The 72,089-nt window shown below is 33.4% G+C and overlaps 4 protein-coding genes and 1 pseudogene across 4 annotated transcripts; 4 read left to right on the forward strand and 1 right to left on the reverse strand.

Annotated features, from left to right (window-relative positions):
* Positions 1 to 13,360: 13,360 nt before the first annotated feature.
* Positions 13,361 to 16,835, forward strand: LOC107639587 (elongation factor P (EF-P) family protein). Its single transcript, XM_016343126.3, has 7 exons — positions 13,361 to 13,655; positions 13,739 to 13,816; positions 13,980 to 14,086; positions 15,027 to 15,104; positions 15,314 to 15,415; positions 15,875 to 15,956; positions 16,456 to 16,835. Exons 1-7 carry the CDS (start codon positions 13,508 to 13,510, stop codon positions 16,572 to 16,574), a joined length of 714 nt encoding a protein of 237 aa, XP_016198612.1. The 5' UTR covers positions 13,361 to 13,507; the 3' UTR covers positions 16,575 to 16,835.
* A 486-nt stretch (positions 16,836 to 17,321) lies between these two features.
* Positions 17,322 to 19,330, reverse strand: LOC107639586 (uncharacterized). Its single transcript, XM_016343125.3, has one exon. It carries the CDS (start codon positions 19,256 to 19,258, stop codon positions 17,735 to 17,737), a length of 1,524 nt encoding a protein of 507 aa, XP_016198611.1. The 5' UTR covers positions 19,259 to 19,330; the 3' UTR covers positions 17,322 to 17,734.
* Positions 19,331 to 24,943: 5,613 nt separating this feature from the next.
* On the forward strand, positions 24,944 to 28,793 carry LOC148569079 (putative F-box/LRR-repeat protein 22 pseudogene; annotated as a pseudogene).
* Positions 28,794 to 55,856: 27,063 nt separating this feature from the next.
* On the forward strand, positions 55,857 to 57,870 carry LOC110271199 (F-box protein SKIP19-like). The gene is made up of 2 exons (XM_021121573.2): positions 55,857 to 56,249; positions 56,952 to 57,870. The coding sequence occupies exons 1-2, from the start codon at positions 55,921 to 55,923 to the stop codon at positions 57,781 to 57,783; spliced, it is 1,161 nt and encodes a 386-aa protein (XP_020977232.1). The 5' UTR covers positions 55,857 to 55,920; the 3' UTR covers positions 57,784 to 57,870.
* Positions 57,871 to 65,634: 7,764 nt separating this feature from the next.
* On the forward strand, positions 65,635 to 68,219 carry LOC107639582 (uncharacterized). The gene is made up of 3 exons (XM_088483935.1): positions 65,635 to 67,112; positions 67,310 to 67,706; positions 67,818 to 68,219. The coding sequence occupies exons 1-3, from the start codon at positions 65,635 to 65,637 to the stop codon at positions 68,217 to 68,219; spliced, it is 2,277 nt and encodes a 758-aa protein (XP_088340061.1).
* Positions 68,220 to 72,089: the final 3,870 nt, after the last annotated feature.

Consider the following 72,089-nt stretch of genomic DNA (forward strand, 5'->3'; position numbering starts at 1 on the left):
TTTCACAAATAAGTTCTCGTTGCTAGTATAGTTTCTAAACCAACAGAGAATTCCTTCGTACAAAAGTTTTGGTTGTCACTTAAGCAAACCCAATAAAATTAATAACTGAAGTATTTAAACCTCGGGTCGTCTTCTTAAGGAATTGCAAGGAGGTGTATTTATTATTGGTTATGGAAAAAGTATCTTTTGGGTTTTTGAAAGGTTGAACAAGGAATTTAAATCGCAAGAAAATAAATTAATAACTAGAAGGACTCTTGGCAAGGTATGAGAACTGGAAATCCTATCCTAGTTATCCTTATTAATTGTGATGAGAATTGTTTATTGCTCCCACTTAGTTAACCCTTACTAAATAAAGGAAAGTCAAGTGGACTAATCAATTTGATTCCTCAAGTCCTAGTCAACTCCTAAGGAAAGACTAGCTTTAGAGGGATCCAAATCAACCAGCAAAATCCAATTATCAATCAACAAAGGAGTTTGATAACTCAAGTGTCACCAATTACTCAACCAAAGCCAAGAGAGGAAAAATCTAAATTATTTATATCATAAATAGAAGAAAGCAATCATAAATCTGAAATACCTCAAATTGCATTAAATAAAGAAATCAAATCTAACATGGAGAGTTCATAAACCAAATTGGAAAAATAAACAAACTAAAATAATAGAACAGATAAAAGTAGAAGAGAAATTAAATTAAAGGAACATTGAACCTGGAATGAAGAAATAGCCATAAACTAAGAGAAATCCTAATCCTAAAACCTAAGAGAAGGGAGAAGGCTTCTCTCTCTAAAAACTACATCTAAAACCTAAAATTATGAGAATGAATGTTGTGTTGAGTCTCTGCATGTTTCCTGGCTTTATTCTGTGTTTCTGGGCCGAAAACTGGGTCAAAACTCGGCCCGAAATCGCCCCCAGCGTTTTCTGTTAATTCTGCAGATCGTGCTTGTCATGCATATGCGTCAGTCACGTGTGCGCGTCGTTTAGCAATTTTTCTCGTCATGCGTACGCGTCAGGCATGCGTGCACGTCGTTTGACAATTTCTTTTCCGCGCGTGCACATCAGGCACGCGCTCGCGTCGTTGTGCGAACTTGATGAGAAAACTTTTGCATGGTCTAGAAATTTGCGGATAAATCCTCGTTGCAGGTATAGTTTCTAAACCTTCAAAAGTCCTTTCATACAAACGTTTTGGTTGTCACAAGTAACAAACCCCTTTGAAATTGATAACCGAGTATTCAAACCTCAGGTCGTCTTCTCAAGGAATTGCAGGGAGGTATGTTCTTATTATTGGTTATGAGTTTGTAAATTGGGGTTTTGGAAGTAAGGAGGGAATATGTTATATGACAAGTAAAATAAAATAATAATAATAAAATCTCTTGGCAAGGTATAAGAATTGGAATTCCTATCCTAGCTATCCTTATCAAGTGTGAAGAGAATTGGGTTTTAATCCCACTTGGTCAGCCTTTATTAAACAAAGGAAGGTTAAGTGGACTGATTAGCTTGATTCTCAAGTCATAGTCAACTCCTGTGGAGAGACTAGTGTTAGAGCAATCCTAGCTAAAGCAAAATCTGCCAATTTCAATCACTTGCTGAGTTTGATAACTCAAGTACTACCAATCACTTGACCAAAGCCAAAAGGGAGAAAAATATCTAAATTAAATTAAAAGCATCAATATAAGCAAAGCAATCTTAAATCTGAAAATACCTCGAATTGCACTAACAAAAGAAATTAAATCTGGCATAGATGTTCATAAATTAAATTGAGGAAATAAATAAATAAAAATAAAGAACCTGGGATTGAGAGTCACTCCTAAAACTAAGAGAAATCCTAAATCCTAATCCTAAGAGAGAGGAGAGAACATCTCTCCCTAAAAACTACATCTACTCCTAAAATTATAAATTATGAGAGCCTCCCCATGAATGGATGCAATCTCCCACTTTATAGCCTCTAATCTGTGTTTTCTGGGCCGCGAACTGGGTCGAAAACAGCCCGGAAATCGCTGGAGAAGAATTCAAACACGCTGATTTCCGTCACTGCGATGCAGCCGCATAGATCACGTGGTCGTGTCACCTAGCGTCAGGGGAACTATAGCATATTATATATCAAATAGAAGCCCCAGACGTTAGCTTTCCAATGCAACTAGAACCGCGTCGTTTGGACCTCTGTAGCTAAAGTTATAGCCGTTTGAGTGCGAAGAAGTCAGGCTGGACAGCTTAGCAGTTTCTCCAACTTCTTGTATTCCTTCCACTTTTGTATGTTTCTTTTCTATCCTCCAAGCCATTCCTGCTCTATAATCTCTGAAAGCACTTAACACACATATCAAGGCATCTAATGGTAATAAGGGAGGATTAGTAATAAGCAATTATAAGATCAAAGAAGCATGTTTTCAATCATAGCACAAAATCAGGAAGGAAATATAAAACCATGCAAATATTATGAATAAGTGGGTAAAGAGTTGATAAAATCCACTCAATTGAGCACAAGATAAACCATAAAATAGTGGTTTATCAACATCCCCACACTTAAACACTAGCATGTCCTCATGCTAAGCTCAAGAGAAACTATAAAGATGAAGAGGAATTGTAGAATGTATGAAATGCAACCTATCTATATGAATGCAACTACATGCAAAATGTTTCTACCTACTTGGTTAAAAGTAAACAAATCTTTTAAGAACAAATATGAATTGGATTTCACTAATTCAAATCATAAAAATGAAGTACAAATAGACTTGTAGAAGAAAATAGCTCATGAAAGCCAGGAACAAGGAATTGAGCATCGAACCCTCACTGGTAGTGTATACACTCTAATCACTCAAGTGTTTAAGGTTCGATTCTCTCAATTCTCTACTATCCTTTCTTTCTAAGGCTTGCTCTTCATCTAACAATCAACACAAATTTAATGCACAGATACACATATCAAGAGGTCTTTTAAGGGTTGTAATGGGGTTAGGGTCAAGGTAGGATTGTATTTGGCCAAGTGGACTAAAATCTGAATCCTTAATTAATTTAAACTTTCCACCTAACTTTAGACAGTCCATGTAATCATAATACCACATCTAACTGTCCATTAACCATATTTTCCACATATTCATGCATTCTAATTTCAAGTACAATACATATGCATTGCTTTCACCATTTGCTTTGGGGTATTTTGTCCCCTTTTACTTATTTGCTCTTTTTCTCTTCTTTTTCTCTTTTATATATATATATATATATTTTTTTTTCTTTTTCTTTTATTTTTCTCAATGCATATGATTAATTTATTGAATGCATGAACATATTCTGAACATTCTTTCACATTTTCAGAAAATTCTAACATACTCAATTCTCAAACCAAATGTTTCCAAACCCAATTTCCCACACTTAAATCATAAGCACTCTCACTAGTCTAAGCTAACTAAGGATTCAAATTAAGGACATTATTGTTTTCTGCTTAGAGTTAATGATGTGCTAAAGTAAAGAACAAAGGGGTAAAATAGGCTCAAATTGGTTTGCAAAGGATAATGAAAGGTAAGGCCATATGGGTATGTAAGCTCAGTGAAACAAAGGCCTCAATCATATAAGTGCATGCATACATCAAACCATGGAAATATAGAATTAAGCAAGACAAAGATCACAATTTTAGAGAGAAAAACACACACCAAAAATAAAATATTGGTTGGTAAAATACAACCAATTCACATAGGCTCAAAAAAATCTCACAGGTTTTGTGTGTTCGAGCTCTAAACCATGTTCCAGTATAATATCTCTTCAAACAAGTGTAACATTAAATTTTATTCAAATTAGTGAAATGCTCTTAAAAAGTTTCTTGAAAAAGAAAATATTACTTTAACCAAGTGGTAAAATATGCAAAAAAATCAAACAAATATGCAATCAAACATGCAAATACAACAACTAACAAGGAAAATAAAATATTGGTGTTTGAGAAGGAAATACTAACCCATGGAGATCGGTATCGACCTCCCCACACTTAAACATTACACCGTCCTCGGTGCATGCTGAGATGGACAGGTGGATGGGTTGTTCCAACTGATGCTTTTCTTTAAGGATTGTGCAGATGGACCTGTTTGTCTCCCTTTTAGAAGTTTTTCCTTTTTGTCGTCTTTGGTGGCCAGCCTGAAAGAAGAGGAAAAGAAGAACAGTAACCCAGAAATAAAGATAAGAAACAATTAAAACATGGGTTGGTTAATGCCAAATAATGAAGGTCTCAATTACATGGTAGCTACAACATGCAAGTGAGAAAACAATAGAAGCACATGGCATACCAGTGGTGCAAAAATGTTGCAACAATGAGGGAGAGTGTGGGTAAGGAGAGATAATATAAATTCATATCAATGTAAAAGTAATACAGGTATAAAAGATTGGCATTGATATAAATAATATTACCTATTCAAAATAAAACAAGTCACTAAGCACCAAGAAAATACCAGAAAAGATGTAACAGTTGAATAAGAACATTTGAACACCAATAATAATTTTAAAAATATGCAATGAATGAAAGTATGCAAATAAATTAAATAAAATAGAATGGAAATGGGAGAAAATAAGAAAGCAAGAAGAAAGAAATAAGAAAAGATAAGAAAAATAAGGATTAGAGAAGAAAAGATAAGAAATTTGGCTGATCTGGATATTCTGTGCGCCGCTTGTGACGCGGACGCGTGGTGCGCAAGAAGGTCAGGTGACGCGGACGCGTGGGTCACGTGATCGCGTGGCCTGTTTTGTGCGATTGGCGCGAGTGCAGCCTCGCGGTCGCACAACTCTCTGTTCGAAACTCTTTTTGCCAAAATTCTGGGTGACGCGACCGCGTGGTGGGTGGCCATCTTTTGAAAATGACGCGAACGCGTGGGGCACGCATTCGCGTGGGAGGGCTTGGGCTTCCAGCACGAGTCCAGCCCAACTCCAGCACAACTTTCGGCCAAGCACCCTTTTTTACGTCGATTTTCAGGGCACGCGGCCGCGTGGGTGACGCGGTCGCGTGGGAGGCCAAAGTTCCCATGTGACGCGGACGCGTCGGCGACGCGGTCGCGTGGGGTGATTTGTGCCATTGGCACGCCTCCAGCGCTGCTCCTGCGAAACTCTCTGTTCATATTAATATTGTCTCTCATCTCCTTGCGACGCGGACGCGTTGCTGATGCGGTCGCGTGGCCGCTTTTTTTTTTTTTTTTCAAAAGATGCAGAATGCAGTGTTAATATGAATGTGATGCAAAACTCCAGGTTCAATATAATAAAATAAAACTCAAAAACAAATAAAACTTAAATAAAAATGAAAAAAATGAACGATCATACCATGGTGGGTTATCTCCCACCTAGCACTTTTAGTTAAAGTCCTTAAGTTGGACGTTTGGTGAGCTCTTCTGTTATGGTGGCTTGTGCTTGAACTCATCCAGGAATCTCCACCAATGTTTGTATCTCCAGTCACCTCCGGGGTCTCAAACTAGGCATGTAAAGCTCTTAAGAAGCTTCAAACGGATTCTTAGGCTTCGGGGGTGACAAATGTCAGAGCAGATTCCAGGATCCCAAATCTTGCTTTTACACCCAACTTTATCGGGATCTGTATTTTTCCAATTGGGTGATAAGTAATTTGAATTCTCACTGCAGCTACCAAACAGCTTCCTAGACCCATTCAGTTGAGCTTTACACCAACCTTTGCGTTTGAACTTAAAGCTTCCAACCATAATGAACCTTGCAGGACAATTCTTACCATTGGCCATCTTCCTCCTACTCTTAATGTCACAAAGAGCTCTAAGTTGACCATCCGTCTCCAGTAGCCCATATTCAAGTGGAATTAGAAAGCTAAGGGATATGAATTTTACCCACTTGAATGTTGTGAAGGATGATGGCAACTTAGGGGGAGGTATTTTTAATGAAATTGCAAGTTCCACTCCCTTGTGCTCTTCTCTGATAATTACCACCTCTTTGCAAGTTTCTTCAATTTCAACTTCTTCCTCTTGGCAGCTCTCTTCCAATTTAATCTCCTCTTCATTGCTTTCCAAGGGCATGGGAGGTTGTGCTTCTTCTTCTTGAATCTCCATCTCTTGATCAACCTCTTTCAAGTCTTCAACTATGATATGCTTTGGAGGTGGTACACCCTCCTCAGCATCAAATTCAACCGTCTTGGAAGGAGGCTCTATGTCTTGACTTTCCCATGGAGGTTCTGCATCTCCTAGATCTTCAACCAACTCTTCTTCTTGAACAATGATAGCTTCTTCTACTTGTTCTAGTACGAATTCATTCTCTGTCTTGTCCACTGGGGTTTCTGGTATTTCCTTCATGCTACGCTCTTCACTAGACTGTCCACATGGGGCTGTGGTTGATCTTTGTGTATTTAAGTGCCCTGAAACCCATTGAATTACTACTTGCTCCAGTTGTTGAATGGTTGTTTAAAATTTATTTACTGTTTTCCTTAGGCGAACCTCTGCTTCTCGGGTTGCCGGACTTGGACATGATACAAAAGAAAGTGGTGGTGGTTGGGAGTGATTGGATTGGAATTGGGGTGGTTCTATATATGGTTCATATAGCTCATAAGGTGGTTGGTATGGTGGTTGAGGGTTAGGGTCATATGGAGGTGAATGGCGGAAAGGGGCTTGTGAGTTTGGTGGTCCAAAGTTATGTTGAGGAAAGGGTTCATAGGCATATGGTGGTGGTTGTTGATAGTCCATTGGAGGTGGTTGTTGCCATGAGGATTGATCAAGTCCTTGTGGCTCCTCCCATCTTTGATTGTTCCAACCTTGATGCCTGTTCTCATTGTAATTTCTTCTTCCTGCAACATAATTGTAACCAGACTCATAGCCAAATGGGTGAGAGTTCATAGTAAATAGAAATTAAAAATAAAAACAAATTGAAATTAAAAGGTTATTTAAATTTTTAATTTAAATTTTGAAATTTGATTTTTGAAATAAGATAAGATAAAATAAAAATTTTAAAATAAAAACTAATAACCTCTTAACTTAAGAAAAAGCAAAAATAAAAATAAAAACAAATAAACAAGCAAAAATAAAATATTTACAATAACCAATAATAAGGCACACATTTGCAATTCCCCAGCAACGACGCCATTTTGATGAGAAAACTTTTGCGTGGTCTAGAAATTTGCGGATAAATCCTCGTTGCAGGTATAGTTTCTAAACCTTCAAAAGTCCTTTCATACAAACGTTTTGGTTGTCACAAGTAACAAACCCCTTTGAAATTGATAACCGAGTATTCAAACCTCGGGTCGTCTTCTCAAGGAATTGCAGGGAGGTATGTTCTTATTATTGGTTATGAGTTTGTAAATTGGGGTTTTGGAAGTAAGGAGGGAATATGTTATATGACAAGTAAAATAAAATAATAATAATAAAATCTCTTGGCAAGGTATAAGAATTGGAATTCTTATCCTAGCTATCCTTATCAAGTGTGAAGAGAATTGGGTTTTAATCCCACTTGGTCAGCCTTTATTAAACAAAGGAAGGTTAAGTGGACTGATTAGCTTGATTCTCAAGTCATAGTCAACTCCTGTGGAGAGACTAGTGTTAGAGCAATCCTAGCTAAAGCAAAATCTGCCAATTTCAATCACTTGCTGAGTTTGATAACTCAAGTACTGCCAATCACTTGACCAAAGACAAAAGGGAGAAAAATATCTAAATTAAATTAAAAGCATCAATATAAGCAAAGCAATCTTAAATCTGAAAATACCTCGAATTGCATTAACAAAAGAAATTAAATCTGGCATAGATGTTCATAAATTAAATTGAGGAAATAAATAAATAAAAATAAAGAACCTGGGATTGAGAGTCACTCCTAAAATTAAGAGAAATCCTAAATCCTAATCCTAAGAGAGAGGAGAGAACATCTCTCCCTAAAAACTACATCTACTCCTAAAATTGTAAATTATGAGAGCCTCCCCATGAATGGATGCAATCTCCCACTTTATAGCCTCTAATCTGTATTTTCTGGGCCGCAAACTGGGTCAAAAATAGTCCGGAAATCGCTGGAGAAGAATTCAAACACGCTGATTTCCGTCACTGCGACGCGGCCGCATGGATCACGCGGTCGCGTTGCCTAGCGTCAAGGGAACTATAGCATATTATATATCAAATTGAAGCCCCAGACGTTAGCTTTCCAATGCAACTAGAACCACATCGTTTGGACCTCTGTAGCTAGAGTTATAGCCGTTTGAGTGTGAAGAGGTCAGGCTGGACAGCTTAGCAGTTTCTCCAACTTCTTGTATTCCTTCCACTTTTGTATGCTTCTTTTCTATCCTCCAAGCCATTCCTGCCCTATAATCTCTGAAAGCACTTAACACACATATCAAGGCATCTAATGGTAATAAAGGAGGATTAATAATAAGCAATTATAAGATCAAAGAAGCATGTTTTCAATCATAGCACAAAATCAGGAAGGAAATATAAAACCATGCAAATATTATGAATAAGTGGGTAAAGAGTTGATAAAATCCACTCAATTGAGCACAAGATAAACCATAAAATAGTGGTTTATCAGAACTCCAATCCACGCGTGCGCGTCAGGTGCGCGCACGCATCGCTGTAATTTTCTCCATATCGCGCGCACGCGTCAGCCATGCGTGCGCGTCGCTGCTCGCTGGTTATCTCCTTAGTTTCTTGTGTTCCTTCCATTTTTACAAGCTTTCTCTCCATTCTCTAAGCCATTCCTGCCCTATAAAGCTTGAAACACTTAACACACGGATCACGGCATCGAATGGTATAAAGGAGAATTAAAATACACAAATTAAAGACTTCTAGGAAGCAAGTTTTCAACCATAGATCAAAACTAGGAAGGAATTATAAAACCATGCAATTTGTATGAATAAGTGGGTAAAGAATTGATAAAAACCACTCAATTAAACACAAGATAAACCATAAAATAGTGGTTTATCAACCTCCCCACACTTAAACATTAGCATGTCCTCATGCTTAGCTCAAGGAGATAAAATAAATGAGTAGGAAAAAGCAAGACTCATGCAATGTAATGCAACCTATGAATATTAATTCAACTACATGCTAAGATGTTTCTACCTACTTGGTTAAAAGTAAATAAGCTCTTCAAAACAAACATAAATCAGATTTCACTAATTCAAATTATACAATAAAAGATAAGTAAACTTGTAAGAAGATAGCTCATGAGAGCAGGAAACATAGAATCAAGCATTGAACCCTCACTGGTAGTGTATATACACTATAATCTCTCAAGTGTATAGGGTAATCACTCTACTCTTCTCTAATCATGCTTTCTAGACTTTGTTCTTCATCTAACCAATCAATAAATATTTAGTATACCAATGCAAACATCATGAGGTCTTTTCAGGGTTGTAATGGGGCTAAGGTGAGGGTGAGGATATATGTATGGCTAAGTGAGCTATAAATTGAATCTTTGATTAACCTAAGCTCTCACCTATTCACACACACACTCTATGTAATTCGAAAATCGTGCTTAGCTACCCAAAATTTCCACTTTTGTATTACATACTCATGCATAAGCTTTTCTTTAATTTTATCACATATGCATTGATCTTTTATTAAACTTAATATTGGGAGTAATTTTATCCCCTATTTATTTATATTATATATATATATATATATATATATATTTTTTTTTTTTCTTTTTCTGTTTCTTTTCTTTTTTTTTTCTTTTTTCTCTCTATTTTTTATATTATTATTATTATTTTTTTTTTGAATCATAAAAGCAGATATAACATATCAATGCACATGGACTTTTAATTTTTCTGGTCTTACATGAGTAGGTACCCAAATTCCTAATATTTTATCAAAGTAGAAACATAACACATTCCCTAATAACTAATGTTCCCACAGTTTTCTCACACTTAGTTAACACACTATCTCTATCTTAAGCTAACCAAAGATTCAATGGGATAATTAATTATTTTTCTGCTTAAGGCTAGTGATGTGGTAAAATACAGAACAAATGGGGATTAAAAGGCTCAAGGTGGCTAACAAAGGTGATTGAAAGGGTAGGCTATTTGGGATAAGTGAGCAAAAATCAAATAATGGCCTCAATCATATGCAAACATGTAAATACACTAAATAGTGGACATATAGAATGGAACAAAGTTAATTCTGCAGATCGCGCTTGTCACGCGTACGCGTCAGTCACGCGTGCGCGTCGTTTAGCAATTTTCCTCGTCATGCATACGCGTCAGGCATGCGTGAGCGTCGTTTGACGATTTTTCTTTCCGCGCGTGCGCGTCAGGCACGCGCTCGCGTCATTGTGCGAACTCCAATCCACGCGTGCGCGTTAGGTGCGCGCACACGTCGCTGTAATTTTCTCCATATCGCGTGCATGCGTCAGCCATGCACGCGCGTCGCTACTCGCTGGTTATCTCCTTAGTTTCTTGTGTTCCTTCCATTTTTGCAAGCTTCCTCTCCATTCTCTAAGTCATTCCTGCCCTATAAAGCCTGAAACACTTAACACACGGATCACGGCATCGAATGGTATAAAGGAGAATTAAAATACACAAATTAAAGACTTCTAGGAAGCAAGTTTTCAACCATAGATCAAAACTAGGAAGGAATTGTAAAATCATGCAATTTGTATGAATAAGTGGGCAAAGGATTAATAAAAACCACTTAATTAAATACAAGATAAATCATAAAATAGTGGTTTATCAATTGTGTAGAGGATAAACTTGGAAAATAAAAAAAAAGTAATATGGATATTTGAGAAAAAAATATTATTAAAGTTTTAATTTTCATCCCTAAAAATTTTAGTTTCTTGTGTTCCTACTTTTTGAAAATACTTAAAAGACTAAAATTTTACATTCAAAAATTAAAATTTTAATTTCAATATTTGTACTAATAAATCACAATACTATATTTCAGTCTCTCAATTTCAATGTCAATACTCAATACCAAACACTACCTGGTAAGTTTTAGAAAGTGCCGGTCAAAAGCTTTTCAGATGGCTCTGTCACTTTGGCGCCAAATAAAAAAGGTTTGAAGGGTTTCTTTTGCTTTTCGGTATCACTTTCGTTGGTAAAATTTATTTTAAAAGTGACTACATACTTTGTATTTATTGTAAAAACAAGTTTTTTAAATTTTTAATTATTTACTATTGATTGGTGCCTTCATTCATATAGGCCGCCCAGTGAAAAGTCTAAATCTACTAATTTTTCTAATTATTTATAATTTAGAACAAAAAATAACTTTAAAAATTAGTTGATATTAGCTAAAAAATAATTTTCTAATTAAATTCTTAATTAATATCTAACTTTTAAAAAATATAATTTATATCTTAAAATTTTAAAGTACTTTGTTTTTCGAAAATATTTATCAAATTTTTTGAAGTAATTTTTCAAATTAAAATGTAAGTTTTACATTGCCAATATATTATTTCATAAATTTTTTTTTACATAAATATAAATACTTTTTAATTAAATATATATATTTTAATTAAATATAGTCTTTATTTAAATAAATATAAATATTTTTAAATTAAATTTAATATATGCGATAAATGTTAGCTAATATAATATTCCTAAAAACTATTTAAGGAAGTGGACAATTACTAGTTATATTTTCAATCATAATTAACACGCCCTTGACTTCACTAATGCATTTTAGACTATATGTAAGACAAGAAATCAATTAATTTGTCACTTGTCTATAATAATATTAGTATCTCTTGTATTAATATCAGTTGTATAATTGTATATTTTATATACCTTTTTTATATTTTAATATTTAATAAAAAATTCTTGTTATGGAAAAAAATCGTATATGACTTTTAAACATTATTTAATTTTAGTTATATTTATTTGGGTTAATTTTAAATAGTGATTCATGTTTACTTGTCTACATAATAAATATTTGTTTTTTTAATAACATTAAATTACATTTAGAAAATCATATACATCAACTCTTTAGAAAACCACCATAAAATTTGTGTATTGTTTTTTGCGCAAATCTAACATTGTTGACGAGCAGAAAACTTTTTTAGCATTCAATTTTTAAACAAAAACAAAAATTGTGGCAAAAATAACTCCAAAAATCTGATTGATGGTCCATTTTAACGAAACGAGCATTTAAAAATTTGTCTAACACACCATATATATTTATGTTTGTTCCCTAAAACTAATGGCAAATTTAAAATTACATATTCAACCTTCTTGGTGTTAACGGCTTCTCAAAATTTCTTTCCTTCTCTTCTTTGTTTTTGTGTTCTTGTTCTTTTTCTATTGCTTGTTCTTTTGTTACTGGTGCTTCTTCTTTTTCTCTTAATTTTCTTAGTTGTTTAGGTTGAAGGGAGGGGTGTCTTGGAATTGTCATTGTTGAGGCCTATGTGGTGGTGGAAAGGCCAAAAGGATTAACAATAAGAGTTTGGAATTAGTTCCATTAACATGTGTTAGTGATGTTGATGTTAAGGTTTAGTTTGGTAAAGTTTTTTAAAGAGGTGTTTGTACTTTTTAAAAACACAAGTTTTTTATTTTGTGTTTGGTAAATAAAAAACACCGTATACTTATACTTGCAGTTTTTAAAATATTGGATACTTTTAAAAGCATCCAAGATAAAATTTTTTAAAATTGACTTGTGCTTTTAAAAATTTAAAAATCTAATATAATCTCATATATTAACTAATTTTTAAATTTAATGCTTAAATTTATGTCTTTTATAGTATTTTTAAATTTTAAAAATTATTTTACCAAATATAATTATTATTGTTTATGTTTATTAAAAGTTATTTTTAATTTGATTTATCAAACATAATGTTATACTTTTTTAAAAGTAATCTTTTAAAAATTAATTTTTATAAACTATTTTTAAAAAATAAAAATTTTACCAAACTAAACTTTAAGTTTACCACAACTGTATCTTTTCTTGAAGATCCAAGAAGAGTGGTGGTATATCCACATTCCTTTTTTTTTTTGTTGTATGAGTTTGTTTTTTATAGTTTATTCAAATTCTCATTAAGCTTTTAAAAATTTTAATATTTATTCAATGAATTCATTTTGAAATTGATATAAAAAAATTTCAAAATTAATTTAACATTAATTTAAATCATCATATAAAAACATATCATTATATAAATTGTTATATAAATGTATACCTATATATGGTTCCACCAAAATAATAATAATAAAAAAAGACATCTGCCAATCCAGCTAGGTCTAGTCTCTTGACAAAAATATATTTATGTACTTGCCATATATAATGTTGAATTTGAATATCTTCTCAACTCTCAAGAGTAAAGACCATGGAGCAAATTTCTAATTCTGAGAAGATCTCATTAACCTGTTGGACAATCAAAAACTACACCTCAAACCTATACATTGATACTAAAAACAACACGTGTCCCATGAAAATTGTGCCAACACCCAAAAAAGTACAAGGCGTGTGGCACGCCTGATTGGGGCAGGCGCACCCTAAAACTCACCAACACTGGAACAGTGGAACTGTTCACCAAAAAAAAAAAAAGTCCAGTTGGAGCTTGGAAGGAACACGAGCGCTCTTGGGTTGGCATTCTCCTTATCTGTTTCTGAGTCTTTGGGTGCAACATAACCATGGAGGGAATCGCAAGCTTGAAGCTAAAGCTCTCACCTTTCTCTTCCATAATGTCCACTTTCACCTCTCCTTCCTCCTCCTTTTCTTCAAACCCTTCACTTCTTCCAATGCGAACTCCTTCTTCTTCTTCCACAACCAGATTCCTTAGTGAGTCTCTCATTACAATTCACCTCTGATTCTTCTGCTTTATTCATTATTCTTGTTCATATTGTTTGTTGTTTTTGTTTCAGGGATTTACGCATTGACTAGCAACGACATCAAAGTTGGTACCAACCTTGAAGTGGATGGTGCTCCTTGGCGTGTCTTAGGTGATTCCTTTCTCACATTTATTATCTATTTAATCGAATGAGATAAAGCTAGGAATTACTAGTAGAGAGTACTCGAAGAGCCATAATGTGAAGTTCTGGGCTTATTATTATTAGAGCATAATGTGACATTAGTTTATTTGAAATTGCATGATGCATGGTTCAGAGTTTCTTCATGTGAAACCTGGAAAAGGAGCAGCATTTGTGAGAACCAAGCTAAAGAACTATGTTACAGGGAATACAGTTGAGAAGACTTTTAGAGCTGGAAGCTCGGTAATCTATTCTAAACTGCAGTTTTAGACTTTTAGGGCTCATGCTTGGAGTTGTTATGTTCATAATTGTCACTTGAATATGAAAAGGAAATGTTTAATATGTCTTTACTTTCAAGTTACAAGATTTCTGCATCATAGTTATTTGATGATTGGTTGACTATATTCTTTTGGTGATGGGATTTGAGGAACATTAGCTTTTGGTTATTAGTTACATTTTTCTTTGAGAAGAAATATAAAAGCTAATGGGAAGGTTATGCATGTTATTAATAATATTACATAACACAACTCTCCTCTATTATCCGAGTTCTGGAGAGGCTATGCAAAGCACATCAGTGAAAAAATTGCTAATCAGAATTTTAGTAGCTAAATATTTTAATTTTATTTTCATTTGCATGCTCAACTTGTACATTATGGCAGCCTTTTATATGGTAAGCCTTTTTTCTTTAGGGTAGCAATTACATAACCACTGCAGGCTTAAGTACCGTAGTTTGCTATCAATCATTAAGATCAGGTTATGCTAGGCAATGACATAGTTTGTTCTATGTTCCCAATATTAGAGCTGCTTATAGCTCTGCGGATTGTGACACAAAATATCTGAATCCATATCCTACTTGTCTTGCCCCTGTGAAAATCTTAGTAGTTTATGCTGATAGTTCAGTCTGTCACAATCTTAAAAACCATCAAGCATATCATATAATTGAAATAAATACGAAGTCTGTGATCTCTATTTTAAAAATGGACAAATGATTGAAGACATCTTAAAAGCTAATAACAAAACAAGTGATGACATTGATTTGTTTTCTCCGCACCTGGTGTGGCCATTAGAAGTGAATTATGAACTTTGTTGTGTCTATCTGTTTGTTGCTTCCAATTTCTGTTTGATGCTTTAGATTTATCATTTTTTAATTTTCTGCTTTATCTGTTCTCTTTCATATTGACAGATTGATGAAGCAAATGTAGTCAAGGAAACAAAGCAATTCTCATACAAAGATGGGTCTCAATATGTCTTTATGGACTTGGTATTATCTGAAATCGATATAGTTTGGCAATCTCTATATATCTCTATTCTCTTTGCAAATTATAATCACTGCTCACGCTCATTGAATGATGAGTTATCATAATTAGCAATATGATTATATTCTCTTTCTCCTTAATTAGTAATTAATTTACTAGCTATATCAATTTTGTCATAGTCTCTGTTTGATTTGGTCATTTTTTAATATATCAGAACACATTTGAGGAGAGTCGTCTTGGTGAATCAGAAGTTGGAGACAAAACAAAGTGGCTGAAAGAGGGAATGGACTGCAATTTGCTGTTTTGGAATGGAAAAGTAGCCTTTTCATCACATAATTTACTACCTGCTTTTATTATTTCTTTGTTTTCTTTTTTCTTTTTTTAATCCTAGACCATAGATATGCAGAACTACGTTCAACAAGAAGTAGTTGAAATATTACTCTACTCTAAACTCCCAAATAACATTGAAATATTTCTCCACTCCTCACTTTTTCTATTCCATTAATGACCACTCCATTCATCATATAAAATCTCCCAAACATAGCCACACGTTCTTGTAAATTACTAAAATTAATATAATGGTTATCAAAACCCTTGGTTATAATGGTTCCTCCAAGCATTATTCCTTCAAGGAATGTTCTTTTTTTAGCTAGTTGGTTCAAGTGTGATTGCATGTGAATAGGATTCTTGCATACGCATAGATTGGTATGATGTTTAGAAATGAAGATGATTCTGTTGATCTTGATTAGCAATTATTGTCTTGATATCTTGGCAGGTTATTGATCTTGATCTCCCTATCACAGTCAAGCTCACTGTAGTTGATGTGGATCCAGGACTTAAGGGCGACACAGCCCAAGGTGATGTCATTTTTTTAATACCATAAAATGGGTAAAGTGCAATTTTTACCCCCTAACGTTGGCTGTGGGGATAGAATGAAAACTTTTATAAATTTTAGGTGTAAAATTGAAAAGTTTTTTCGACATTAAATGTAAAATTGAAACTTTTGGTAAATGATAGAGGTAAAAAATACACTTTGTCCCATAAAATTCTATTTGACCAAATTCTTGCTGTAAATGTAGCAAGTGTCAAGCATATACGAAATCAAGAAAGTTCGCCTTTACACTGAAACGAACAAATCATTTGCTATACCATGTTTTTTGCTATGGCTTACAAAGAATCTGGAGCATTATTGGTCTTGATCTGCTTATTGTTGGCCATGAAAGACAGAATTAGTTTGTTTAAAGCTTCTATTTTGAAAGAAAATAAAATTGTGATATCTTATTATTGTATTAACTTTTTTACTTTCATTCCCTTGAAGAACTTACTGACCCTCTGAAAACTGTATTTATTTAACAGGTGGATCAAAGCCAGCAACGCTTGACACTGGTGCTGTCGTCAACGTTCCACTCTTTGTAAACATTGGCGAAGAAATAATGGTTGATACAAGAACTGGGCAATACATGAGTCGTGCTTGAGATGCACATCAAGTTTTGTAGTTAAAAGTGCAAAAACCATGGGTAGAGAGAAATTTATAGCATTCAGCATATTTATATTGAATTTAGCAGATTGGTACATGCATTGTAACATTGAGTTGAAACATAATGCGAAATGAAGCTCTTATGCAGCATTGTTCTTCAGCATGCTAATGTTGCATAGAATTTTGTTCTCATGATGTCATGTAATTTAACACTTCTGTTGGATGATTAGAAGGAATCAACTACTACCATTTGTGCTCACTAGATAATTTTCTGGGATAATGGTTCAGTAATATTATGCTTTCAACAACAATTAGGATATACCAAGGTTCTGAAAACCAAACTGGTAGAATTAGAAATTTAAAGGTTTAATGATCCAATCAAGATTGAATCAAATATAATAAAATAATATATTTATGTACAATATATATTAAAAGAAATGATTTTTTTTTTTTTTGTGTTTTACTGGTTTTTTTTTTATTGATTTTCAATTTTTGAGTGTTTTTTTAATAATTAGTTTTTACCCTAAAGCATACTAATCCTCTGCTAGCCAATTTCCAGTTAACCTAGTCGACCTAGCTGGTTCAATCTGATTCTCAAAATCATGAGAGATACTGTTATGGAAACTTATACTCAATTTAGTATTACACATAAGTAAAATAAGTAAATAACAATAATATGTATCTACAGAAGTTGAGAATATGCCTAAGGATATTAATAGAGAGATGAATGTTGCACACATACAAAGAGTTCAAATATGTTTTATTAATTCTGAGGTCAATCTCATACAGGAAAAAAAAAGGAAATATAAGAAATGAGCCGAAAACATGAAAAAGAGAAGAGAAAAAAGGAATATCTCAAAGGAAAGAATGAGAAGAAAACACCCCTATATCCATTTAAATTGTCTCCTATCTATATTAGCAAAATCCGTATGAAGTAATCAACTCGGTTAAATATGTACAAAAGCTATCATTCTAATTCTAAATATCCATGAAAGCAATTATTTGTACATTCCTCAACTACTATAATAAAAACATTTCTCCATGTTAAACCCAAGAGAAGAGTTCCTCTTCACACAAAAATTCATGTTCCACTTCAATTCGGTAATTCTTACATGTTTGCAACTAAATTTCTTTCACTGTGATGTATCAGCTTGGATTCTATCTTTCTTCACAACATTTACATAGTAGAGGATCCATGCTGGGAACAACACCTTGCTTAAATGCTGCACCAAGCAAAATGGAAGCACAAATTAATCTCCCTTGTGCATTGAGTTCTTTGATCAACATTTCATAAGAAAGTTTATGGGGAACCCCTCCATTTCCAAGCCAAAAGAGCAAAATGGACACTGCCTCCTCTAACTTCCCCTTAGCACAAAATCCTTGAATCACTTTATCAAAAGCAATAGCCTTGGGAGAATACCCCAACTTAACCATATCATTCAAAACCTCCAAAGCCTCATCAAATTTCTCTCCCCAAAGTAATGCCTCAAAAATCACCTCAAGTGTCCTCTGATCAACCACCAAACCCTTCTCTCTCATTTTATCAAACACTTGGCATGCGTCTCGAAGCAAACCCCTTTCCCTCCTCGACAACCTACACAATCGCCGCGCCAGCTTCGCCATCATCCTCGAATCGACCTCAATCCCTAGCTCCACCATTTCCTTGTAAACCTTAAACGCTGCCGGAATCTCATTCCACTTCAACAACCCATGTAACACAGTGCTGTAATTGACATAACCAGGAACACAGCCATGCTTTTTCTTCATCAATTCCAAAACCAAAACACCCTCCAATGGCCTACCTTCCCTAGAATACCCTTCAATCAATGTGTTAAAAGTGACCTCGTTGGGAACAATACCAACCCTAACAGCTTCATTGAGCAACCCCATTGCTTCATCAGAGAGCCCAACTTTACACAAACCATCCATCACAACAGTGTATGAGTAAACATCAGGGTTCAACAATGGTGTCTCATTCTTCATTTCATTCAACAAATCCAATGCTTCCTCCACCCTCCCAACATAACACAAACCCTTCAACAAACAGTTATGTGATTGAACACTCATCTTGAAACCCTTTTCCCTCATTACCTCAAAAACCTCCCTAGCCTTCTGAACCTTCCCTTTCTTGCAAAGTGAACTCATTAGAACATTCATAGTTACTTCATCTGGAAGAAACCCATTTTGCAAAAGAGTGTCAAGCACCTTTTTTGCTTCATCTGGATCCTTTCTCTCACAGTGGCACCTTATCACAATTGAAAACGTGCACCCATCGGGTACAACCTTGAAAGATTGCAACTTTGTGAACAAAATCAGACAAACTTCATGTTGTTGTGCAATCACTAGAGCCATTAACAGGTGGTTGAAATCTGAACTAGTTTTGAAAGATTCAGCGTCCTTCTCTAAGTTTCGTAGAATCTGGGTCTTAGAATTTGTGGAGGAGAGTGTGGTGATCTTGTGGACATGGCGCTTGATGTGGAATCTGGTGGTTCTGTCATGGAAATCAAGGTCGTTTCTCTGGGTGTTGGAAGAGAGAGAAAGTGTTGGCGTAAGAATTAGCTTGTTGCTTGGTCGTGTGGTACAACTGCTGAGGTTGTTATTGTTGTTGTTGGTGGGTGTGGTGGCAAATGTTGTCCGAGGTTGAAGAAGTTGGGAGAATGTGTGAAATGGAGAAGAAGCCATGAAATTGAAGAGGAGCGAAGAAGGTTGCTGAAATCGTCATCCATCGCCATCGGCTTTGTATTAGTACTTATCTGTTTTTGTGCTTTCCTTTTTGTAATTTAATTTTAATGGACCGTAAAAGGAAGAAACAGTTTTACAAAAATAGATCGAATAACGAAACAGAAATTATTTTTAATATGAAAATATAGTGGTGTTTTTAATATGGCTTTAATTATTGGGGTGAAATTATTACATTTTTCACGATTACTTCTTTTGATTTTTTTAAAATAAATAAAATAAATATTTTATTTTTTAAAATTATGGTGTTTTTATTAAAATGTATCGTATCTCTTATTTCATTTATAATGTGAATGAAATAAGATTATATGTATTTTGTTTATACTATAAATGAGATAAGAGGATTACACACTACGTGTATAAATGTGATAGGACCACGTCATATCTTATCTCGTTTACAATGTAAACGAGATATGTATAATCTTATTTCGTTCACATTATAAACGAGATAAGATTGGTGAAGGCATATATATATGTATTTCGTCCACAATGGCTGTTTGTAACTTGTGACATCCATTTCTTCAATTTTTCTTCCACTTCTACCATTTTCTAATCAAATTTTCGAATTACTTCAAGATTATGACGCCTGCAGATAATCACGATGCAGACATCAACTGATTGAACACAACGTGATATATTGCTGGACAGCTGACTTTGAGGTTGGTGTTGTTTTTCGTTTTATGTTTATGTTAAAATATAGATGTGTTGCTATAATTAGGGTGCTTTTATAGAAGTAGTATGTGTGAAGCGCATGAACATATTGTTAGGAATAGTTTAAATGATAGGGTTGATATTAGACATACTTTGAAATGGATTTGTTAGTTAAATGTTTATTTAGAGTTGTTTTTCTTTGATCTAAGTTATTAAGGATATGTTTATTAAAGAAGAAAAACCATGACTCCGTCGTCTCATATTCAACAATTACAAAGGCTATAGGAAAGATATTGCTGTTACCGTCTTGTGTCATTGCAATAAGCAAAACACCACCATATTTGTCATACAGATGCATGCCATTGACGGAGACGAACGGCTTGGAATGCTTGAAAGCCTCTACACAGGCAGGAAAGATCCAAACTACCTTATCAAACATGCTGCAATTACGCACCATAAGGTGCCATCATAGTAAGGTATAGCACTGATCTCACATATCATTTCGGGACAACAACTCTGCAGTGCTTGCAGTAACTTCGGAACCTTATTATATGACTCCTCCCAATCACCGTATATCTGCGCAATTGCCTTTTGCTTTGCCATCCAGACCTTTCTATACGAGGGTTTGAAGTGATAGCTTTGCCTAATTGCACCTTGTAGGACAGAGATGCTGACGGATGGCTGGATTGTATCAACGGGAGGATGACACGACAAATGAGATTGTTGTCCAACTGTCGGTGGTTTTGAGACATGATGGGTGCTAAACACATGTGCACTCCTCCTATCCTACGCACCCCCTAATGAAATAAAACAACCATGGTTCACATGTACAACAAGGATAACAATGATAACTGAGAATATAGAACACAATTAAACTTGAACTTACCAATATCCAAGATTCTGTCAGAGAGCAACACGGAGACTCCAAGGACAACCTGCTTCATATTGTCGGCGACGCACATGGTACTTTAATCAATCCGACTCCACAACTCGTTACTTATCAGCACTTCTGTGAATGCTGTAATTCTTCACACCCTGCAACATTGCATCTTTGCTTTTGAATCTGTGGCCAACCCAAAACTCCACATCACCATCTAAGTTGTAATCGTCTTCGCCCGTGTTGAAAAATGGATTTTTCTCTTGCATCACGTCCAGATCCAATGTATGATAGTGATTGAATACAGAGGACAAGGCCAGAATTGGGTGCGGGGAGGGCAAAAGATACCAACGTGATTGCTCAACTGGGGTCTCCAATACAAACTCCTCCTCGTCATCATCTTCAGAAGAACTACTCTCGTTGTTATCCGCAATATACTCCTCATCTGAGTTCTCATCATCAATGTCCATGTCTTCCACTAGACAAGCAACGTATAGCGGTAGTGGTGCGAGAGGTGGGTCATCCTGCACAAAGTCCAACTACCCAAATCCACCGCCACCAACATCACCAACCTCCGCAGAAAGCTCCATCACTTGTTCTACCATTATTCTCCCATGGATGTCAAACATTAGGCACACATGCTCGTCGCCATGGTGCCAAAACAGACGAAACAAAAAAACTCCATTTTTCATTGGCCCTTCCGATCTTTATTCTCCCGCTACCACCGACGCTACTCTATATAAGATTTTTCAGCTTAAACAAAGAACTTACTTGTTGTGTACGCAATAAAATGTGATTCTCACACTCAAATATCACCCCATTATCACTATTTCTCATACGGCAATTGGAATACACGCTTACAACCAAATATCCACTACTACTAGACATTTTGGCTTATTTTTGGAAGAAAAAGGTAGATAAGAAGTTGTGAAATATTTATGGAGAATACAAAGGGTTACACATCCTTTTATAGCTACTGAAAATTTGTCGTTACGTATCTCGTTTACATTGTAAATGTCATAATTATTCACGTATCTCGTTTACACTGTAAACAACATATACACGTCAAACATTTTGTGCCATATCTCGTTTACAGTGTAAACGAGATACATGTAGTATTATTTCATTTACACTATAAACGAGATAAGAGATACGACGCATTTTGGTAAAAACGCTACAAAATATTTATTTTGAAAAATAAAAATTTATTTTATTTATTAAAAAAAAACCCTACTTCACCTTCCAATCACCATTCTTGTCCTCGTAGGTAGTTTTGAAGTCCTCTTTTCTATTATTGTTCATTCCTTCGTACACTTCAGCAATGTCATCTTTTATGTCTGAACCATGTTGAATCTCATCTATAATTATATGTTCAAATTCAATATACAACTCAATCTTTGGTTGTTGCACATAAATCTGCTGTTGAATATGAAACATACGTTGAATACTTGCTTCGTCAATAATTGACATAATATCAAACTATATTAGGCTGCCAAATATGATAACAGGATTCCTGTACAGAATATTATTCACTCTCTTTAAAAAATTACTCTTTATGCTTTGACAGAGACCATATTGTAGTTCCACAAAAGTTATAGTAGTGCATGAAACCACAAACACAAACGGGATTCTCACATGCAAAGCTCACTCCTTCATGTGTATTTCGTATATTTTCACCGTCGTGGTACACTATTATATTTGCATTACCCTCCATTACACTAACAATACAACACTAAAACATTATCTCGCAAATGAAGTAAAATAGTAACGAATTTTGCTTTACATAGGCAGAACACCCAACACGCATGTCATGTGTTAAAATCACATCGAATCACCACCTGACACGTGTTCAACACGCACCCTGTGTGTTAGCTGGATGCTCGCCATATGTCCAACAGACCAACACGCAACCTCGATTTGAACACGTGTTCAAACGTGTCCAACAAGCATTCTACGCCTGCATGTTAGGCCTGATCTACTTGTAGTGTCTATTCACCTACAATTACATCAAATAGGCTAATTTCCAGCAAAAACACTCAAAAAATGTTCATATAAAAAAAAGAGCCATAACAAAACCTCAAGTAGATAAACAAAAATTTTTAAATTCATTTCATTAATGGTAGTTCAAAAAAAATTGAGATACTATATCAAATATTTTATATTTTATGTTTTTAGTATATTAAAATTAATTAAAAGTTTTTTTAAATATAAAAAATTATTTTTTTTCTAAACATAGTTCATCAAAACTAAAAAAAATACATCATAACCATAAATTATTTATTTAAATTTTCACTTACTACTGTATTTATTAATCAATTTATTCTTGAGTTCTATAATCATAAATCAAATTAATTCTGTCATCATCGGATTTAGCACCATTGACAAGGTGTTGAGGTTGGAATGTTAATTATCGTTATAACATTTTAATGTGACTACTAATATAGCCAAGAAGATATGAGATTCAATTTGTAATCATACAAATAAGAGTATCAAAAATCATAATAAGAGGAGAGTAAATATTTAATTATGAAATGTCTTAATTAAGACATTGCTTATTTTTTCTATTTATTGAATTATTTTTTTATTCCTAATTTTTTATATCAATATGATGATATTTTTATTGAATACCATAATCAAAGCTCAAATATAAAAGTTACTTGCCATGGTGATTTAGAAAGTTTATTCTCAAGTCATTTTTCAAACTATGATATTGTTTGTGTTTAATGGAAGAAGTGGCTATTGGTGTTTTGGTGAATCCTCTGAATATGAAAATTCTAGATTAAAACATGGGCAGTGCTATGGTGATGAAAGGAAAAATTTTTCTTACATGCTGAAGCAACGTAGAGTACAAAATTGGTGGACGTGTGTAAAGTTGTTCTCCCAAAAAGAGCAACTCTGACCAAAAGCAGAGACAGCAGACTCTAACATAACATAGTACTTATCTCATTAATTAGTTTTACCTGTTAAAGTCTGCTGTCTCTGCTTTTGGTAAGAGTTGCTCTTTCTTGGAGAACAACTTTACACAGGTCCATCAATCCTGTACTCCACAAGTCCATGTTGCTTCAACATGTAAAAAAAATTTTTCCTTTCTATCACCGTAGCATTGCCCTTAAAATATATGCCAAAATCACATAAGTCATTTCAAGATACCTAATTTTTTAGGAGTCTTACTTCTTTTTCTCTCGATGTGAAGATGTCCACTTATATCACCTCTCCAAAGAATTTTGCTATTGTGCGACCTAATTGCTTGGTTTTATATTATGTTGGGGTTTTAGGATACCCAAAACTGTAGCCAGATTGGAACTCGAGTCAAATTATCCCAATTTCCCTTGTCCTCCTCCCTCCATCTCTTCATATTGATAATGCAATTTTTGAAGAGCCATAAGACTCTTCTTTCAATCCTAATCATGTTTACTTCGTGAGTATAGAAAAATCAAAAGACATTGTTACCTAGGTCATGACTTTGAAGCACTTTGGGTGAGACCAAATCGATCCCAATGCTGCTTCAAGTGTCCCAGCACTGAACTTTCTATCTGCGAGAATTTTACCTATAAGACTTAGAGCATGATTGAAGGTTTTTCGCAACAATATCTTCTCCAAAATAAATCACATCTTCATCATCTCCCATGTTCTCACATCCTGTTGTACTCCTTTCATCACTAGCATCTGTCATGACCTCCAAAAAAAAGTACTCTTATTGAATTTTGAATTAAAAATCTACTTTATTTAGGCAACGATAAGACTCTCTCTAGAAAACTCTAGTAGAGGAGCTGTAAATATAGGCGGCAGCTTTTTTTCTGTATAATCGAAAGTGTTAGTTATTACTTAAATGCTATTAGTTAGTGGTGTCAATTGAATCTAAGACTGGCTCTAAATCCTTCAAAATAATTTTAACTCAACCTCAAAAATTACAAAACAACATTTTGTAAGTCCTTACCTTAATTAAGTAGTGTTCAGTTCGTGTGCCCCAGATAGTGGCGCATTTGCATGGATCCACTCATGTGGCGCACCATCAACATGTGCAATATTGGGATTCGCAAATCGGTATACTATAAATTAGAGAAGATGTGTCGCATGCAATTGATCGTAGTTGTAGCCAGATGGTAGACATAAATATTGAGTATTTTGGTACGAATGATCTCCTCAAATATATAATTGACTCGTATTTTTTCATTTTTATTTGTATAAAATTACTTTTTAACATTTATTATCATATGATTTTTAATGTGATGTTTGTATTGTTAATTACAATAAGCTCATCGATAATCTATATATACTTAAGTTGAATTACAATCGTTAAAAATTGTTAAAAGCTTCATGAATTTATAAAATTTATTATTAACTAGATAAGTGTAGTGTACGTGACTAAGGCTTCATAAATTTATAAAATTTAGAGAAAATGACACTCCCCTCCCCTGCGAGATGCTAAAATGACATTTCCCTCCCCTCTATTTATAAAATGTACATTCTCCTCCCTTGTAACTTTTAGAAAACCTCCTCTTTAATCCATTTTAATTTTTTTGTGTTAACTAATGTTAACTTTATCTATTTTTCAAGAAAAATAAATTATTTTTAACAAAATACTCTTTAGCAAAAAATTTATTTTTTTGTCATTAAATTTTACTTACCAAAATACCCTTTAATAAATTATTTTTTATTGATTAAATTATATTTTTACCAAAATATTTTTTAAAAAAATTAATAATTAAATTATTTTTTTCTAAGATATCCTTTCATAATTTTTAAATTATTAAATTATAATTTTACTAAACTTTTTGTTAATATTTTTTTATATTTTACTATTAATTTTTAATATCAATATATATTATTTTAACATTAAATAAAAAATCATACCATTGTTAATATGTATAACAATTAATATATATTGATATTAATATTGAAAAATAATCTTACTAAGATTTTTTTAATATTAAAAAATTTTTTTAACACGAAAAATTTTTTGTGTTAACTAATGTAATTTTATCCATTTTTCAAGAAAAAATAAATTATTTTTTACAAAAATACCTTTTAACAAAAATTTTATTTTTTTTGTCATTAAATTTTGTTTACCAAAATACCCTTTAATAAATTTTTTTATTGATTAAATTGTATTTTTCTCAAAATATTTTTAAAAAAATTAATAATTAAATAATTTTTTTCTAAGATACCTTTTAATAATTTTTTAATTATTAAATTATGATTTTATCAAAATTTTTGTTAACATTTTTTTAATATTTTACTATTAATTTTTCGATATCAATATATATTATTTTAATATTAAAAAATCTTAGTAAGATTATTTTTCAATATTAATATCAATATATATTAATTGTTATACATATTAACAATGGTATGATTTTTTATTTACTGTTAAAATAATATATATTGATATTAAAAATTAATAGTAAAATATAAAAAAATATTAACAAAAAGTTTGGTAAAATTATAATTTAATAATTAAAAAATTATGAAAGGATATCTTAGAAAAAAATAATTTAATTATTAAATTTTTTAAAAAATATTTTGGTAAAAATATAATTTAATCAATAAAAAATAATTTATTAAAGGGTATTTTGGTAAGTAAAATTTAATGACAAAAAAATAAATTTTTTGCTAAAGAGTATTTTGTTAAAAATAATTTATTTTTCTTGAAAAATAGATAAAGTTAACATTAGTTAACATAAAAAAATTAAAATGGATTAAAGAGGAGGTTTTCTAAAAATTATAAGGGAGGAGAGTGTACATTTTATAAATAGAGGGGAGGGGAGTGTCAATTTAGCATCTCGCAGGAGAGGGGAGTGTCATTTTCTCTAAAATTTATTATTAACTAAATAAGTGTAGTGTACGTGACTAAGGCCGTAGCGTTGAAAAAAAGAAAAGTACGATTGAGTGTATTTAACGCTTTTTTTTAATGTTTAGATATTTTTTATTCTAAACGTCAAAATAATCTTACGTTTTACTTTCAGAGAATCACATTAAGATTAAATTTATTTTTTCTCATTAATTCTATCGTTTATTTTCTTTTTTGTAATCTCTTTAGTACTTAAATTTTTAAAATATAATTATATTTTTAATAAAATTTTTGTTTTTTGTATTGTATAAAAAATTTTATTTTTTGTTTGACTCTCTTAAAATTTTTAAGTATAATTCTTGTATATTAGTTTATTATTGTAATTTTATTATAATATAAATTATTGATCCCATTAAAAAGAACAAAGTAAATAAAAAACTAATTATAACTAATAATAAAATCATAAATAATTATAATTTATAGTTTAAAATAGTATTAAATAAAAGAGTACTGAGAATACTAAAAAAATTATGAGTAGTATAATTTAATAAAATATATTTTGATATATTATTCATATATTATTTTTGTGTCTGATATAAAATATATTTTGTCAATTTTTATATATTATTTTTAATTTAACAATTAATATTAATTTTTATTACAAAATTGATTCATAAAATTTATTTAAATATTTAAATTAAAATAACAAAATAATATAAAATAATTATTTAAATTCATGTTATTTTTAGTAAATTTTTACATAAAAGTGATTTTGAACAATATAATTCAAATAATATTTATTTTATTATAATTTATTTTGATATAAAGTTGTCAAATATAAATTATATTAATACCAATTCACTTTTAACCAAATTCAATTTCATGCAAATTTTCGTTTACAAATTTTAATCTAAACACACACTAAGTGTTATCTGAGTAACTGCATGAATGAAGAACAATATATTGAAATTAAAGATTGTTCACACATGTTTAAAGTGTTATCTTTATCAACAAGTCTTAGTGCTTGTTTGGGCCTATTAAATTGATAAAAAAATATTTTTTTAATAAAAATATCTTTTTTTATTTTTTAGTGTGTTCGGTAAATTTTTAATAGTAAAAATAAAAGTACTAGAAAAATAAAAAATATATTTTTTGAGAAGCTATAATTTACATTTTTTTAAAAGATCTTTTTTTTTTCTTTAAAAACAAAGATGTTTTTCACATAATAAATGAATAAAAAAATATTTTTATCTTATTTTTTCAAACATAATTAATAAATAAAAAGATCTTTTTACATGAGATATCAAAACATAAAATCACTTTTACTTTTGTAAAAAATTTTTAAAAAAATATCATTAAATTTTTTTTTTTTAAAATTACGTCCAAACAAGTCCTTAATATCAGGAGGTGACTTTTTCATTTTGTTGCAGTGTAATCTTATTACACCAGTATTATGTTTTTTTATTATTAAGATAGTAATTAAAATTCATGCATGTATAAAAGATAAAAAATATTATTTATAAATTAAAATTATTATTAAAATTAGCTATTAATATATTTATGTATACATATATATGTAGTTTAATTTATTTTTAATATGTATTTTTTATTTTAATATGTATTTATATTAATAACTAAATTTGGTATATACCTAATATAGTTGGTAAAATATATTATTATGATTATGGTGTATTGTTATTGAGTACTCTGAATAAGTGACTTGGACAAATTAAATTAATAGTGGATTTAAAAACTAACAGTTTGTATGGTGATTTTTAATAGGGGATGTCATAAATTGCGACACTTGCGACTTGTTCAACGCTTCTATAAAATTTTAGACAAAGGATTATGTGAGATGCTGAAAAGCTTCCATTGTTGGAGAAACTTGATATTACCCTTTGTCCCGTGTATCTAAGTATTGCTTTAGAAGCAATTGGCCGAGGTTGTCCTCTTCTGAAATCATTCAAGTTTAACCACAATGGTGGCCGTAACAAAGAATTAAAGCATTTGCTATTGTACAAAATATGTCCAACTTACGCCATCTCCAACTTGTTAGCAACTACCTCGACAATAGTGGCTTGAGCGCCATTCTTGATGGTTGTCCTCATCTTGAATCTCTGAATTTATGCATGTGTCACGATATCGAGTTGGAGATGTAATGAACAATTAAAAGATTTAAAAGATACAGATGCACCTCTTGATGACTTTAAATTTCGAAGAGTATGCTTTGAAATTGCATACTATGATGCAGTATATGAGTATCAACGTGAGAAGTCGGTTCAAAAAGAATGCTTTGAAATCGCATACTATGAAGAAGAAAGATATACAGAAGTAGAAAATTTGGATGAAGTAGATTGGAAAGAGATATATGATATATGGAAAAGTATCAAAAATCCAAGATCACTGTATAAAGGATTAATTCGAGGATTAAGTAGAAGAAAAAAGAATAATGCAAAAGAAAGAAGAACCGTGGAAAAAAGAAATATAAAATTAACAACCGAAAAAACATATATTATAAAATAGAAGATGCACATCAACTATTGTTTTCTTTTTTAAAATTATTATTTTTTATACAAGTCATGTTTATTTTATTGGTTTGATTTCATCTCTCGTGAAAAATAAAGAATTATTTAAAGTTTTTGAATAATATAAGTTTGTTGAGACATTATTATTATACAGTCTTCATCATTTTTCTGAACCTCTTCTCTCCCCAAAGTCGCCACTTACACGTTTCACTTTCTATGTAATATGTTGTAACTTTGGATTAAGTTTTCCAACCACAACAAAGGACTTAAACGTCATGCAATATAGTTAATTCACTTTGTATTCTTTTTCGGCATTGTTCATCGATCTTTCAAACATTCTCTCACAGTCCCACCATACCTTGAAATCCTTCCTCATGTCACAAATATGAAACAATCTCGTTGCAACATACAAAAAATGACAATTACGCTTAATTATGTCATTTAGTTTTCCTTATATTACCAACATTGTCACGGTGGTAAAAAGCTTTTGATTAGCATCTTTGGATTAGTCATTAACACGATTAGGATATATATAACTAAATTTAATCAGTATTTTAATTGTTAGGTGTCACTTCCATATTTATCGATCATCTTAAAGCCACTCATAGCCACCACTCACTTTAACTACCATATATAGTTCTGATCTTGTTATATATAACCATTTTTTCGCACCTTATATATATGATAACTTTTAAATTTATTTTAAAATTTTAAAATAAAAAAATACACAAAATCGTAAATATAACATTTTTCGAAATGGTGTGATAATGGAAGTATTTTTTTTTCAAAGTAAGAATATTTTATTGAATTAAAATTAAATAAATTACAGTAAAGTATTGTTATCTAAAACATTGAGAGATTATCCCAAAAAGAATTAATTAGAGTTTCTTTATCCACATATAGAAAAAAAATTTAGGAAGAAGAAGAAAAAAGAAAAAGTTTAAGAAGAGAAATAAGGATGAAGAGTGAGAGAATCATATTCGTCAATAAGTCTAAGCGTCTAAGACAAAACTTTTCTATAGAACTTTCGTGGCACCGGATTCGATGGTCCCAGAACATTTGAACCATTAAATGGTCCCATAACAAAACATGTTTAATTTTAAGTTTTTTAATAACTGATAAATAGTACTTATCTAATTTTAATTATAAATTAATCCCATATATTTTATTTAATCATAAAAACTATTTTTTATTTTATAAATTATTATTTTATCATTAATCTATTATGGTTATTAATAATCAAAAACAAAAACAATAACGAATTAGATCTTTCATTGATCGTAATAAATTTTTTGGCTATTCCAATCGATTAAAAGATTATATTTGATCCGTGACGTTCGTCTAGGACTGTGAAAATTGCAAGGCAGCATGGTTTTCACAAAAATCAATTGATTGGTCATATTACCTAATCGATTGAACGATGACTAAAATGTGGGTTTTTAATAATTCAATCGATTGCTTATACTACCCAATCAATTGAATGCTTCATAACAACCTGAGATCTCACAATTCAATCGATTGGTTGTGTTACCCAATCGATTGAAGTCATCAAAACAATATGAATTTGCCGAATTCAATTGATTGGTTGTGCTACCCAGTAAATGGTACATAAAAGACATATAAAATTGATTAACCATCACTTACAATTCCTAGGAACAAAAGTCACAAGTCTATTCAAATACGTATAATATATTATCATTTATCCAAAAGAGAGAATGCATAACCAATTACCCTAAAGAAGACTGAAAGTTTAGAGTCCCATTCATTTATGCAGTCAATTACGTTCACATGCTCAAGTGAATAAGCTCAAGAAGACAATGTTATAAGAATGCAAAATTGACATCACAGTTCCAAGATCTGAATATAGCTAAAACTAAAAGACGGACGGGACGCAATTTTTAGTGGATTAGGATCAGCCTCAATTCTTTCCATTAATATCAAGTTCTAGATATGCAAATCCATATTGTTTTGATGACTTCAATCGATTGGGTAACACGACCAATCGATTGAATTGTGAGACCTCAGGTTGTTTTGAAGCATTCAATCGATTGGGTAGTATAAGCAATCGATTGAATTATTAAAAATCCACATTTTAGTCATCGTTCAATCGATTGGGTAATATGACCAATTATCGATTTTTGTAAAAACTATGCTGCCTTGCAATTTTCAATCGATTGTTTTGTGATAACAACCTGTAGTCCAATCGATTGAGTTATGGGAAACCTGAAATTCAATCAATTGTTTTGATAATCCAATCGATTGATTTTCAAAGAAACACGATTTCACAGTCTTGGACGAACGTCACGGATCAAATATATAATCTTTTAATCGATTGGAATAGCAAAAAAGTTTATTAATGGAAGATCTAATTCGTTATTATTTTTGTTTTTAATTGTTAATAAACATAATAGATTAATGATAAAATAATAATTTATAAAATAAAAAATATTTTTATGATTAAATAAAATATATGGGATTAATTTGTAATTAAAATTAGATAAAGACTATTTATCAGTTATTAAAAAACTTAAAAAATATATTTTGTTATGGGACCATTTAATGGTCCAAACATTCTGAGACCATCAAATCTTTTGCCATATATATATAAGATAACTTTTAATTTTATTTTAAAGTTTTAAAGTAAAAAAATACACAAAATCATAAATATAACATTTTTCGAAATGTTGTGATAATGGAAGTATTTTTTTTTCAAAGGTAAGAATATTTTATTGAATTAAAATTAAATAAATTACAGTAAAGTATTGTTATCTGAAACATTGAGAGATTATCTCAAAAAAATTAATTAGAGTTTCTTTATCCATATATAGAAAAAAAACTCAAGAAGAAGAAGAAAAAAGAAAAAGTTTAAAAAGAGAAATAAGGATGAAGAGCGAGAGAATCGTATTCGTCAATAAATCTAAGCGTCTAAGACAAAACTTTTCTATAGAACTTTCGTTAGCTCTAAAAAATAAGTGTATTTCGGTAATTAATACCATATTTACTAGAGAAAATACGCAAGTTTTTGGTTGCGCTCTTTCAAGAATAAAGTGGGTTGTCCCTGATGGTTGATCTGTGATCAATTAGTTGGTATACTCATGTCAGCTACTCTATTATGTATTCGATGTTTCGTGGTTGAAGCGAATTCTCTAGCTAAGGATCTCTAGGAATTTTAATTAAGTTTTGAGACGAGACTTTATCTCCATTTAACTCTCTTTTCTAAAATTTTTCTACCTTTCAAAAAATTCTATCAAACCTATAGAGATTTGATTTTTGGTTGGGTTTTCAGGGAAGAAGAGTATGTAAAATATTTATGTTTATAGATCTGATAGAATCAGGGACGGATCCAGAAATTTTAATAAGAAGGGCCGAATTTTAGATAATTTGACCGAATTTTAGATAATTTTTTTTATTTTATAAAAATAATTAACATATAATTATTAGAGTTAGTTTTTAAAAGATGAGTAAAGTATCGTTTTTGTCCTCAACGTTTGGGGTAAATCCTATTTGTGTCCTTAACGTTTAAATCGTCCTATTTGTATCCCTAACGTTTGTAAAAGTGATTCAATGTTATCCTGCCGTCAATTACACATCATGAACGTTTTAGTTTGAGTTTTAAAAATCTCTTCTTGAAGTTAGAATACAAAACTAATTCCTACAACATTTACGTAATTTACTTTTCTAGGGACATAATTGAATCTAAACACAAATAGTGGGTATAATATTAAAATTGAACACATCCAAGTGAGGCCTAATTGAGAATAAATACATCCAAGTGAGAATAATTGAAAAATATAATATGATTTGTTAGTATGATTGATAGTAGGATAACACTAAATCACTTTTATAAATGTTAGGGATATAAATAAGACGATTTAAACGTTAGGGACACAAATAGGACTTACCCCAAACGTGGGGGACAAAAACAATACTTTACTCTTTAAAAGATATATATATATATATATATATATATATATATATATATATAATTTTTTCACATATCTTATTAATTAAAATTAGTTCTTTCAAAAAATTTTAAAAAATTTAAAAATAAATTATAAATTATTTGAAAGACACAGTACTCTTATAGAATACAAGATATAAGATGTCTTTATAAAATTTTTTCTTTTAACAACGTAAATTTAGAAGAAAAATGAGTATTTTTTACAAAAAAAAATAATATCTAAAGTACATATTGTGATTACCAAAATATAACTACGTAAGTAATTATTAATATAATAATATAAATATTAAATATCTTAATATAAAATAATAAATGATTTTTTTAAAATAAATATAGAGATTATTATATAAAAACTAATTTGAAAGGTACAAAGACTTGAGGGTATGATATTAAATTAGTTAAGTAAAAAATATTAGTAAATTAAACAATTAAGACATAAATTCATCACATAATGAAAAATAATATATATAAAATTATTAAATTACATAATATTTTTTTTTATTTTTTAAACACATATCTCATATGTAAATATAGTTTCTTAAAATTTGGGGGGGGGGGCGAGGCTACTACTCACTCCTCTAGGTCCGTCCCTGGATAGAATAGAGATTGCTGATTAGTGATGAGACACCACCCTTACTTAACCAATATTACTAATAATAATTCTAGCTACATTAAAATTATAATTGATATTATTTTTTTAAAAAAATATAAGTCATATTTTTAAATTTAAAAAATTGTATAGAATAAAAATGTGCTGTAAAATAATAATAATAATAATAATAATAATAATAATAATTACATTAAATTATAGTTGATTTTTAAAGGAGTAATGATCGAAAGAGTTATTATTTAAATGCTATTAGTGCAGTAATATAATACACAGACATTAATACAAAATACAATACATACTGAAGGTTGTGGTAAGTTTAGAGAAGGGGGGTTGAATCTATGCCTTCCTTTTAAGTTGCTGTTATGGCCCTTTAAAACAAACTTTCAATTCTGATTCTATTTCTACTCAACAGCGGAAATTTATGAGACAATTTATTTTTGTCTCATGAATAGCAGAAAACAGAACACAACAGAGAAGAGAAAAGCTAACACCAGCATGTATCCTGGTTCGGTTGCCTTGTGCTATGCAACCTACATCCAGTCTCCTCCACAACAGTGAAAGAATTTTCACTATAGTTAACAGTATTACATACACCAATTTCACAAGATTGACCCAATCCTTTCACACTCAAGTTCTAACCTAACTTGACATTGGCTATGCTAATACCTAACTCTTCACTCTTAATGCTAACCTAACTAAGAAAGGGATACCTCACAAGTACAAGATACAAGACATAAACATATCTAAAGAAATCAGAAAATAACTCTAGGCTTTTCTCTCAAGTGTATCACTCAGCCTTTTTCCACTCATGGCTTTTACTTGAGCTTTCTCATAACGCCTTTTCTCACAAGAAATTACAGAAAGATAAACATAAAAAAGTACATCACAATCTGTAAAGCATGAAGGAAATTGACTTCATCAGCAGCCTCTTTGCTATGTGCAAAACCAGATTCGCAAACCTCAGATACAGTTCTTCAGTATTAGTCGAATGCTTCTTTGAAAGAAAGCATTATCCAAGTAGAGGAACTTCTTTGCAGAACATTATTCTCTCACTCTGGTTTTCTCTCCTTGGTTCTAAATGAGCACAAATTTTTCTTTTATATCCTTGCATGTTGCTAGGTTCTTCTTCCTAGGTCAATTCCTAGAGCCTTGAGCTTCACCAACCCACAGATTCACTTTTTCCCGTTAATCCTTAGAGTAGAAACTTTGCTTCTGACTTCCTCACCTTGACCGAAAGCCATAAATCAGTAACCACAAGAGTCTTCTAATGGTCAACTTGATCTGAGCCCTTGAACACCAACTTGGTCTCCAAGACTTGTTTGAGACCGTGGATTTACAGCAGAGAGGAACAGAAATTCTCTTTTCCATATAGCTCAAAACAGAGATACAGGGAGTTGAAGATGAAGAAAAGAAAGTGTGTTGCATGCAAGAGGAAATGAATTACCTTGAGGGTTCTGATCTTTTCTTGATATGGATGATTAGACCTCACCCTTCTTTGCTTAACCTTCTATTTCCTTCTTCTTTTATGACTAGCTTAGAGACTAAGCTCTCTTTCTTACTTTTTCTAAGTTCAGTGATTTGACTAAGACAAAGAGGAAAGGAACGTTGCTTTGGAAGCAATGAGAAAGAGTGAAGACTTCAATCTTGTATGAGAAGCTTGGTGTGATCAACTTGAATTGATGGAACGGGCTTGGATCGGGTTTTAGTTGCTTGGCCCGTTTTGATTTTTCCAGCTTTATTTCCTCATGGGCTTTGTTTATTTATTGACCCACCAGCCTTGTTATATTATTTTCATTTCAATTTGGGCTGCTAAGTTTTGGCCTGTAACTATAAGTAATTAGTAATATGCAATTATAATTAATCCACACTAATTATTTATTTGCCAAAAATAATATTTGTCATCACTAATTAATTTAGTTAATTTCTTAACTCAACAATCTCCCCCTTGATGACAAACATGATTTAAGTAGTAATCAAAAGGAAATGAATTTGAGTAAGATTTAGAAACTCCCTTTGATTTTTGTCATTTGCTTTTATGTTGCTCCCCCTTTCCTTTTCAAGATTAGCTCACCCTAGATGTATGCTTTCCTCTTTGTACCTGTTTTACATTGTACTTAAAGAGAACACAATAGAGAGCTATACACATTTATCTTGTTTAAGGGATATCAAGCAAACAACACCATATAACCAGCCCAACAACAAGTTAATATCAGCAGCACAAAGATTCAACATGTGAAAGCAATTTTTAATGCAGCAATCAGACAAAAAATCCCAAAAGAAATACTAGTAGCTGCAGCAAAGCCAAAAAATTCAAAGAAGTTTCCTAGGACACATTTACCATCCTATTATCCTATTGCTATTACTCACCCTTTTGTCATCAAGGGCGGATAATAAGCAAGATCAACAAAAACAATGTCTTGAGTCCTGCAGTAAAGAGTTAGAGCACAGTTCAAAGAACTAACTAAACTACCAAAAGTGCAGCAGCATTTAGAGTTATTACAGTCATCCAAAATGAAAAATAGTTCAACAGTAGCAAAAGAAACATAAGTCATGAGATAAAAAAGAGAGCAGCAGCAGCAGTTTTCATGAGACAAATCCTAGGCATCAGAACCATTCCCCTCCGAGTCGGCTTCCTCTTCAACATCAGTGGCAGGGTCTTCATCCTTTTGAAGGTTATCAATGAAAGTCATGAACACAGTCACTCTATCCCTTGATTTCTTTAGGAAATTCTCATGCTTGCTGGCCAGCTTCCTTTGCTCTTTGCTCATAGCAATCAAGTGATTTGATTGAGAAACGAACTCCTGAACAACTTTCACCACATTCAGCAAAGCAGATTTCTTTCCAGTAGAGATGGATGTACCCTCAGTGGAAAGTGAAGGAGATTCCTCATGAACAAAGTCATCATCTTCATCATCTAAGACCACCCTTTCAGATCGAATAGGTCCTTTGGGCTGTTTCACTGAACCACCCCCTTTTAGATATGAATGTATATTTTGATATTTCTCATTGGTCAAGTCAACACCAAAATACTCAAATATGCAAGTTAGAAACATGCCATAAGGAAGTGCTTTATCTTTTTCACTCCTAACAGAGTCAAACATATATCTAACCATCAAGTATGCAAATAAAATTTCAGTTTTGGTGAGAAGGGCATATAAACCAAGAGTATCAGTGTAGGAAACCCTTTGATATGAGCCACTTTGGGGAAGTATAATGTGGTTGACCATTCGGTGCAACTGAGCACGCTCATATCCTAGGGCTTTGTGAGTGGGTGTAATGCCATCAATTAAAGAAACATGTTCACAAATGTGAGCCAATGCATCATGATAAGAAATTCTAACACCTTCATCCCACTTAACCAAAGTGTAAGCACAATGCCCAACATCAGTATACTTCAAAGCATCACTGATAGTTTCATTGTTTAAAACTATGTCTCGGTCCTTTACATATGAGTGAGCAGTGCCTTCATGATCAGTCATGTTGGCATAAAATTCTTTGACCAATAAGGGGTAAACAGGCTTTTTGATATCAAAAAGATGATTTCAGTTCAGAAAAATCAAGTTATCAACAAATGAAAAACCTTTTCTTTTCAAAGATGGTAAATCAGCGAGAAAAGATGGACACAGGGTACAATACTGGATAACCCCCTCATAAAAGTCATTATTCATGGCAGATTTGAATCTATAGGGGGTTATAGTTCGAATGAGAGGTCACAAAATGAGCTTTGTGATTAAAAAGTCCAATGTCTAGTTCTTTAACATTTTTGAGAGGGACTCAAGTTTTACCTCGTTGAGAGCGCACAGGAACCGACCTGGATTTTGGTTGTGTTGGTTCGGAAATAGGTTCCTCAGCAGCCAGACGTTTGCCTTTGGAGGAGCTAAGCTTTGAAGAACCAAGTTTTGAAGAGCCTGGATTGGAAGGAGTCACCTTCGGTGGTGGCGTCAGCTTGGTTGAGGCAGGAAATCTGGAAGTGTTTTTGGTACGAGCCATGGGGTCACAATGAGGAGGAGAGGTAGGAGGTGAAAGAGAGGGTGTGAAGGTTTGGTCTTGGGAGTGACTTGATGGCTTGGAGGAACGCTTGAGGATTTTCTCACGAGGAGGCCTTTTAGCAATTGTTTTCTTCCTCATTTGGTAATATTTAGGCTTTTGAGGGAAGAGAAGCAGTAAAGAGAGTGGGAAGAAACTGAAGGGTTTGAAGAGAAGTTATGGAGGGAAAAGAGGGAGTGTTGGTAACCGTACCCAAAAGAAAGTTTCTCAAACCATGCAACTGCATCATCACTGATTTGACTTGAAAAGACATGACCTCGTTAAAGAAAGATTTTATTTGATTTTAGAATTAAACGGGAAATTAATTTTAAATTTTGAAAAACAACAAAAAATAAAATCAAACTGAAAATCTTTTTTAAAAAATAAAAATTCTTTCAAAAAATATTTTAAACACTCAGCCCAACAAAAATTAACAACCAAACAAAAATTGTAACATCCATATTTGCGCCCAGAGATGATTGGATTTAAAGAAACACATTGGACCACTCTAGATCTGATTTTTTAGGTTGACCCAAATCATTTTGCACTTGAAAAAAAAAGGCCCAGATCACGCAGATTTAAGGGGAACGATTACCTTCTGCCCAGAATTGTCTCATACCTGTTTATGAGACAAAAAGCTCCAGCAAATACATCAGCAATTTTCAAATAAAGAATCATAACTCAAAATTCCTAGACTTGTCCTAAGCATGCAGAATCTGTCCTCATCAAGTGGTTTTGTGAAAATATCTGCCAATTGCTCTTCTGATTTAACAAATTGAATGCTAATAACCCCATTTTGGACATGCTCTCTTATTGAGTGAAATTTCACTTCAATATGTTTAGTCCGAGAGTGCAAAACTGGATTTTTAGAAATATTAATGGCACTCATGTTATCACACAATAAGGAAATATTTTCAGCATTTAACTTGTAATCGGCAAGATGAGTTTTTAACCATAAAAACTGAGAACAACATGAAGAAGTAGCTATATACTCAGCCTCAGCAGTGGATAAAGCCACTGTAGGCTGTTTCTTACTTGACCAAACATTTAAGGACTTCCCAAGAAAACAACATAAGCCTGAAGTGCTCCTTCTATCAACTCTATCACCAGCAAAATCTACATCACAATAATCAACTGTAGAAAAATCATCAATCTTAGGATACCAAAGACCAAAATTGAATGTGCCATGAACATATCTAATGATCCTTTTAACTGCAGAAAGATGTGACTCTTTTGGTTTAGATTGGAACCTAGAACACAATCCAACACTTTACACAATATCGGGTCTAGAGGAAGTTAAGTATATAAGAGAACCAATCATTCCTCTATACCTAGTCTCATCAACATCTTTCTCAGTTTCTCCCTTATCTAATTTTGAAATAGGATGCATGGGAGTTCCCATAGGTTTGGCATTTTCCATACTAAATTTCTTAACTAATTCCTTGGCATACTTCTCTTGATGAATGAAAATACATTTTTCAGTTTGTTTAATTTGTAGCCCAAGGAAAAAATTAAGTTCCCCCATCATACTCATGTCAAATTCACTTGTCATGAGTTTTTCAAATTCAGAACAAAGGGATTCATTGGCTGATCCAAAAATAATGTCATCAACATATATTTGAACTAGAATGAAGGAATCATTAAAATTCTTGATAAATAGAGTTGTGTCAGTGGTGCCTCTTTGAAAACCATTTTTCAAAAGAAAAGAGCTAAGTCTCTCATATCAAGCTCTAGGAGCTTGTCTTAAACCATAGAGAGCTTTAGATAATTTGAAAATATGATTAGAATGCTCTTTATTTTTAAAACCAGGAGGCTGCTCCACATACACTTCTCTATCTATCACACCATTCAAAAATGCACATTTTACATCCATTTGATATAATTTAAAACCACAAAATGAAGCATAAGCTAAGAGAAGTCTTATGGCTTCCATTCGGGCAACAGGGGCAAAGGATTCATCAAAGTCTACTCCTTCTTGGTCATATCCTTGTGCCACTAGCCTTGCCTTATTTCTTGTAATGCTACCATCTTCTCCCAATTTGTTCCGAAATATCCACTTGGTGCCGGTCACTTTCTTTCCACTTGGCCTTGGAACCAAAGTCCATACTTGATTCTTTTCAAACTCAAGAAGCTCATCCTCCATAGCTTTAACCCAAGAAGGGTCACTAAGGGCTTTCTTGACGTTTTGAGGCTCTATTTGCGAAAGAAGGGCAATGTTTGATCCTTCATTTACCTTTCTAGTGGAAGACCGTGTTTGCACTCCATGAGAAACATCCCCAATGACAAATTCCTCAGGATAATTCTTCAAGAATCTCCATTCACGAGGACTGGTGGATTTGGAGGCAGATTCAGATACCAAGGGATTCTGGGTGCTGCTAACTTTAGGATTTCCTTCAGATTCATGAGACAAAATGTATTTGTCTCTTGAATTTTCAGCAGTTACAGTTTCTGGTTCAGCTTGACCAGAATTTTCTTTGTCATGATTCTGAGTAGTTTCATCTTCCTTTTGAGCTTGATTTCTTATAAACCCCTATTTTATGATTCATCTTGTGCTCAAATTGAGTGTTTTTATCAATTCTTCACCCACTTATTCATATGAATTGCATGGTTTTAGTTTCCCTTCCTTATTTTATAATATATGTGAAAACATGTTTCCTATGCTTTAAAAATATTAAATTTAATTATCCCTTATTACCATTCGATGCCGTGATTTGTGTGTTAAGTATTTTCAGGCTTCATAGGGCAAGAATGGCTTAGAAGACAAAAAGGAAACATACAAAAATGGAAGGAAAGCACAAAGATGGAGTTTTGAAGAAAAGGCAGTAACGCGAACACATGGACGACGCGGACGCGTGCCTAGCGCAAAATGGCAGCGATGCGAATGCGTGAATGACGTGGACGTGTGCCTTGAGCAGAATGCAATTGACACGGACGCGTGACAAGAAAAAACTCCAAATGACGCGGACGCGTGACCCACGCGCACGTGTGACAGACGCCACGTGCAGAAATTACAGAAATCGATCCCAGCAATTTCTGAACCTCTTTTTGGCCCAGATCCAAGTCCAGAAACATAGATTAGAGGTTATAAAATAGGGAAATCCATCCATTCAGAAGAAGAATCATCATACAACATTCATAATTCACAATTTTTAGGTTTTAGATGTAGTTTTTAGAGAGAGATGCTCTCTCCTCTCTCTTAGGATTTAGGATTAGGATTCCTCTTAAAGGATTATGATTTCTTCTCTTTATTCCAGGTTTAATGTTCCTATTATTTAATTTCTCTTCTACTTTTAATTGTTTTATTGCTTTAGTTTGTTTATTTTTCCAAATTGGTTTATGGATTCCTATGTTTAATTTGATTTTCTATTTAATATAAATTGAGGTATTTCAGATTAATGATTGTTCTATTCTATTTATGATGCTTTCAATTTAATTTAATTTATTTTTCCTTTTGGCTTTGGTTGAGTAATTGGTGACATTTGAGTTGTCAAACTCAGCTGTTGATTGAGACTTGGGAATTGCTGATTGATTTGGATCGCTCTAAAACTAGTCTTTCCACAGGAGTTGACTAGGACTTGAGGATCAAATTAATTAGTCCAATTGACTTTCCTTTATTTAGTAAGGGTTAACTAAGTGGGAGCAATAACAATTCTCATCACACCTGATAAGGATAACTAGGATAGGATTTCTAGTTCTCATACTTTGCCAAGAGATTTTCTAATTATTAATTTATTTTTCTTGTCATTTAAATTACTTGTTCCCTATTCCAAAAACCCAAAATTCTATTTTTTCCATAACCAATAATAAATCATACTTCCCTGCAATTCCTTGAGAGATGACCTGAGGTTTAAATACTTCAGTTATAAATTTTATTGGGTTTTGTTACTTGTGACAACCAAACTTTTGTACGAAAGGATTCTCTGTTGGTTTAGAACTATACTTACAACGCGATTATATTTGTGAAATTCTTTACCGATAGAAACCCGATCACCAAAAAATGGCGCCGTTGCCGGGGAATTGCAAACGTGTGCCTTATTATTGGTTATTATAAATATTTTATTTTGCTTGTTTATTCGTTTTTATTTATTTTTGTTTTTAATTTTTATTTGTTAGTATGAGTTCTCACCCCCGTCGCTTTGAGTTTGGTTCTAATATTGTTGAAAGGAATGGAAGCTATAACAGGAACATGCATCAAGGTCAAAACAATCAAAGATAGAAGGAGCCACGAGGATCTGATCAACCCTTTAGGCAACAACACCCTCCAAGATACCATGGACAACGACCATTCTACAATACATGCCAAGACAATAGTTATGGTGGACCTTCTCGTGACAACCAACACCCACCAATTTCTATGGTCAAGAGCCATTCCGAGGTGCATACCAAGATGATAGATATGGTGGACCCCCTTGTAATTACCGACAAGCCCCGTCATATGCCTATGAACCACCTCCTCAACACAGCTTTGAACCACCATACTCACAAGCCAACTACCACCATTCACCTCCATGTGACCTTAACCCTTATCCATCCCAATTCCAACCCAATTACTCCCAAGAACCACCACTTTCCTATGCACCATATCCATATCCATCAACCCAAGAATCAAGGGAGCGTCTCAAGAAAACAGTGAAAAAATTTCATGCAACCCTTCACCAATTAAATCAAGCGATAAATCGATTGCCTTTCCGACGTTCAAACGCTCAAGGAACCCCCATGGCTTCATGCGGACAATCTAATGAAGAACGCAGCATGAAGGAGATACTAGAAACCCCACTGGATAGTAAGGAGCATGACTTTGTATTGGAACAAGTGGAGGAAGCAGAAATTATCGAAGAAGAAGAAGAATTGGCTGAAGACTTAGGAGACGCCAAACCTTCATGGGAATCCAGAATTGTGGAGAATTCTGTCAAGAAATTTGCAGTTGATGCTAAGGAGGACAGTGCACAACCCCCAAAGCAGGTATCTTATGAAGAACTGGACAGAACCACTCAACAAGCGAGTTTCCTTGATAATGATATTCACGAACCAAGTTCTCCTAGTAATGAACTTGCATCCACAAGTGAATTCTTTGAGATGGAAGAATCTTCCCCAAGCGAATACGAAGATGATTCTGAGGTAGATTTTTCTCAACCTCCAACTTATGACTTGAGTGATGAGGAAGATATCGAAGACTTGGATCAAGACGTGGTTGCAGTTGAAGAAGTTTGCAAGGAAGTGGAGGAATTCACAGAAGAATACAAGGGAGTAGAGCTTGCAAAACCACTGGAAACACCTATCCCAAGGCCATTACCGCCCAATACAAACTTCAAGTGGGTAAAATCCTTAGCCTTTATCTTTACTTTTCCACTTGAATATGGTTTGCTTGAAACAGATGGCCAGCTTAGAGCTCTTTGTGGCTTTAAGAGTAAAAGGGAAATGGTTCGTGCTCATAGCTAGTATGCAAGATTCAATGAGGTTCCACGCCTCAAATTGAAGTGCAAGGATTGGTATCAAGTTCGATTGAATGGGTCTCGGAATATGTTTGGTCATCTTGGTGAGAATACAACTTCCAACCCGCCCTGGTGGAAAACAGTAGATCGAGGCAAAGGCGGATATAAAAGCAAAGTTTGGGATCCTGAAATCTACTCTAACATTCAACACCCCGGGAGCCTTAAAACCTGTTTGAAATTGCTCAAGGGCTTTACATGCCTAGTTTGGAACCCCGGAGGCTGTTGGCATTCCAAACAGTGGTGGAGATTTTTGGACGAATACAAGCACAAGCCACTATAGCAGGAATCTCAACAAATGTCCAACTTAAGGACTTTAACTAAAAGTGCTAGGTAGGAGATAACCCATCATGGTATGATCGTCCCTTTTTCAATTATAATTTTATTTAGTTTTGTCTGTTTTTGAGTTTTATTTTATTTTCATTGAACCTGGAATTGTTCATTGCATCCACATTAGCATTGCATTTTGCATCCTGTATAGTAAAAAAAAATCACCCCACACGAGCGCGCAGGCCACGCGTGGGCATCGATTAGAAATCGGCGTAAAGATCCAACGCCCAGAAAGTTGGGCTGGAATCGTGCGGCTAGTGTGCGTTTAGCACAAATTGGCCCACGTGTTTGCGTCCCTGACGCAAACGCGTCACTTGCACTACACACACCCCACGCGAAAGCGTGAGCGACGCGTAAACAGAGAGTTACGCCAAAACGACGCTGGAACTGTGCGTTTAGCACAATTCTCAGCGACGCGTTCGCGTGCTTCACGCGTATGCGTCACTTAAATTTTACCTGACTCACGCGATTGCGTCACTGATGCGTTCGCGTCATTTCTCTTTTCGCCCCAATCACGCGATCGCGTGCTCCACGCGTTCGCGTGGATTCAAAATCACTAACCCCCACCAACGCGAAACCCTACCCCCACGCGTCACACTTCATCTTCTTCCTTCCTCCTCTACACTCTCTCCTCCCTCCTCTGCAACCCACCACCACCGATCCACCACCAGCACCGCCACGCCGCCACCCCTGTCGCCTCAACCCCTCCTCGCGACACCCCCTCCTTCTTCTTTCTCTTTTTCTCCTCCCTCCCGCTTCTCCTCCAGGACCCCCGCGCTGTCCTCGAGCCACCACAGCGCCGCCGTCACCTCCCAGGACCGCCGGCCGCCACCCCCCAAAACCCCTCCTTCCTCGCCTCCCTTCTTCCCTTCCCACCCATATCTCCCTTCCACCCCAACTTCTCAGACCCGCCGCCCTGCCTCCACGGACTGCCGCCACCTCTCCTCCTAGCACCATCGCATCACCACCACACCACCACCATCTCTCTGAGCCCAATTTTTGTTCCTTTGCCCACCAGGTTCTGCCAATCACCGATTCCCTTTTCCGATTACTTCGTTAGTTGTATTTTTTTTTTTAAATTAGGATAGTTAGAGATGCATGATCGTAGTGGATTTTAGGTGGTTAGGTAGCTAGGATGTGGTTAGTAGATTTAGGCCTGATAATTATGACGTTCTTGCTACCTGTTTTTATCTTATTCGCAATTTTGAATTTGCTGTGATGATGATGCTGTTCATATGTTGTTCTTTCATGTTTGATGCTGCTGTTACACTGTTCTTTAATGTTCTTACTATTTTTTAATCTTTTTAGCACTATTTCATGTCATATGAATTGATTTTCTTGCTGTTTATTACCCGGGAACATCCAATTTTAGCCGGAATGCTGCCCAAAATTTTTTCAGCAAATTGTTTCACTCAACTCCCATTCATGAATTGGTTTTGGCAATTTCAAGTTTTGCGCTATTTGGTTTCAAGCTAGCCAATTCATGGATGAATGTGCTTGCATTCTCACTCTTTCTGGTTCCCGGATTACTAAATTGCATTATTGATGATTTCTTTTTTTCCTTTTACAATTTTATAAATTATCATCAATAAACTGCAATCTTTGCTTGAATATGAGTTGACTGTTCTTCAAGTTTGTGAATTTATTGTTAACTAGGAAACCCATTATCATGCCACTTACTTTAACTTTTTTTTTACCTACTAACTGCTTTAGCTTTCTAACTTCTCTTTTTACCTAACTACTTTAACTTTCTAACTCAAGGCATGATTCCTGTTTTTTCTAATTAACAAGAATTCCACATATCATATATTTTCGATTGTGATTTTTACTCTCATACTTTTCACTTGCATACAGTCCAAACTTTACTTATATTTGACTCATTTCATGCTTCTATTGCTCTTTTGCCTTTATGCCTATATTGATAAATCCTATTTGCTTACCTGTTTTCCTGCTTCAGTTCTTAAACTGTATCCTACAACTTCTATTTTTTAGGATGTCTGATCCCAAAAGTAAGGGAAAAGGCAAAGCAACTACATGCAAAAAGAAAAGAGGCGAATCCTCTACCTCTATATTAGACATCCTTCATGATGATTCCTGGCGGGAAAAGAATTTCACCCCGCAGGAAAAGGCCGACCAGTTGGTGACTGCCACAGACCCTATCAAATTTGCAAACAGATACTGTGAGCTAAAGTATCCAGTTTTTTCCACTTCCAGGAACTTATACCTGGAAAGGACCCTCAAGATTCCAGAAGAACTCAAACAATACACTTCAGAACAAATTAAACAGCGAGGCTGGTTCTTCTTGGAAAGGAACTTGACTGACGTAAACTCATCCTGGGTCAGAGAATTCTATTATAACTACTTCAAAACCTCCCTGGATGCAGTACAACTTAGAGGCAAGCAGATTCTGGTTACTGAGGAAGCAATAGAAGAAATCCTCCAACTTCAGCCTAAGTCAGATCAACCAGACGGTTACCAAAAGGCTGAAGAGGATATGAGGTTCATGAGATTTGACTGAAATGCAGTCAAGAGGACTATAGCCCTTGATCCTACTGTCCCATAGGTCATGGGCAAATTCATAGTGGCCCTAAAAGGAATAAATATTTTCTACCTGAACGATGAGGCTCGGCTTTGGCAGCAGATTCTGAGTAACTACGTGATGCCAAGCACTCATGAGACAGAGGTGCCAGCTGTTATGATCACCCTCATCTGGTGTGTGATGGAGGGAAAGGACTTATATCTGCCCCGCTTCATCCGGTATTACATGGCCAGGGTCCATGTCAGAGGCACCCTCCCTTTTTCATACTTGATTACTCAGTTGGGCCGCCAAGCTGAGGTGCCCTGGGAGATTGCTGATGAAAAGCAAACTGCCGCGGACTACAAGAAGATCATCCCTCACAGCAGAAAGTTTCAGGCTTTGGGCTACTGACCTCCTTTTCTCACTGACTCTGCTGAGGCAGCCACATCCTCTGCTGCTCCTTCAGCCCCTGCTGCACCAGCCGCTACCACTGCACCCTCACATACTTCTGAGCCCATCTACCACCTTGTACACCGCCTATTTGACCGGTTGGATCAGATGGAGCGCCGCAACCAGCGACGATATGAGAGGTCTGAGCGTCGCAACAAGCGACGCTATGAGCATTTAAAGTTGATGATCCGATCAGGCCACCATGACATCCCCTCCGAGCCTGACACCCCTTCTGAGCCATCTGATACGGAGGGAGACGATCATGAGGAGGAGGCTCGTGCAGAGGCTGAGCAGGGAGGACCTGAGCAGGCTGCACCACACCATGAGGAGCCCCATCAGATACTGACGGCTGATACAGAGATCCCTCTTCAGGCAGAGCCTCCACTTCAGCAGACAAACCCTCCGACACTGATCCAGACTGCAGAGCCCCAGATCACCATAGAGACACCTACTGCGCATCCTTCCGGAGATGACACTTCCTCACACCCAGCTTGAGTGAGCATCGAGGACGATGCTATTATTTAAGTGTGGGGAGGTCGCCATCTCTGGCGAACTTTATTTTGGTGAACCACTTTTCAGACTCTTTTTATCCTATTTTGCTTATTTTTCTGTATTTTTATTTTTATTTTTATTTTATCTTATCTTATTTATCTTTCAGTACTTGCACATTTTTCTTTTACTGTATTTTTTATTTTGCACTTTGGTTTATATATATATATATATATATATATATATATATATATATATATATATATATATATATATATATATATATATATATATATATCTATATATATATATATCTTAGATATTTAGTTTAGTTGCACTTTTAGTTTATTAAGTTGTGATATAGAATAATATGGATTAATTAGTTCAGTTTACCCTTTTAGCATATGATAAATTGATTTAAATTGAAAATAAAGAAAGAGTAAACTAGAGACTTTAGTATAACACAATCACAACAATCCACACACTGTATATATATAGCAATAAATGTGAGTTAGTTAACAATATTTCTTCAAGGAAGAACACTAAATTTTATAAGAGCCATCCAAAGATTCACATTGAGAATAATGGAAACTCTTGATTTCTACTTGCATGACATACATAATTGATATATGGTTTTTGAGCCAAAGAACACACAACCTGTGAGTTTTTGAGCTTAATTGTATGGTTACATTAAACCATAAATTTCATTCCTGTGTGTTTCGCACTTCTTTTCTATGCTTGTGATCTTTACTTTGTTTTAATCTATATGTCCAATATAGAACGTAGATATATACCCGCATATGATTGAGGCCATCATTTGAATTTTTGCTTACTTATCCCAAATAAGCCTACCTCCTACATCACCCTTGTTAGCCCTCTTGAGCCTTCTAACCCTTTTTTGTTCTATAACCACATCACTAGCCTTAAACAGAAAAATAAATTAAAAATCCCAAGTTGAATCTTTGGCCAGCTTAAGATAGAGATTATGTATTAACTAAGTGTGGGGAAACATGGGAACATGGGTTGATAGGAAATGATTAAATTAATAAGGATAATAAGAAGTTTGGGAGCATGCTCATGTGAAATCAAAATTAAAACCATGTGCATTGATATATATGTTATTTCAAAAAATTTTTTTTTTTAAAAAGTAAGTAAATAAGGGGACAAAATTACCCCAGTATTGAGTTAGTAAAGAAATCAATGCACATAGGATAAAATCAAAAATAAAAGATTGATACATGAGTATGTAAAAGTGGAGAAATTATGGGAAGCTAAGCATAATTTTAATTGTATATAGAGTATGTATATGTTAGGTGAGATCTTAGACTAATTAAGGATTCAATTTATAACTCACTTAGCCTTATATATACCCTCACCTTTACCTTGGCCCCATTACAACCTTGAAAAGACCTCATGATGTTTTTATGTATGCATTATATATTTGTTGATTGATTAGATAAAGAAAAAAGTTTTAGAAAGCATGAATAGAAAAGAATAGAGTGATTAACCCCAAACACTGAGTGACTAGAGAGTAAACACAAAATTCAGTGAGGGTTCAATAGCTCATTTCCATATATCCATGTTTAAATTGTTAATTGTCTTGCAAGTTTGTGAAATATTTTAACCCAACTCAATTGTGAATGCGTTTTAATATGGTTTGGCTTTGATTGTACATACATGATTCCTTGAAAAATGTGAAGCAACTTAACCACATGTAAGCTTTATATATATAGGTGGATGATAATTAGGATTGCATGATTCATGTAGGTAGTTTGCATTTAGAATAGATTGCATTGCATAAGATTCCACCATTCTACCTTTCCTCTTTTCTCTTGGATTTAGCATGAGGACATGCTATTGTTTAAGTGTGGAGAGGTTGATAAACCCTTATTTTATGATTCATCTTGTGCTCAAATTGAGTATTTTTATCAATTCTTCACCCACTTATTCATATGAATTGCATGGTTTTACTTTCCCTTCCTTATTTTATAATATATGTGAAAACATGTTTCCTATGCTTTAAATATATTAAATTTAATTATCCTTTATTACCATTCAATACCGTGATTTATGTGTTAAGTATTTTCAGGCTTCATAGGGCAGGAATGGCTTAAAAGACAGAAAGGAAACATACAAAAATGGAAGGAAAGCACAAAGATGGAGTTTTGAAGAAAAGGCAGCGACGCGAACGCATGGACGACGCGGACGCGTGCCTAGCGCAAAATGGCAGCGACGTGAATGCGTAAATGACGCAGACGTGTGCCTTGTGCAGAACGCAATTGACGCGGACGCGTGACTGACGTATTCACGTGACAAGGAAAAACTCCAACTGACGCGGACGTGTGACCCACGCGCAAGCGTGACAGATGCCACGTGCAGAAATTGCAGAAATCGCTCCCAGCGATTTCTGAACCTCTTTTTGGCCCAGATCCAAGTCCAGAAACACAGATTAGAGGTTATAAAATGGGAGAATCCATCCATTCAGAAGAAGAATCATCATACAACATTCATAATTCACAATGTTTAGGTTTTAGATGTAGTTTTTAGAGAGAGAGGCTCTCTCCTCTCTCTTAGGATTTAGGATTAGGATTCCTCTTAAAGGATTAGGATTTCTTCTCTTCATTCCAGGTTTAATGTTCCTTTTATTTAATTTCTCTTCTACTTTTAATTATTCTATTGCTTTAGTTTATTTATTTTCCCAAATTGGTTTATGGATTCCTATGTTTAATTTGATTTTCTATTTAATATAAATTGAGGTATTTCAGATTAATGATTGTTCTATTCTATTTATGATGCTTTCAATTTAATTTAGATTTATTTTTCCTTTTAGCTTTGGTTGAGTAATTGGTGACACTTGAGTTGTCAAACTCAGCTGTTGATTGAGACTTGGGAATCGCTGATTGATTTGGATCGCTCTAAAGCTAGTCTTTCCACAGGAGTTGACTAGGACTTGAGGATCAAATTAATTAGTCCACTTGACTTTTCTTTATTTAGTAAGGGTTAACTAAGTGGGAGCAATAACAATTATCATCACACCTGATAAGGATAACTAGGATAGGATTTCCAATTCTCATACCTTGCCAAGAGATTTTCTAATTATTAATTTATTTTTCTTGTCATTTAAATTACTTGTTCCCTATTCCAAAAATCCAAAATTCTACTTTTTCCATAACCAATAATGAATCATACTTCCCTGCAATTCCTTGAGAGACGACCCGAGGTTTAAATACTTCGGTTATAAATTTTATTGGGTTTTGTTACTTGTGACAACCAAACTTTTGTACGAAAGGATTCTCTGTTGGTTTAGAACTATACTTATAACGCGATTATATTTGTGAAATTCTTTACCGATAGAAACCCGATCGCCAATTTCCTGCATCATAATCTTTCAAAATGCTTTGTACCAAGTTAGTATCACAAAATGTAACATGTATGGACTCCTCAATAATTCTAGCATCTTGATGATAAACCCTATATGCTTTACTAGTTGTGGAATATCCTACAAACACACACTCATACGCCTTTGGATCAAATTTTTCCAAATTATCCTTGTTATTTAAAACAAAACATTTGCATCCAAAGATGTGCAAGTAGTCTAAGTTTGGTGGGTAACCTTTCCAAAGTTCATAAGGGGTTTTCTTCAAAATTTTTCTTATGATTGTTCTATTCAAAATGTGGCAAGCCGTGTTAACCGCTTCAGCCCAAAGGAATTTTGGAACATTACTCTCATATAGCATAGCTCTTGTCATCTCTTGTATGCTTCTATTTCTTCTTTCCACAACACCATTTTGTTGTGGTGTTCTAGGACAAGAGAAGTTGTGAGATATTTCAAATTCCTCACAAAAGGATTCAAATAAATTATTTTCAAATTCAGTTCCATGATCACTTCTTATAGAAGAGATTTTTAAATCCTTTTCATTTTGAATTTTCTTGCAAAAAGGTTCAAAGGCCGAAAAGGCTTCATTTTTGTGTGCAAGAAATAAAACCCAACCAAACCTAGTATAGTCATCCACAATTACTAAACGATAATGTTTACCATCTAGGCTTTGAGTTCTTGTTGGACCAAATAAATCAATGTGTAGCAACTCAAGTGGTCTTTTAGTGGAGATGTCTTCCTTTGGTTTAAAAAACTTTTTGTTTGTTTTCCCATTTGGCAAGCATCACAAGTGATGTTTTTGTCAAACTTTATCAAATGAAGGCCTCTTACTAATTCTTTCTTTACAAGTTTGTTTATTTGAAACATACTTGCATGGCCCAATATCTTGTGCCATAACCACTTTTCAGATTCTTTAGAGTGAAGACAAGCTACATTTTGATCATTTAGTTCATCAGAGTAAGTCCATACATATTATTAAAATGCTTGGCAACAAACATCACTTTATCTGTCTTTTCATTAATAACACAGCATTAAAGTCTTTTGAAAATTACTAAATATCCTAAATCACACAGCTGACTTATACTCAAAAGATTGTGCTTCAAACCACATACCAAAAGTACATCATCAATGAAAGTAGATTGCTCATTACCTACTTTTTCAACAGCAATGATTTTACCTTTACCATCATCTCCAAAAGTCACAAAACCTCCATCATACTTATTTAGTTTGATGAAGTAAGTTGACCTTCCAGTCATGTGCCTTGAACATCCACTATCCATGTACCACATGTCCTTTTTGTTCTTGGATGCTAGGCAAATCTGCATGAAGAGTTTCAAGTAGCCTTAGGTATCCAAATTAATTTGGATCCTTTGAAGTTAATCCATCTTGGTTGCCCAAGTGCATTAAAATCACAAACAACATTGTAAACTTTGTTTCCTACAACTCTCTTTTCAATGAAACATTGTGCATATGAGTGACCAAATTTCTTGCAATTGACACAATGATTTTCTGATGTGTGTCGCTGAAATTGAGGTGAGTTATATTGCTTGAAATGATTAAAGAGTTGAAATTTTCTGGTTTTTGGAGGAGATGCATTTCTTTTGACAAACTGATTTTTATTAAAATTATTCCTCTTTGTAAAAGCATTTTCACCAGAATTTCTTTAAGCATTTAGATTTTTTGAATATGAGGTTTTGTTGTGAAATTGTGTTTTCTTGAAAACAACCTCATTTTTTGAAAGGTATCCCAAACCTGGCCTGTTTGGGCTTGGTTCGGTTCTTAGTGAAGGCTCAGTTTCACTAGTGTATACTTTATCAAATTTTTCTTCAAATGTTTGAATATATCCAATGCCAGATTTGTTTAATATGGATTTTGTATTTGATGAAGAAGCTACAAATTTTACAGAGGAAACATTTGAAACTGCATCTTACTTGGCTATGTAACCTAAACCAGATTTTTCAAACAAAGGTCTTTGACTTGCAAGTAATTTGTCCAAGTTAATAGAACCTTGAGCAAATTTTGCTAAGTCACCATTCAGCCTTTTAATCATATCATTTAATCTTTCATTTTCAGCAATTAACTCATGAGAAGAATCCACAATGTGCTTTCCTTTTAATTTTTCAAGTTCAGATTTTAGAAATATGTTTTCTTCAATAATGTCCAAAGCACATTTAGTTTTCTTCACTTTTTCTTTTAAAAAATTATTTTCAGCTCTTAACACATCTCTTTCAGATCTGCATTCATTGTACTTATCAAGCAGTTTTGATGTGTTTAAAGTGAGATCATCAATAATAGCATGCAAGTCCTCAATGGTCAAATCATAATAATTTACCTCATCAAGGTTATTGTTTCCAGCCATGAAGCAGTCTTTATCATCTCCTTCAGATTCTTCTTCATTTGAGTCGTTTTCAAGATCCTCCCAAGCTGCCATGAGCACTCTCTTCCTTTCCTTCTTACCTTTGTCCTCCTTCTTGAGCTTTGGACAGTTTAGCTTGAAATGTCCAGCCTCCTTGCAGTGATGGCACGTCACCTTGCTCAAGTCGATCTTGTGCTCCTTTGAACTTGAACCCTTGTATTTGCCCTTGTTCTTCATCATCCTTCTAAATCTCCTAGCAAAAAACAAAAGCTCATCATCTGAAATACCATCACTAGACTCACTCTCTTTTGGTTCTATTTGTGACTTGAGGGCTATTCCCTTTTTTCTTTGAGTCTGTGTTTGTGTGTATGGTTTTAGAGGTAAGGAGTTTTCCTCTCAACTCATCATAGGTTATGGGACTTAGGTTGTTGCTCTCGATTAGGACAGTGGCAGTGGTTTTCCATTCTTTTGTGAGGCTTCTAAGGAGTTTTCTCACCAAGGTTTGTTCTGCATAGTTTGTACCCATAGCATCAAGGTTGTTGATTATGATTGAGAATCTCTCAAACGCTTCATCAATGCTTTCTCCATCCTTCATACTAAACATCTCGTACTCTTTTCGCAGCATATCAATCCTCGTTTCTTTGACTTGTTTAGTGCCTTCGTGTGCAACCTGGAGTTTTTTCCAGATTTCTTTGGCTCTCTTGCATCTAGACACCTTTCGGTACTCTTCAAAGCTGATAACACAGTGAAGAAGGTTGATTGCTTTAGCATTCAGCTCCATCTTCTTTTTATAATCTTCATTCCATTCAGCTTCTTCTTTTGGAGTCACCACTCCATCAGCACTTATTTTTGTTGGGATCTTGGGATCGCTCACAATAATCTTCCATATGTTGTAGTCAATGGATTGGATGAAGATCCTTATCCTTTCTTTCCAGTAGGCATAGTTCTTCCCGTTGAAAAAAGGTGGCCGGTTGTTTGACTGGCCTTCAGTGAGGGTATATGCAACAGTGGTTGTGCCTAAGTTATTCGCCATTGGATATTTGCTCCAAGCGGTTAAGCTTGATTCTTGAGACCTTAGCTCCTGATATCAATTGAAGGTTGTGGTAGGCTTAGAGAAGGGGGTTGAATCTTTGCCTTCCTTTTAAGTTGCTGTTATGGCCCCTTAAAACAAACTTTCAATTTTGATTCTATTTGTACTCAGCAGCGGAAGTTTATGAGACAATTTATTTTTGTCTCATGAATATCATAAAACAGAACACAGCAGAGAAGAGAAAAGCTAACACCAGCATGTATCCTGGTTCGGTTGCCTTGTGCTATGCAACCTACATCCAGTCTCCTCCACAACAGTGGAAGAATTTTCACTATAGTTAACAATATTACATACACCAATTTCACAGGATTGACCCAATCCTTTCACACTCAAGTTCTAACCTAACTTGACATTGGCTATGATAATACCTAACTCTTCACTCTTAGTGCTAACCCAACTAAGAAAGGGATACCTCACAGGTACAAGATACAAGACATAAACATACCTAAAGAAATCAGAAAATAACTCTAGGCTTTTCTCTCAAGTGTATCACTCAGCCTTTTTCCACTCATGGCTTTTACTTGAGCTTTCTCACAATGCCTTTTTTCACAAGAAATTACAGAAAGATAAACATAGAAAAGTACATCACAATCTGTAAAGCATGAAGGAGATTGACTTCATCAGTAGCCTCTTTGCTATGTGCAAAACCAGATTCACAAACCTCAGATACAGTTCTTCAGTATTGGCTGAATGCTTCTTTGAAAGAAAGCATTATTCAAGTAGAAGAACTTCTTTGCAGAACACTATTCTCTCACTCTGGTTTTCTCTCCTTGGTTCTGAATGAGCACAAAGTCTTCTTTTATCTCCTTGCATGTTGCTAGGTTCTTCTTCCTAGGTCAATTCCTAGAACCTTGAGCTTCACCAACCCACAGATTCACTTTTTCCTGTTAAACCTTAGAGTAGAAACTTTGCTTTTGACTTCCTCACCTTGACCGAAAGCCATAAATCAGCAACCACAAGAGTCTTCTAATGGTCAACTTGATCTGAGCCCTTGAACACCAACTTAGTCTCCAAAACTTATTTGAGACCGTGGATTTACAGCAGAGAGGAACAGAAATCCTCTTTTCCATATAGCTCAAAATGGAGATACAGGGAGTTGAAGATGAAGAAAAGAAAGTGTGTTGCATGCAAGAGAAAATGGATTACCTTGAGCTTTCTGATCTTTTCTTGATATGGATATTAGACCTCACCCTTCTTTGCTTAACCTTCTCTTTCCTTCTTCTTTTATAACTAGCTTAGGGACTAAGCTCTCTTTCTTACTTTTTCTAAGTTCAGTGATTTGACTAAGACAGAGAGGAAAGGAACGTTGCTTTGGAAGCAATGAGAAAGAGTGAAGACTTCAATCTTATATGAGAAGCTTGGTGTGATCAACTTGAATTGATGGACACGGGTTTGGATCGGATTTTAGTTGCTTGGCCCATTTTGATTTTTTTAGCTTTGTTTTCTCATGGGCTTTGTTTATTTATTGACCCACCAGCCTTGCTATATTATTTTCATTTCAATTTGGGCTGCTAAGTTTTGGCCTGTAACTATAAGTAATTAGTAATATGCAATTATAATTAATCCACACTAATTATTTATTTGTCAAAAATAATGTTTATCATTACTAATTAATTTAGTTAATTTTTTAACTCAACACATACATACATAAATTTTGATACATAAGAACCTACTTAAAAAATTAAAAAGACTGATAAATTAACGTAATATTATTTTTATTTATTCACATGTCAAACTATTTTTTATTTATTCAGTCAAAAAAGTTATCTATTAAAAGTATTTAAAACATAATAAATAATAATATTTAAACACATTTTGAGTGAAATACATCAGTCAGAGCTTGAGGCGCAATTAAAGCGCTTCAGGAGACAGAAAAACAAATTAATTATCAGTCAGAGCTTGAGGCGCAAGTAAAGTGCTTGAGGAGAAAGAAAAACAAATTAATCAGAAAATACTAATTGCGATATATAGTTGGGGGCAACACCAACACCAAAATCTACTGAAAAATCACAACTAACTAAAATCCTAATTCCTCATTTGCCTACCTATCAACTTTACAAATCGCAATGGACTACCAATCCATTAATGCAGGGCCTGTGAAGAAATTAAACTGGTTGGATCTTCCACATGACCTGACTTTGATGATCATTGGAAAACTTACGACATTTGAGATCTTAACCAGTACTCAGTTCGTGTGCCCCAAATGGCAACGCATCTGCATGGATCCGCTCTTGTGGCGCACCATCAACATGTGCGATATTGGGATTCGTAATTCGGTGGACTATAAACTGGAGAAGATGTGCCGCCATGCAATCGATCGTAGCTGTGGTCAGTTGATAGATATAAGTATTGAGTACTTTGGTACCGATGATCTCCTCAAATATATAATTGACTCGTAAGTTCAAAATTTTTTATTTTTATTTGTATAGAATTACCTTTTAACATTTATTGGCATATAATTTTTAATGTGATGTTTGTATTGCCATATTATAATAATCTATATTTAAGTTGAAGAATTTAAGTTGAATTAGAATTGTTAAAAATTGTTAAAACCTTCACGAATTACAAAATTGGTCACACATGTTTGAAGTGTTATCACTGGAGAGGATCCACTCCCTAATCTCATGAGGTCACCTTTTTATTATTTTGTTGCAGTGTCAGTCTTATTACACAACTTTTATGTTTCTTGATTATTAAGATAGTAATTAGAATTCATACATACATAAAGAAGAAAAAAAATATTATTTATATATTAAAATTAACTATTAAAATCAGTCACTATATATTTATGTATAAATATATATATGTAATTTAATTTATTTTTAGTGTGTATTTTTGTATTTTAATATGTATTTCATATTAGTAATTAATTTTAGTATACAGTACACACCTAATATGAATGATAAAAAATAGTATATTTATTGTTATTTTTCTAAAAGAAGTTCAAATATTAACAGAGAGTGCAAACATGTATTATTTTGTGTTTTGTTTCTCTATTATGATTATGGTGTATTGTTATTGAGTTGTCTGAACAAGTGACTTGAACAAATTAATTGTGGATTTAAAAACTAACAGTTTGTATGATAATTTCAAAAAGGGGATGTCATAAATTGCGACACTTGCGACTTGTTCAATGCTTCTATGGAATTTCAGACAAAGGATTATGTGAGATTGCTGAAAAACTTCCATTGTTGGAGGAACTTGATATTACTCTTTGTTCCCGTGTCTCTAGTATTGCTTTAGAAGCAATTGGCCGAGGTTGTCCTCTTCTGAAATCATTCAAGTATAATGACAATAGTGGCGGTAACGAAGAAGCATTGGCTATTGCACAAAATATGTCCAACTTATTCCATCTCCAACTTGTTAGCAATTACTTCGACAATAGTGGCTTGAGCGCCATTCTTGATGGTTGCCCTCATCTTGAATCTCTAGATTTACGCTTGTGTCACGATGTTGAGTTGGAGGGGGAATTGAGGACAAGATGTGATGAACAATTAAAAGATTTGAGGGATCCGGATGCACCTCTTGATGACTTTCAATTTAAGGGACTATGCTTTGAAATTGCATACGATGATGCAGTATTTGACTATCTAAACGAGAAGCAAGTTCAAGAACAAGAATACTCTGAGATCGCATCCGATGATACAATATATGAGTATAAAAAAAGAGAAGCTGAGAGAGTTGAGAAAGAAAATTTGGATGAAGCAGATTGGGAGGAGATATATGCTATATGGGAAAGTATAAAAAATCCAAGATTATGGTATAAAAGATTAATTCGAGGATCAAGTAGAGGAAAGAAGAATAATACAAAATCCAAAGAGAAGAAGAAACGTAGAAAAAAAGAATGCAGAATTAATAACCAAAAAAGAATATATTATGAAATGGAAGATGCACATGAACTATTGCAGTCTAATGTTTTCTGTTTTTAAATTATAATTTTCTATATAGGTAATGTTTATTTTATTAGTTTGATTTCATCTCTCGTGAGAAATAAAGCATTATTTGAAGTTCTTGGATAATATAAATTTGTTGAGACATTATTATTATACAGTCTTCATAATTTTCTTCTACCTCTTTTCTCCCCAAAATCGCCACTTACACGTTTCTCTTTCTATGTAATATGTTTCAACTTTGGATTAAGGTTTTCAACCGCAGCAAATTAAATAACTTTAACGTCATGCAATATAGTTGATTCACTTTGTATTCTTTTTCAGCATTGTTCATCAATCTTCAAAACCTTCTCTCATCACAGTCCCACCATACCTTGAAATCCTTCCTCATGTCACAAATATAAAACAATCTCGTTGCAACTTACAAAAATGACAATTACGCTTATGTCATTTGGTTTTTCTTATATTATCAACATTGTCACGGTGGTAAAAGGCTTTTGGTTAGCATCTTCGGATTAGTCATTAGCACGATTAAGAATTTAAGATATGTATAACTAAATTTATCGATCATCTTAAAGCCACTCATGGTCACCAATTCACCATTCACTTTAACTACCATATATGGTTGTGATCTTGTTATATTATATACCATTTTTTCACACCTTATATATATGAGATAACTTTTAATTTTATTTTAAATTTTCAAAATAAAAATATACAAAAAAAAAACCAACGTAAATATAACATTTCGCCAAAGGATGTGACATTTTTTTTTCAAAGATAAAAATATTTTATTGAATTGAAATTAGATCAATTACAGTAAAGTATTATTGTCTGAAACATCAAGACATTATCTGAAAGAAGAACTAATTAGAGTTTTTTTATCCACATAGAAGAAAAAATTAGAGAAGAAGAAAAACGAAAAAGTTTAAGAGAAATGATGATGAAAAGTGAGAGAATCATATTCGTTAACAAATTTAAGCCCTTAAGACAAAATATTTTCAGGAGACTTTCGTTAGCTCTAAAAAAAAATGAAAAAGTCTAGGAAGTCAGCACTTTTGTTAAAATTTGGTCAGCACTTAATCATCAAAGGAAAAATGATTAATCTTATACCATTAGATCTCATCTCACACCATTAAAAATATTGATAATAACTAATTGATGGCTAAACATCACAAATTCTGCTGGTCCCCTAGTACTCCTCAAAAATAATTGTGTTTTGGTAATCATATCTACTAGAGCAAATACGCAAGTTTTTGGTTGTGCTCTTTTAGAGCTAAAGTGGATTGTCACTAACGGTTGATCTGTGATCAATTAGTTGGTGTACTCATGTCAGCTATTCTGTTATGTATTTGTTATTTGGTGGTTGGAACGACGGCTGATTTTCTGATCAAGGATCTCCAAAAATTTTAATTATGCTTTGAGACGATACTCTATCTCTATTTAACTCCTTTTTCTAAAATTTTTCTATCTTTTAAAAAATTCTACCAAATCTACAAGGATCTGATTTTTTGTTGGATTTTTAAGAAAAGAAGAGTATCTGATATATTTATGTTTATAGATCTAATAGAATAGAGACGGCTGATCAATGATGAAATGCAACTATTACTTATCCAATATAATTAATAATAATTCTAATTACATTAAAATCATAATTGATATTATTTTTTTAAAAAAATATGTCATATTTTTAAATTTAAAAAATTTTATATAAAAGAAATGTCTAAAATAATAATAATTCTAATTATATTAAAATTATAGTTGATTTTTAAAGGAGTAATGATTGAAAGGGTTATTACTTAAATACTATTAGTATAATAATATGATGCATAGACATTGATACTAACTACCATACGTATAGATACATAAATTTTAAATTGGGTTGATTGTGTGAGTTTGTGTGTGTGAGATGTATGTTTTATTTGTGTGTTGGCATTTTTTTTTATATTTTGGGTGTTGTGATCGAGTCTGTACAACGATAAAAAAGAATATTATTGCTAGAATAATTGATGAATAATATTAGATGTAATAAATATGTAATTATATATATTATATGTATAAAATTATAAATGTTAAATTAACTATAATAATTTTGAGTTATAGTTTTTCTAATAATATTATCGTATTAAATGAATGAGTGAGATATAAATAGATCATTATGTAATGTGAAATTTGTAATTAATTTAATTATAAAAAAATGTATATCAATTCCAAATATAAAAGGGTAATGTACTTAAATAAATTAAATGAGAGAAACTTTTACCTGATTGCAATAAATGGAATTTTTTTATGTGAGTGTCCTGTTTTGTTTACTATATAAACGGTGGGTGGGAGCTAACAACGATTTCGGATTTATTCATAAACCGTGGGAGCCTTGGTCACCACGGATTATGAAGGAAAAGTTTACTTGGAAAAGTTTGAACATAAAATGTGGCTGTTCACCACGGATTATGAAGGAAAATTACTAAGCATAAACCGTGTTTGGTCACCACGGTTTATGAAGAAAAAGGTCTAAACATAAACCCCTCTTGACTACCACGGTTTATGCTTTCTTATTCCTATTCCGCATAATTTCTAATCACTTCGTTTTCTTTCTTATTCCATTCTCTTTTTTCAGCTATTTATCTACTTTTATTAATTTTTTTATCTCTTTAATTTACATATTTTTCTATTTATTAAATTAATTATGTATTACTTTTATTTTTTTCTATAAAATTACAAGAAAAAATGACTCATAATTAACCATGTCAAAAATTCTTCCATTTTTTATACTATTACAAATTGTTAAAAAAGTTACAACCACTTTTTTACAATTATCATAAAAATTGAGAAATTTTTGGGAACTATGCTCTGAAATTGAATACGATGATGCAGTATATGATTATCTAACCGAGAAGTGGCTTCAAAAATAAAAACAAGAATGCTGTGAAATCGCATCCTATGATACAATATTTGAGTATCAAAAAAGAGAAGCTGAGAGTGTTGAGAAAGAAAATTTGGATGAAGCAAATTAGGAGGAGATATATGCTATATGGAAAAATATAAAAAATTTAAAATTATTGTATAAAAGATTAATTTGAGGATCAAATAAGGAAAAGAAGAATAATGCAAAATTTAAAGGGAAGAAAAAACGTGGAAGAAAAGAATGCAGAATTAAAAACCGAAAAAAAATATATTATGAAATGGAAGATGTACATGAACTATTGCAGTCTAGTATTTTCTGTTTTTAAATTATAATTTTTTATATAAGTAATGTTTATTTTATTGGTTTGATTTAATCTCTAGTGGAAAATAAAGCATTATTTGAAGTTCTTGGATAATATAAGTTTGTTGAGACATTATTATTATACGGTCTTCATCATTTTCCTCTACCTCTTTTCTCCCCAAAATCGCCACTTACACGTTTCTCTTTCTATGTAATATGTTGCAACTTTGGATTAAGGTTTCCAACCATAGCAAATAACTTAAATGTCATGCAATATAGTTGATCCACTTTGTATTCTTTTTTGGTATTGTTCATCGATCTTCAAAACCTTCTCTCACAGTCCCACCATACCTTGAAATCCTTCCTCATGAATATGAAACAATCTCGTTGCAACTTACAAAAATGACAATTACGCTTATGTCATTTGGTTTTTCTTATATTACCAACATTGCTAGTGGTAAAAAGCTTTTGGTTAGCATCTTTGGATTAGTCATTAGCACGATTAAGATATTTATAACTAAATTTAATCAGTGTTTTAGTTGTTAGGTGTCACTTCAAAAAGAGGCGTACACCAAACAAGGAATACATATAACTCCCTTTTCTAAAGTATAAATTAAAATTTTCTATTTTTTAAAAAGTTCTACCAATATAGGTTTGACTTTTGGTTGGATTTTAAAAAAAAGAAGAGTATCTGATATATTTATGTTATAGATCTAACAGAATAGAGACTACTAATTAGTGATGAGATGTCACTGGTTTTTATCCAATATTACCTATAAAGCACTGACACTTCGCTGAATTGCCGTGTTTGCGTGTCGGACACATTTCGGATACGACACTTGTCCGACACGCGTGTCTGTTGTGTCCAATTGTGTCTTAATAAAAAATAAAAAAATTCTTCTCCGGACACACTTGGACACACCTAACTACCATCACGTGTCAACATATCCAGTTTTATTTTTAACATATATTCTTGAAATAAATTTAGATATAGTATATATTATTATTTATTAAAATAAAAAAATATTTTAAATACTTGATATAATTAAAATAAGACATTAAAAATCATTAAAAAATTAATTTATATTTTAATATCAATAAAATATTAAAATATCATTACGATTTATCTAAAAAATACTTTATATTTTATATGTATGTGTGTCCCCGTGTCTTATAAGATTTTAAAATGTGTGTGTCGGCGTATCCGGTGTCGTGTCGTGTCCCGTGTCGTGTCAGAGTCCGTGCATCATAGAATATTATTAATAATAATTTTAGTTACATTAAAATCATAGTTGATATTATTTTTTTAAAAAAAGTATAAGTCATATTTTTAAATTTAAAAAATTGCATATAATAGAAATGTGCTGTAAAATAATAATTCTAATTACATTAAAATCATAGTTGATTTTTAAAGGGGTAATGATCGAAAAGTTATTACTTAAATGCTATTAGTACAGTAATATGATGTATAGACATTAATACGAAACACAATATGTATATATATAAATATAAATTTTAAATTTTTATAAAATACGGAAAGACGACTATTAGAATAATAATAAGTAATTATGTTAAAGTAATAATAAGTAGTTGAGAGTTAGTAGTTGGTAGCTAAATATTTATGAGATTAGTTTGAAAGATCCTTATAAATAGCATGACTCTTTATCATGTAAACAACAACTTTAATATATATCTTTTATTTTTTTATCTTTATTTTCTTGTTATGGTATCAGAGCTCAAAAAGAGCTTTTGAGCTCTGTTGGTACCCATGGTGAAAACTTCAAACCCAAATAATCAGTCTCTATTGTCTTCTTCTCCTCTAATGGCAGAATCATCTTCTAACGTAGCACAAGATCCCACTAGTCCTTTCTATATTCATCCTAATGAAAATCCAACCTCTGTCCTTGTTACTCCTGTCCTTACTGGCAATAACTATCACTCTTGGTGTTGATCCTTTTCTATGGCCATCATCTCCAAAAACAAATATGGCTTTTTCACTGGTTCTATTCCTTCTCCTCTGTTTCCAACATGGTAGTGTTGCAATAATCTAGTGTTGTCTTGGCTATTTCATTCTCTCTCTCCCTTTATTACCTAAAGTGTTGTTTATTTTTCTACCGCCTCTTCTGATGGACTGACCTTAAAGAGCGTTTTTCCCAAAGTGATCTTCTTCGTATTGCAGCATTACAAGAAGAAATTTATGCTCTTAGACAAGAAAATTAGTCAGTAACAGAATTTTATACCTCTTTGAAGACATTGTGGAAAGAGCTTGATAACTCACGTCTTCTTCCCGTCTGTAATTGCCCAGTCAAAACACATCGCTCACAAGATTTTATCATTCAATTCCTTAAAGGTCTTGATGAGCGTTTTTCTATAGTTCGATCACAAGTTCTTCTTCTTGATCCTCTTCCGCCTGTCACCAGGGTCTTCGCTCTTGTCGTTCAACACAAACGTCAACTTCAAAATGCATCTGGAATTTTGGACGATCAACGAACCATTGCTGCTGCCGTAGAAACTCGTTGTCCTCCTCTTGGCCGTAGTCATAGGTATGCCCAAGGTAGTCAAAAACGCGTTTCAACTCGTGGAAACGCACAATTTCACGTTTCTGCATCCTCCTTCAGTCTCGGTTTTGCTTCTCATCCAGGACCAAGCTTCTTCATGTGGAATCGCCGCGCAAAAACGCAGAGCCGCTGGAATCGCGTTTCTGCCCCGATGTTGCGTTCAAGATTGAAGATGCTCTTTTCTTGATCCTGAGTGGAGCCCAGTCCAACCCAGTGGCCCAATCTGAATAGAAGACCATGGAAGATGGAGGAGCCCTAGCAGATTAGCAGTAAATTCCTTAATCTCTTTACCTTCCTCACTTTACAGTTTATCTCCATGGCCAAAATTTCAAAATTTCACCTTTCTCAAGTCTTTCAATCTCTGACTCTCTCTGACTCTATCTCTCTATCCCTCTGAAGTTTAAATTTCGCGCGACCAAAATCCCCAATTTGGTGTGTCACAGCCTGCTGCCGTTGTTGTGGAATTAGACTGGTGGTGGTTGAACTGTGTGAGCATCAATTTGCAATTGTTTTGCGAAACTTTCTGACTCTGCCTCTGTCTCTGGTTCTCTGGCTCTCGCTCTCTATTTCTAGAATCTGGATTGCTGCTGCTCTTCTCCTCCCCTTCACTGGTAGTTCAGGTATGTTAAAACTTTTTTAATTTTGATCCTCTTCAAAGTCAGTTCAATCTGTTGTTGTACTTGTTTATTATGGATTATATTGTAGGTTGAATTGCTATTGTGTATATTTATTGGTTTACTGATTATATTGCAGATTAATTATATTCTTCAATTTAGATTATGATTTTATACGAATTATAGTAAGTTTTGAGACCTGAAAAACCGTGATCTCAGACCTGAAAATAACTAGTATGTTACGAGTATATGTCAAATTTTGAGAGAGGATATTGCACCTCGACTCTTTTCCACAAATATGTCCTGTCAAACTTAATGTACAAAATATCAATGAATAAACTTACCTTAGCTCCATCCACCAGCTGGTTTTGGTTAATGGCTTCAGAAGTAGTATTATGGTGCGATACTTGAACTTGAGGTTCAGTGCAAATCAATAGGCTATTTTACTATCACCATCTTTTGATGTATTAAAACAATAATATAATGGAAAACATGGATTAATAATGGCGATCGAAACGTGAAAGAAAAAGTGATTTGCTTTTATCCATTCTTATATCATGGTTTTGCTTTTAGCTCTTTCTTATTAATTAATGTTTCATTTAAAAATTATAAATATTTGACACAGTTTAATCCTCCTAATTTCTAAGATAAAAATTAATGAAATTGTTTATATATAATGTTAACTCTGATTGACATCTGATTCACGACTAAATGTTTCTTGGTGGGTTGACTGCTCTGTGCTTTCCACCAATGTCCCTCCTAAACTTTTCACTTCATCTTGAGCAGTGTTGTTTAATAAATGATTTTTAACACCATCCTCAATTTTTTCATCCACTAAACTAGTAGTCTTTGGGGTCTCTATACCATTTAATTCAGACCCCTCCTGGTGTCCTTCCAATTCCAACACTTCTATGTTGTTCTCATGTTAATTCATGTTAATGAAAACAGGACTTTACCAATATTTTGATCAATGCATGTTGCAACTTGCAACAACTCATTTCTATTAACATATCCTCATTTTTAGTTATTACAATTGGATTATACACATCATTCTAGTTGAATAGATTCTACCATTTATTTTCTTGGCCAAGTTATTTTGTCAACTAGCAAAATGATCAAGTCAAAATGTGTAAATTAGTATCATCAATTTAATATATATTACTTTGGGAGATTCAACTATTTCGATTTCATCATCATGGCATTCAAAGCTTCCTGCATTATACAGTCAGATACTAATAATAAGTGTCTGCTTTTGTCTGTTCCAGTGTATCCAAATGAGGACATTGTATGAAACAGTGAAATATTCAGTTAGTGAAGACAATGAATCACCGTTTGTTTTAACAGTTTGTTCATTGCTATCATTTTTACTGCTTGATCCTTCATCTGAGCTCCCTGATTGAAACTTCTCTTTGTCACCTATATCCCAATAATTTTTGTTAAATTGTTGAATTTTTACTATGATATTGAATTGATTCATTGAATATTTACTGTTTTTATTTTTTTCTAAACAGGAATGGCATCGAATCAAGCTAATGCAAGTGAAAATCCGACTAACATTCCAGCTTCTCAGTCAGGAAGTACAGCTGGAATCGCTTGTAAAAAAAAAGTTGCTAAGAATGCTCTTGGAAGTAGAACTGATGTAGGATGGGAGCACGGGATATCTGTTGGAGAAGATGGAAAGAAGATACAATGTAAATACTGTCATAAAATTTTTTCAGGAGGAGTTTATAGATTGAAACACCACTTAGCAGGAACTCAAAAAGATGTTGGGGCTTGTACAACTGTTAATGATGAAGTTAAGAAGCAAATGTGGGATGTTGTGAGTGGGTTACAAGTAAATTTGATGAAGAAAACAAACATGGGTGGGGCAAGCCCAGGAGAAGCTACTAAAGAAGTTGACACTACCGGTGAAAAAAGAAAGGGAAAAGAATTAGATGGCAACATATTCAAGAAAACACGCATTAGTACTCAAACAACAATCAACAATATATTTAAGAAGAATTTGAGAGAGGAAGTATGTTTAGAGATTAGTGCTTTTTTCTACAACAATGGCATCCCCTTTAATGTTTCAAGGAGTGAGGAATACAGTAGAATGTTTGAGAAAGCTATAAGATACGGACAAGGATTCAAGCCACCATCCTACCATGAATTAAGGGTGCCTCTTTTGAAGAAACACGTGGAGCTTGTTCAACAATCACTAGAGGAACATAGAGAATATTGGAAGCAGGTTGGTTGCACAATAATGACTGATGGTTGGACAGATAAGAGAAGACGGGCCATCCTAAATTTTTTGGTTAATAGTCCTAAAGGGACTGTTTTTTTGAAATCCATTGATGCCTCTCACATTACTAAGACAGCTGATAAAATCTTTAAAATGATAGATGATGTAGTTGAAGAGGTTGGTGAAGAAAATGTCATCCAAGTTGTCACCGATAATGCGGCTAACTACAAAGCTGCAGGAGAAATGCTAATGAAAAAGAGAAAAAAGTTGTTTTGGACGCCTTGTGCAGCACATTGCATTGATTTAATGTTAGAAGACTTGGAAAAAAAAGTAACACTTCACAAGGACACAATTTATAAAGGTAGAAAGATTACTACTTACATATATGCTAGAACTGCTCTTATTGCACTACTACACATCCACACTAAGGGGAAAGATTTGGTGAGGCCGGGTATGACCCGTTTTGCAACTTCTTACCTTACTTTGGGATGTCTCAATGACAACAAAGGTTCCTTAATAAAAATGTTTCTTTCTGATCAATGGACTTCTAGTAATTTTGCAAAGACAAAAGATGGAAAGATAATTGCAAGTGTGGTGTTAGATAAGGTGTTTTGGAAGGAAGTCGTAATTTGCTTGAGGGCTGCCTACCCTCTTCTTCATGTGCTTCGTATGGTGGATTCAGAAGAAAAGCCGGCAATGGGATTTATTTATGAAGAAATGACAAGTGCAAAGAAGAAAATACGAGATGCATTTCAAGGAGTTGAGACAAGGTAAAATGTCTAATTATTTTATTTTTTAATTAATGCATAAGAGTTGTACATAATGTTGAATGATACGTGTAAAGTGTAATTGTAAAATGTAATAACGGCAGAGGTAGAAAAGCAAAAGCCAAAGAGAGTTAAAAAATTTAAATTCTGAAAATATTGTTTATTTTGTAATTAATTTATTAATTTTTTTTATGTTTTAGTTATATACCTATTTGGGATATTATTGATGCAAGATGGGGCAACCAACTTCATAGGCCATTGCATGCTGCAGGCTATTATTTGAATCCTCAGATTCATTATAGCTCTGGTTTTAAAATTGCTTATGAGCTTAAGAAGCAGTTTTATGCTTGTATGGAAAGGATGACAGGAAATCCAGATTTAATCACTAAGATGGATGTTCAACTTGAAGATTTTAAAACTCGAAAAGAGTTTTTTGGTAGTAAAGTAGCTCAAAATGCAATTTATACTAAAACTCCAGCTCAATGGTGGGATTCTTATGGAGATCAGCATCCAGAGCTCCAACAATTTGCAATTCGTGTCTTGAATTTGACATGTAGTTCATCTGGATGTGAACGTAATTGGAGCGCTTTTGAGATGGTTAGTAATTAAATATAAATTGCATTTTACTTTTATAAATTTGGTTGTTAATTCTTCAATTCTATCTTATTGTTTGATTAATGTCTAATATTTTTTATCTACTTTTGAAAGGTTCACACAAAAAGGAGAAACCGTTTGAAAGCTAAAACCATGAATGATGTTGTGTTTGTGATGACAAATTCAAGATTAGCAAAGAAAAAACAAACTAGAAGAAGTCTTGATTATGACTATAGTCTTGATGAGTTGGACTCTGATGAAGAGTGGATTGTTGCTGACGAAGATGGAGAAGAAGAAGATTTAGATGCTCTAATCTCAGATCCTGATTTAAATGATGGAGCAAGTGGTAATAGAGTTGTTGGTGCCTCTAAGGATCTTTTGGCAATTCCTTATCTTGATGATGATGAGTTTGAAGAACTTCTCCAAAGACCTCTTCCTCCTGCTCCTGATAATGATGAAGATGGTAATGCAGAAGTTTGTGAAACTCGTGAAGATTTTATAACTGATGAAGAATAGAATGATTATTAAAAAACTTGTTTAGATTTTAGTTAATTAGTTGTTCATTCTAGTAGTTTGGTTGGTTTATTTGCTACTTGAATTTATTTTAGTGTCGTATGAACTTGTGAGTTGTGAATTTATGTTTTGATTTGTGAATTTGTGTTGAATTGTGACTTTTAACTTGTTATGGTATATATATTAGTTATAATTCTATGGATAATTTAGTTTATTTGAGATTTATTTTATTCTCTATAAAATTAGTTGTTGCTATTAAATTTTTCTAAATTTTTATAATTTACGAGTCATATTTACGTTTCGTCTCACGATTCAACGAATTACGATTTTGAGTTAGCTTAACGAGTCAAGATAAAAACTACGAGTTCACTACCTTGGGTATGCCTCTTCAAACCCAGGACGCGGCAACAGCGGTTCCTCGAAGATTTGCTCTTACTGTGGTAGAGGGGGCACACCGTGGATGTTTGTTAGAGCAAACATGGCTACCCTCCTGGCCACCTGCGTCATCCAAGGAGACCACGATTCCTTGATCGTGCCTCTGCCTCTGTTAATGCCAGCGTTGTGCGGACACCGCCTCGTGACTCTTCCACGCCGCCAGTTTCTTCTCATGTCCTAGTTCATGAAGAAATGAATCTTTAGAGAAGACACACAGAGCAGGCTTTGGGCCTCACTCCAGCCCAACACAACATCCTTCTAGCATTTCTGAAAAAGGCTGAATCTCAATCTTCAGACAGCAAGGATAAAAGCTTCTCATCCTCCACCCAAATTGGATTTCTTCCTGACCCAACTTTGGGTACCCATTATTTGTGTTCATTTCACACTTATTCTATTTTAAATAATTTCACTGCACAAAATAAATTTACAGACACTTAGATCATTGATTCTGGTGCCACGGATCATATTGCTTCCAATTTATCTTGGTTCATATTTTTTTCTAAAATTAATTCAGTTACTGTTCATATGCCTAATGGTTCTAAAGTTACTTCTTTTTATAAAAGTGTTGTTAAATTTTTAACTTCATTAACTCTTCATGATGTTCTTTACCTACCTCACTTCAATTTTAATATTATTTCTATTTCAAAAATAACTTTAATGATCAATTGTCAACTTACTTTTTCACGCTCTTCTTGTTTCTTACAAGACAACAATTTGAAGATGATTGGTTTGGGTAGCATGAGAGAAGGGTTGTATGTCCTTGAAACCTCCATCACAACAAATAATTCATTTCCTACTCATACAATAAACACCACTCATTCAACACCCATTACACCTTTCAATTTATGGCATTTTTGTTTAGGACATCTTTCTGGACAAAGATTAAAATTTTTACATAGATAATTTCCCTTTACTTCTATGCCTCATGATGAGCCTTGTGATGTTTGTCATTTTTCCAAGCAAAAGAAACTTTTGTTCTCTCCAAGTTTTAATAAAGCTAATGTAATTTTTGAATTATTGTATTTTGATATATGGGACCGTTTCGACAAAATTCAATCCAAAATCATAAATATTTTTTAACTATTGTTGATGATTTCAGCCGTTTCACTTGGGTAGTTTTATTGCAATAAAAAAGTGAAGTGCAAAATCATATCAAGAATTTTATTGCATTGGTCGAAACGCAATTTAACTCCAAAGTATATACGTTTCGACAATGAAACAGAATTTCTCTTACATGATTTCTTTTCTTCAAAGGGCACAATTTATCAACATAGTTGTGTTCAAACACCCGAACAAAATGGGAGAGTAGAATGTAAGCACCAACATATTTTAAATGTGGCTCGTACTCTCATGTTTCAATCTAATTTACCTCTATCATTTTGGTCCTATGTTGTCAATCATGCAGTTTATCTAATTAACTGAGTCCCTTCTTCTATAAATAATTTTAAAACTCCTTTTGAAATTTTATTTAATAAATCTTCTAATTATAATGATACAAAAGTTTTTGGTTGCTTATGCTATGTATCAACTCTCATGGCTAATCATTCTAAATTTGATCCAATGGCAAAGAAAGCTATTTTTCTTGGTTTTGAAAATGGAATTAAAGGGTACATTGTTTACACTTTAGAAAATAAAAAGTTTGAAATGTCCATGATAAATCGCTATTTTACGGTCTATTTTATACTGAATTGAGTGGATTTTATCCCTTATTCTCACACTTATTCATAGAATTTGCATGTTTTACATTTTCCTTCCTAATTTTGTGCTATGATTGAAAACATGCTTCTTTGGCCTTAAATTTGCTAATTCTAATCCTCTCTTATTATCATTCGATGCCGTGATATGTTTGTTAAGTGTTTTCAGGGTTTATAAGGTAGGAATGGCTTAGAGGATGGAAAGGAAGCATGCAAAAGTGGAAGGAATACAAGAAATTGAAGGAATTGCTAAGTTATCAATCCTGACCTCTTCGTACTAAATCGATCATAACTTGAGCTATAGAGGTCCGAATGAGGCGGTTCTAGTTGCGTTGGAAAGCTAACATCCGGTGCTTCAAAATGATATGTAATTTGTCATAGTTGCCTTGCTGTTAGGCGATGCGTACGCGTGGATAGTGCGTCAGACAAGCGACGCGTACGTGTGGGCGACACGTACGCGTGACAGAGCCACGTGCTACACGTATCAGAGGCTGCAGAGTGGGCAGAATGAGGGGAATCAATTCACATATTTATTCATTCACACTTTCATACACATTAGTTAAGTTTTAGATGTAGTTTTCTAGAGAGAGGCTTTCTCCTCTCTCTAGGTTTTTAGGGTTTTTAGTCTTTGTCATTTTCAATTTCAGATTTCTAATTTGGTTTGATTTAGCTTTCTTCTACTCTTATTTATTCTATACTTTAGTTATCTATTTCTCTTTGTGATTTTCTCATTTTGCTAAACTAGTTTATGAATCCTCCATGTTAGATTCAAATTCTTATTAATGCAATTTGAGGTATTTTATGTTTATTGTTTCTTTCTTCATTTGTTGGTATTGATTCCTTACAATTGGTTGTTTAGGTTTAATATTCCTTGTTAATTTTCTATGTTTTTATTTTGTGCCTTCCAAGTGTTTAATAAAATGCTCGGTTGGGTTTTAAATTAGATTTCTCTATTCTTAACTTGGATTGATTATTTAGAGACTCTTGAGTTGTCAAAAGTCTTTTATTGATTGGTAATTGAGACTTGCTAGTTGGCTTAGACTTCACTAAATCTAATCTTTGATTAGGACTTGTGAACCTAAGTTGATTTTTCTCACTTGACTTACCTTCATTGTTAGAGGTTAACTAAGTGAAAGCAAAAGGCAATTACCATCACAATTGATAATGATAATTAGGATAGGACTTCTAATTATCAATCCTTGCTAAGAGTTTTTCTTAGTTTTTAGTTTATTTTATTATCATTTTACATTCCTTGTTCAACATTTAAAAACCCCAAAAAATATACTTTTCCATAACCAATTATAAGTACACCTCCCTGCAATTCCTTGAGAGACGACTCGAGGTTTAAATACTTCGGTTTATTTTTATTGGGTTTGTATTTGTGACAAACAAATTAAATTTGATTGAGGTTGATTTGTAGGTTTAGATCTATACTAGCAACGAAGTTATTTTGTGAATTTCTTTACCGATATTTTTCTCTTCATCAATTTTTGGCGCTGTTGCCGGGGAATTGCAAACGTGTGCCTTATTATTGGTTATTGTAAATATTTGCTTTTGCTTGTTTGCTAGTTTTTGTTAGTTTTAGGACTTTATTGCTTATTTTTATTAGTTTTTATTTTTATTAGTTACCATGAACTCTCACCCCTTTGGCTATGATTTTGGTTACAATTATGTTGTAGGAAGTGGAGATTATAATGAAGGCTTGCATCAAATGGGATAATCAAAGATGGGAGGAGCCACAAGG

The sequence above is a fragment of the Arachis ipaensis genome, chromosome B4, assembly GCF_059453495.1.
Source record: "Arachis ipaensis isolate K30076 ecotype BB chromosome B4, ASM5945349v1, whole genome shotgun sequence".
Classification (NCBI taxonomy): Eukaryota; Viridiplantae; Streptophyta; class Magnoliopsida; order Fabales; family Fabaceae; genus Arachis; species Arachis ipaensis.

What these genes read in the sequence shown, in the direction of transcription:
- LOC107639582 (XM_088483935.1), top strand. Translation starts at nt 65,635, where the DNA reads ATGGCATCGAATCAAGCTAATGCAAGTGAAAATCCGACTAACATTCCA. An exon ending in TTTCAAGGAGTTGAGACAAG is followed by an intron (nt 67,113 to 67,309) that starts GTAAAATGTCTA and finishes TTTATGTTTTAG; the next exon opens with TTATATACCTATTTGGGATA. An exon ending in ATTGGAGCGCTTTTGAGATG is followed by an intron (nt 67,707 to 67,817) that starts GTTAGTAATTAA and finishes TACTTTTGAAAG; the next exon opens with GTTCACACAAAAAGGAGAAA.
- LOC107639586 (XM_016343125.3), bottom strand. Translation starts at nt 19,258, where the DNA reads ATGGCTTCTTCTCCATTTCACACATTCTCCCAACTTCTTCAACCTCGG.
- LOC110271199 (XM_021121573.2), top strand. Translation starts at nt 55,921, where the DNA reads ATGGACTACCAATCCATTAATGCAGGGCCTGTGAAGAAATTAAACTGG. An exon ending in CTCAAATATATAATTGACTC is followed by an intron (nt 56,250 to 56,951) that starts GTAAGTTCAAAA and finishes AATTTCAAAAAG; the next exon opens with GGGATGTCATAAATTGCGAC.
- LOC107639587 (XM_016343126.3), top strand. Translation starts at nt 13,508, where the DNA reads ATGGAGGGAATCGCAAGCTTGAAGCTAAAGCTCTCACCTTTCTCTTCC. An exon ending in AATATGTCTTTATGGACTTG is followed by an intron (nt 15,105 to 15,313) that starts GTATTATCTGAA and finishes TTAATATATCAG; the next exon opens with AACACATTTGAGGAGAGTCG. An exon ending in TAAGGGCGACACAGCCCAAG is followed by an intron (nt 15,957 to 16,455) that starts GTGATGTCATTT and finishes TTTATTTAACAG; the next exon opens with GTGGATCAAAGCCAGCAACG.